At 51.2% G+C, this 70,819-nt stretch overlaps 2 long non-coding RNA genes across 4 annotated transcripts; one reads left to right on the top strand and one right to left on the bottom strand.

Moving 5' to 3' along the window:
- Positions 1 to 15,754: 15,754 nt before the first annotated feature.
- LOC105714723 (uncharacterized) lies at positions 15,755 to 33,724 on the top strand. Its single transcript, XR_001106880.2, has 3 exons — positions 15,755 to 15,922; positions 16,110 to 16,275; positions 33,247 to 33,724. It is a non-coding gene; the product is annotated as an uncharacterized LOC105714723 (long non-coding RNA).
- Positions 33,725 to 37,655: 3,931 nt separating this feature from the next.
- On the bottom strand, positions 37,656 to 65,530 carry LOC105714724 (uncharacterized). Of its 3 annotated transcripts, none has more exons than XR_001106883.2 (2): positions 65,297 to 65,530; positions 37,656 to 37,986 (listed from the first exon to the last, which is right to left on the bottom strand). It is a non-coding gene; the product is annotated as an uncharacterized LOC105714724 (long non-coding RNA). The 3 variants fall into 3 exon arrangements; XR_001106882.2 differs by lacking the exon at positions 65,297 to 65,530 and adding an exon at positions 64,380 to 64,460; XR_001106881.2 differs by lacking the exon at positions 65,297 to 65,530 and adding an exon at positions 63,009 to 63,163.
- Positions 65,531 to 70,819: the final 5,289 nt, after the last annotated feature.

Here is a 70,819-nt window from a genome sequence, read left to right as displayed (position 1 = left end):
GCCTCAAAAAAAAAAAAAAAAAGGGGGGTAAATAATTGCCAGATCAGAGGATTGCTGTGTGAGAGAAGGTATGTAGCATGCCCAGTCCATCATGAGTGTCCAAATATGTTAGACATTACTATAAATGTGCTGCATTTTTACTTGAATATAGTATTCACTCCTTCTCCCACAAAGTAAGGAAATTAGACCCAGAGAGTTGGTTGCAAGTTAAAGGATTATCCAGTCCAACTCCCTCAGGTAGCAGCTAAAGAAAAGTGAAGCCCAAAGAACAGGCCTCATCAGTGGCAGAGGCTGGGTCGAGCACAGATTTTCTTCTCCCAGGCAGGTCCTCTCCCACTGCCCGGAATGCCTCTGATGGAGCCTTAACTGCTGTCATAGAGCTGGCCTGAAGGTGCAGAAGAGCATAGGACAGGTGGGGAGGGCATCACCCTAAAGCCGCAGTCTCTAGATGTGGGTGGGCATTAAGGCCTAGGGGGAGAGCAGCTGCCATCCCCCCCATTGTAAACACCTGCCAAGGAGGCCAGAGAATGGGGCCCTCCTGAGGGGGCACCAGCTGGCCAGGGATTATGGGAGACAGCACAGCTCCTTAAGGCCCAGAACCCATCAACGCTCACAGGCTCATGGGGAAGAGCCCCTTCTTCTCTCTGCTCCCCCATGCATACTCCAGTGATGGCCTGTCCTACAGTCTTCAAAAATGTGAGAGCCACCCATCAGAACACAGAGACAGCTCTTGGGCCCTGGGCTGGCCCCAAGCCTCTCCCCTACCCCTGCTGCCTCTCCAAGGCCTTGGCCCCTCCTCAGCCTCCCTCTGACTGCCACGTAACCAGGAGCCCACAAAACATCCACGTCAACCTGCCTCCTCCCCGGAGGCCCAAGGCCTTAAAATTTAATAGTCTCTCAAATGCTGTAACGCCAGAGGGGGCTTTTATGGACTCAACAGGGATAATATTATGAAGGGCGTTAGCCGCCTAAAGTGGGCTGCTCACGGTGGGGGGCCCGCCCCCAGCCCCTCCTACACACTTCAGGGGCCTCTGAGGGGCCTCTCCACCATAAGGGCCAAGTTCCTCAGCAGCGGCTCCACTGCCTGTGACAAGCTTGTTACAGAACAGTCCGCTGCAAACAGGAGCCTGATGGGAGGCTGGGACCCCACTGGTCTTGGCTGGATTGGAGCAGAGGAGCTGGAGAGGAGGGGGTCCAGGGGAAATATCTTGGTGACTAATGAGCGGGCAATTGAAAGCTGCAGTGTGTCAGTGGGGAGCAGATGGGGAAGGAGGGGAATTCCTGCAGCCTGGCCTCAGAGGTGGGAGGCAGCTGGGAGGGAGAAAGTGGGAGGAGGAGGGGGATGAGGGGAGCAGTGTGGGGTCAGCAGGTGGGGGAAGGGAGGGAGGGATGCCTGGCCTGGCTGTCACCCACAGATGGACACAGCTTCTGGGGCCCAGGTCCAGGGGGCTCTGGCGCAGCAGGAGCAGGAACCAGGTGGTGGCTGAGGGCAAGGCCACTGGTGTTTTCTGGGTCACTCGGCTTGTTTTCTTCTCCTATTCTGAGGTCCGTATTTTTTGGCTGTTCCCCTTCTGCCACTTCCTTTCCCTCTTGCCCATCCTTGCCTGCTTTCTTCCCCCTCTTCCTCCAGGTTCCCCTTCCCAACCCCCTTTCCCATTTTCCCTCCAGCTTGGAGTGTCCTGGGAGACCAGAAATAGGCATTCTGCCCAGTCTTCAGTAGGTGTGGGTGGCCCCCAAAATCAACAAGATACTAAACAACGCTAACTAAAAGACCCTGACTGATCTGCTAACAAACGCACATGTCCACTTATCGTAGATACACGTGTGCGTACATGAACATAGGTGCACACACATGTACCCCAGACACACACGCACACACATTCACACTTGCCCAGACACACTTGTGTGTGCAAATACAGGCACACTCACACACATACACATTTTCTTCATTACCTCCTCTAATACCGTCCTTTTTCCATCTTGAGTTCAATGTTGTTTTTTGTCTCTTTTCAACCCTCCCCCTCCACTTCCCGTCAATTTATTCCAGCTGTGAAAACCTTTTTCCCATCTCCTCTGTCACCCCGGCAGATAGGTGAGTGGCAGGCAGAAGAGTCCACTCTGCAGCCACCATTGGTAATCGATGCCAGATGTTGTGCTGGACCCCAGCCCAGCCCCAGGCAGGGCTTCCACGCCTGCTCCTACATCTGGGTGTGAAAGGCGAGCTGCAGCCAGGCCTGGGTCTCTGTGGGATCAGGAGCCTGGACACGGGTGGAGAAGGTTGGATCCAGGTGCTGTAGGAGGGAGGAGGCTGGGGCGCAGAGGATAAGGATACGGGAGTCCTTGGAGGGAGCCCCAGAGCCATCCGGCAGATTGTCTGGGATGGTAGGCCGGACTGAGAGGGACCAGGGTGGCCCAGAGCTGAGATGCTGAGAGACAGGCCTTCCCTTTGCTCCTTGTCAGCTGTTTTGTAAACTTATTTTTATAGAGATGGGGTCTCCCTATATTGCCCAGGCTGGTCTCAAACTTCTGAGTTCAAGTAATCCTCCCACTTCAGCCTCCCAAAGTGCTGGGATTGCAGGCATAAGCCACCATGACCAGCCAGCCATTTTATTTCTTGGAAAAAAAGGTTTCCTGCTGCTGTTGTTTATAAATATATGCATTTGGTAAAATGCAAAAAGCCAATTATACCACTCTAGAATTCTCTACATCTACCACTAATGGCAATGAAATCAGCTAACAGTTATTGAGTCTTTTAGGTACTTTCTGAGCCATTGTGGGTCAATGTATTCTGTCAAGTGATTTTTTTGTTTGTTTTTTTTTGGAGACAGAGTCTCACTCTGTCACCCAGGCTGGAGTGCAGTGGTGTGATCTCAGCTCACTGCAACCTTCGCCTCCCGATTCAAGCAATTCTTCTGCCTTGATTTCTCGAGTAACTTGGACTACAGGCACACGCCACTGTGCCTGACTAATTTTTTTTTTGTATTTTTAGTAGAGACAGGGTTTCACCATATGGGCCAGGTTGGCCTCAAACTCCTGACCTCATGATCCACTCGCCTTGGCCTCCCAAAGTGTTGGGATTACAGGTGTGAGCCACTGTGCCCAGCCCTGTCAAGTAATTTTTACAACAATATTGTGAGATAGGGACTACGGTTGTCACTGTTTTACAGATGCAACCAAAGAGGTCAAGAGCATCTATTTGGCCCATCTAAAAATGGTGGTACTGGGCCGGGCGCGGTGGCTCACGCCTGTAATCCCAGCACTTTGGGAGGCCGAGGCGGGTGGATCACGAGGTCAAGAGATCGAGACCATCCTGGTCAACGTGGTGAAACCCCGTCTCTACTAAAAATACAAAAAATTAGCCGGGCATGGTGGCGCATGCCTGTAATCCCAGCTACTCAGGAGGCTGAGGTAGGAGAATTGCCTGAACCCAGGAGGCGGAGGTTGCGGTGAGCCCAGATCGCGCCATTGCACTCCAGCCTGGGTAACAAGAGCGAAACTCCGTCTCAAAAAAAAAAAAAAAAAAAAAAAAATGGTGGTACTGGCCTGGTGCAGTGGCTCACGCCTGTAATCCCAGCACTTTGGGAGGCCGAGGCAGGTGGATCACAAGGTCAGGAGTTTGAGACCAGCCTGATCAACATGGTGAAACCCCATCTCTACTACAGAATACTAAATAAATAAAATAAAAATATAAATGGTGGTAGCGATTTGAGCCCGAGCACATTAGGCTTTCAGTTTCAGAAGACTTTAAAAGTCAGAGCTTGAAGGAACCTGGTTCAAACCCTTTCTTTTCTAAAGGAGGAATCAAAGACCAGAGAGAAATGACTTGCCCAAGGACACACAGCAAGCTGGACCCAGAGCAGGGCTGAATCCTAGGGCTCTTGGTTCCTGTTGAGAGCCCTTCACAGCACCACACTTCTGACTATGGTCCCCAAAACCTTGGCCAAGAGCTGCGCTTCCTGGAGGAGGTGTCTTTTGCAGGGCTTGGAACAAGATGAGAATCACAGACGGCACACAGACAGGAGGAATTGCTTTCAATGATGAGCTGTCTATTCAAAGACCGGTGTGTGGGGAAGGCTACCCCACAGTGGGGCTGGCAGACAGCATGGATTGCATCTCTACTGAGTGCCTGGTCCTGAAATCCCAAACAGGACAAACTCTGTCCTCAGAGAACAAACTAACAAGTGAAAAAACAGCACAGGAGAATAGTGGGCGACATGGGGGTGGGGTAGGCATCTGGGGTAAGAGTGTCAGCAGAGGGAGTAGCAAGTGCAAAGGTCCTGAGGCAGGAGTGTGCTTAGCCTGCTGATGTGTCCAGGGAACAGGGGAGAGAAAAATAGGAGGCATGTCAGAGAAGGTAGGCGCAGATCCCGTGGGGCCCCATGGCTTCCCCATGCAATGGGGAAGCAAGGATGAGGGTGCAGTTTAAGCAGAAGACTGGCACACTCTGAATTCTTCAGCATCTTCCTGCCGCTTTGTGGAGAGAGAACACCACAGGGAGAAAGGGAAGCAGAAAGACCAGGAAGAAGGCTGCCATAGTCCTCCCAGGGAGAGTGGGTGAAGGCAGGAACCAGGGGCCCACCATACAGGAGGTAAGAAGAGGTCAGATTCCGGACGTATTTTGAAAGTAGAGCCAACGAGATGGCTTGAGAGTGGGGTGTGGTCCATGCCATTGGATCTCTCCACTAGGATGCTAGGGTTGGAAGTCATCATGAGAGAAAGAGAGCAGTCAAGTATGACTCCAGTTATTTTGGTCTGAGTGATTGGAAGGATGGAATTGCCTTTCCTGAAGTGGGAAGACGGCAGAAGGAACAGGCTTGGGGACAGACCAGGTTCATCTGAACATTGGAACCCGCTGAATTTGAGGAGGCTGTTATCAGTGCCCGATGACTAATATTACAGGAATAATCGGGGAGATTGATCCTATGTCTGTTTAAAGTTATAGGGTTTTGCTCATCATGAATTTTTTGTTACATTGTTTGATTTTTTTAAATATTGCATTAACATATGATTTATCTTGGTTACTGGAGTTTTGTTCCCGCCTCCCTTTAAATTTTGCAACCCAGTTGCGGCCTTGCTTGCTGCAGACAACCATGTGGCATGTGGGGGTTGGGCTGACCTCCCAATTCCTGGCCACTCTCTGTCCACCACGGGCCAGTGGTCTTCCGAGCAGGATCCGTGACAGGGAGGTGAGCTGGAGAGTGGTCACAGCCAGGAGGTCCTGGGCAAGGAGAAGGGTCTGTGTGGATGTGTGGCTGGCTGACCTAGAAGCAGCCAGGAGGGTATGAGCCATCAGCCCGCCTCGCCCCACCCGGCCCCGTGATGGATGGCATCTGTCTTCTGCTTTATTAAACTCACGCCGCGGTTCAGCCCTGGATTTGCAAACGGCTTAATAAGCATTTGGAAGGGATCGGGGGAGGGAGGCCGGGATTTCAGGGGGTTACCAAGACCCAGACAGGAAACGGCTTTCACCCTGAGTGGGCCTCAGGAGGGAGTCAGGTGTCCGGGTGGGCGAATAGGGGGAGTATTTGGTTTCACAGAAGGCACTTGGGGCCCCAAAGAAGAGGGGGTTACAGGTCTTTGGTGCCATGCCTCTCCCAGCACTATTGTTACCACACACTGGGCGTTCACAGCACCTAGAAGGGTGTTCTGGGCATCACGGAAGGCAAGGGAGGGCGAGGACTGACCAAGGCTGGGGAGAACAGATGGGGTCAGAGGAGAAGAGGCCACTTCTGTGTCTCGGAGTTCCCAGCTGTAGTGGACAGAAGGATACACAAAACAGAACCAATCCCACCAGGCAGCCCCCAGCACTCTCTCGCACCTCTGAATTTCTACGGATTCCATAGCATGTGCCGTTGGTCTGGAACCTTCTGTGTAGCCCCTGGCATTGGCACAAAACGCGGATATCAGGTGCCCCTTCTCTCCTGAGTGAGGTTGGAAGCTCCCAGCAGCCAGGAAAGATGGGCACACTGAAGCCATTTCTCCACACGGGCAACCTGGACCCCGCTCACTCAGTGCCGGGCAGGAGCTGATCACATGGGCTCGCCAGGACAGACAGCAGGCATCTTTTCCCAACTCCTGGCCCAGCGAATGCCACATTGGTAGCTTGAAGCTGGCCATGTCGGGAGTATTTACAGCATGGAAATTGGCAAATGCCTTTTTTCCTCCTGAAGAGCCAGCTGTTGAGCGTTTACCAGCACACCACTGCCTCACCTGCTCTTCCACCCGAAGGAACTACAAGCCTCTTCAAATCCACTTTTCCTCCCAAAAAGGCTGGGGAGCTCCTTCTGGATGACGAAGACTGGGACCGTCTGTCTCTTATGAACAAGGGCAGTATCCAGTGTGAGAGGCAGTGGTGATTGAGCTTCAAAGGTCCACATTCAAATCACAGCTCCACCATTTAACAGTTTGTGATTTACATTGTTCTTTAGTCTATGATTGAAGGGACTGTTCTGAAATTTAAAAGAAATGATACCTGAAAGATATTTTGGAACAGGGCCTGCAAACGCAAGTAGCCAATAGATGTTCATCCTTACTCTGGGTCACTGATACTGCTAAATACTTTATTGTCATGTCTTACAGCTCCCCCCATATGGAGGAGACTTATGTTATTCCCATTTTATAGATAGGGAAACTGGGACTAACATGTGTTACGTCCCTTACCTGAAGTCACATAGTGGCAGAGCTGGGATCTGAACCCAAGAGTGTCTGGGTCTAACAGCCCAGCTCCCTCATGCCAATGGTCCATGCCATTGGATCTCTCCACTAGGATGCTAGGGTTGGAAGTCATCATGATAGTGGAAGTGGCCCTTGGTTTTCCTTCTCTCTCCATCTGGCCACCAGCAGAAGTGATGAGTCTTCTTTCTACATGGCCCCCCAAAAAACCCTGTTCCCCAACACATCCCCTCCACACGCTCATGCCCATCAGACAGTCTCTTCAGAGGCCGGGGCTGTCTTATCAAGGAAATCCACATTTCCTGCGGACATTTGCTACTTGCCTATTGTCCATCACGCTACCTTTGTCTCGGGGCCAGCCTCCCAGTGTGCCTTTTCCTTCTCTCGCCCAAGCTCCACATCCACCTCTAGTCCTCCAAAGCTATGCAAATGCCCACTCCAGGGCAGCCTGAAATCCTCAGGGTCCAAGGCCAGGGTCAGCAGGGGTAGACCCAGTAAGGTCAAGGGCTCAGCAGCCTTCTTACAACTTTCCTTCTGGGTCTCCTTTTTTTTTTCCCTACCTCTTGCCAATTTCACTTCCTAGCTTCCTTCTCCTTCTATTTGCTTCTTTTCATCCTTATTTGTCTCTTTGGTGTCTTCTTCTTTATGTCTTCTGTCCCCTCAGCTCTCTTTCTCTCTCTGCCTTTGTCTCTTTCTCTCTGGGTCAGTCTGCTTGGTGGCAAGAGTGCATGTATGTGTGTTTCTCTGTCCCTTTGTTCTTTATGGATGTCTGTGTGTCTGTCTGTCTCTCTGTGTGTGTCTCTCCCTGAGTCTCCCTGCTTATTCCAACATCCTGAAGAGAGAGAGAGAGAGAGAGAGAGTGTGTGTGTGTGTGTGTGTGTGTCCCTGTATCTAAAAATCTAACTCTACCTCGATGCCTTCCTGCTCTGTGTCTGTCTGTCTGTCTGCTGCTGACTCTGTGCGTCTGTCTTCGTGGCTGTCTCTCGGGGTCTCTCTCGGCAGCATTCGTTCATCAGGGCTGCACTCTGGAGGCTCCCGGAGGAGACCTCCACTCACCCCTCCCAAAGTTCACTGCCTTGTCAAACGGAGCTAATCTCCTGCGGGAGGAAAAAGCCTCATTCAAACTGGGCGGGGGGAGGCAGGGGGGAAGGGGAGGTCTCCTTGGCTGCAGCCTGAAAACACCCCGGCCCATAATACCCCTTTTGTTCTAGGCTGGTGGGAGGGGGTGGGCGGTGGAATGAAAGAAGGGGGATATTAAAGGAGCAGGTGAAAGACATGTGTCTTCAGCAGCCATAGATAAGCGCTTACCCCCTTCTCATCTGACTGAGGCCTATTATCTTCCCGCCACAGTCATTACTATTAATATTAAACACCCCCAATCCCGCTTGAAAACAACCTGAAGGGGCTGCCTCTGTCTCCAGCCAGTTCCAAGGGGAAGCCCCTGCCCTGACACCTCCCCCTACAGTATTTGACCACCAACCCAGTCTCCCCAGACCCAAAGTCCTCTTGAATTTCCCCATGACCTTCAGTCCTCCTCTGCCTTCCCCCGTCAAGACCCACCCTGAATCCTCTCTGATCACCAAGGCTTTCTGTCTCTAGTGGACCCCCACTTCAGCTTTTCTCCTAGGGATTTCTCAATACCCAGCTCTCTTCTCTCTACCCCTCCATATAACCTGGAATGGAAGACAGAAGCACATAGGGGTTTAGCTCCCTGGCTTTGACATCCAACAGAAGTGGATTTGCATTCTGATGCTGCCACATTCAGGCCGGGTGACCATGGTCAAGTTCATTAACCCTTTTTGAGCCTCAGGTTCTCAATTCTATAATGGGGGCAGGGTAGGGCCAGGTGCAGTAGCTCACACCTGTAATCCCAGCACTTTGAGGAGGGTGGCTCATCTGAGGTCAGAAGTTCAAAACCAGTCTGGCCAACCTGGCGAAACCTCATCTCTACCAACAATACACAAATTAGCCCGGACTGACTGCGTGTGCCTGTAATCCCAGCTACTCAGGAGGCTGAACTAGGAGAATTACTTGAACCTGGGAGGCAGAGCTTGCAGTGAGCTGAGATCACGCCACTGCACTCCAGCCTGGGCAACAGAGCAGGATTCCATTTCAAATAAATAAATAAAATTGGGGCAAATTACAGTTCCTAGGACATAGGGCTGTTTTAAGGATTATTATTAGTAGTAGTATTTTTTTTTTTTTTTATGAGATGGGGTTTCTCCATATTGGTCAGGCTGGTCTCAAACTCCCAACCTCAGGTGATCCACCCACCTCGGCCTCCCAAAGTGCTAGGATTACAGGCGTGAGCCACCGCGCCCAGCCCAAGGATTATTTTTTAAAAACGAAAGAGTTCTCAGGACACACCTGATACTTTTTTTTTTTTTTTTTGAGACGGAGTTTAGCTCGTTACCCAGGCTGGAGTGCAATGGCGCGATCTCGGCTCACCGCAACCTCCGCCTCCTGGGTTCAGGCAATTCTCCTGCCTCAGCCTCCTGAGTAGCTGGGATTACAGGCACGTGCCACCATGCCCAGCTAATTTTTTTGTATTAGTAGAGACGGGGTTTCACCATGTTGACCAGGATGGTCTCAATCTCTTGACCTCGTGATCCACCCGCCTCGGCCTCCCAAAGTGCTGGGATTACAGGCTTGAGCCACCACGCCTGGCCCACCTGATACATTTTAACGGCTCAATAAACAGTGGTAGTAACTATTGTTACCTGGACAAAAAACACCCCAGGGCAGCAGGTGTTTCTACTCATTCCTTCTTCAGTCCATCACTGGGCCCCTACTCTGTGCCAACTTCTGTGTTGAGCACCAGAGAAACAGAGGTAGAGAAAACAATTCCTGCCTCCAAGAATTCACAAACTAGTGGCAGCAAGAGACTTATAAAACACATCACCGCGGTGCTGGGCAATATATACCACAAAAGAAGTTAGTACAGGAGCTCTGGGGAAATGCGACAATGAACTCCTCCTCGGTGGCTAATGTCACACCAGTAAAGCACTAATTGCCTATTCAGTATCCACAAGGTGGCAAGGACAGCCATCACTATGCCCGTATCTACAGTTATAGCTTGAAAGAGCAGCAAGTCATCAGGCTTCTTCCAAGACTGGTAGAGGTTTAGGTGGGGCCATGTGAGGGACCCCCTTCCCCAGCTCCTAGGGCCCTGGACTGCCAGGGCTGGCCTGCAGAACCTGCAGACACAGGAAGGAGGGAAACGAGAGCTCACATTTACAAAGTGGATTCCTTCAACCCGACACCGGGCTGTATGTTTCAGCATTAGGCCACACACTCCTTAACACTGCTCTGCCGAACAAGCATCATTGTACTCATTTTACAGGGGAGCAAACAGGCTCAGGGGATGTGACTTTCCTAAGATCACACTGCTAGAAAATGGTGGAGCAAGATTCTAAGCCTCATCTCTCTGGCACCAAAATCCATGTTATTTTCATTTCTAGTGCATCTCCAACTTCCCAGCCCCAACTCCATCGCTGCCCAAGTATCCTTAACATCAGGGGAGCTTGAACAAATATAGAGGGAGGAAGAGGCGGAGATTCTATAAGAAAAACAGCCTGCTACAAGTCCAAAACTTTTTTGACATCTTGTGTCTTACCTTAAAAGCCTATAAGCTTTGAATTTTACTCCATAGTATAACCATGTGTGTTATAAATTAAAATAATGTTTTAAAATGTCATTTTAAAATGCTTCCCCCAAAATCTTGATATAAAATGGAAGCTCCAAGAAGGTGCGCTAAGTTTATTTATTCTTTTGCTTCCTCTGTCCTCTGGGGTAGGGGCCACAGAGGGAGAGAGTGTGTGTTCTTGTAGGCAGCCTTGTCTACTTTTGGTGACCGTAACCCTTTCTTCACTGAACCCCTGCTCCTCTATTCCATGCAATTCTGTGGGGCTGCCAACTACAATTCCCCGACTCCTCTGGCCTCAGGGTGGGCCCATAAGCCAGGTCTAGCCAATTGTCAAACATAACTGTCTTAGCCACCTGATTTGTCCAAAAGGTGGCACATGACCCAAGCTAGGCCAATAGGAGCTCTTCCCTAAAATTTTATAGATGGAGGGTGTTGGGAATAGCAAATACTCTCTTTCTTCTGAGATGTGAGCAAGAAATTGCTGCCATGCTCTTCTACCCACCTCTCCTCCCCACCAGCGGATGAGAGAAGTCTTGACCTCCCTTTCGCTCTCCACTCCCCAGCTGCAGTTAGAGAGGAAGCTCAATTGCAGTAGGAAAAACAAAACAAAATAAAACAAAAAGATGAGGCTATCACACACCAAAAAACATAGCGGCCATATGAATGAGATCAAGGAAGAATGCAAGACAGAAAGCTGAAGATATCTTTTGAGTCATGGCAGTCCCTAAATTTTGCTCCCTGCCGCCAGGCATGCGTGCACACGCACACGCGCGCGCACACACACACACACCCCACTCCTATCCTTCCTGGTTATTTGAGCCAATAAATCCCTTCCTTTTGCTTAAACTCGTTGGAGATGAACTTCCATCATTGCCCCCTGAGCAGTATCTCCTGGCACATTCAGTCCTACTTAACAATTCCCAGCTCCCAGCACACTACAGCCCAGAGAAGGAGCAAGGGCCCTATGGGGTTTGGAATTGGGGAAGCTCACATTCTATGTGGAGTAGGTGTCATATTCCCTTACCAGGATCCTCCCAAGATTCTCCCTTTTAGGACTTGGGGCTGGAAAGGACCTCAGGCAGAGGGATGACAGGGAATCTATCCCAACTAGCTCTCTGTTGTCTTCAAAGAAGCCTGACTCAGCCTCCTGCCTTGGAAACCCATTCCAGGACCTCCTGTCTGAGACACTGCAAATCTGTCCAGCTTAGTCAAGCCTGGTTCACCTTCACCTGACCTAGTGGAAGCTGGACAATAGCCAATCCTTCCTCTCCTTTTGCATTCCTTCAATGGCTCAGCCCACTCTTCTCTTTACTATTCTTTTTCCCTTGTTAATGCAGGTTCATGCATGTTGTGTGTACTAGGTACTGGCTAAGAGCTCAGGCTCTAAAACAGACTGCCTGGGGTCAATCCTGGTCTGTTACTGCCTAGCTGTAAGACTTTTGGCAAGTTGCTTATATTCTCTGTGCTTTGGTTTTCTCATCTTCAAAATGAAAATGGTTATATGAATTAATGCAGATAGAGTGCTTAGAACCATTCCTGGCACATAGTAAGCGCTCAATAAATGTTAGTTATTAATATATGTTAATGCTGGCCTTGTATATGTGTGTTCAGCCCCTCTCCCATCTGATTAGGAATTCCCTGAGGACAAAGAACATACCTTATTCATCTTTGAAGGCCTGGGGCATCAAAGTGCTTGACATAAGAGAGGAAGCTAAAAAGAAAATAAAAAAAAGTGTGTTGACTGAATGAATAGTGAATGAATGAAGACTGGTTGGCTGAATACTTAGATAATTTAAATCCTGATTCCTGTCCGTAGGTCTCTCAATAGTCCCACATGGGTAGTCATCAATTCTGCCTACATCTGAACCCAGAGGGGAGATTTGTCAGGCAAAAAGGATTCTACAGCAGAGTAACAATAGAAGCAAGAACAACCAGCTCTGCCCTGAGTACACCCCTTAACAACATGCGAAGCTCCGTCACAATGCCACACATCACTGTGAGGGAGACAGGGCAAGGGTAATCCTTGTCCCATCTTACAGATGAGTAAACTGAGGGTTACAGCAGCGATGTGGTTTTCCTAAAGACAGCTAGCTAGCTAATGGCCCAGCTGAGGTCACAGTCCGGTCATCAGAATTGATTAGATCTCTGTTAACCACATCCCGGCAGCCAAATGCTTCCTCCTTGTGTCCTCCTGTGGGGCCATGCGGCACCCTTCACAACACTTTGGTCCACTGTGGTCTAGGCAAGAGCAGAAGAGTCCAAAAGCAGATGACTCTCATCTTCCATCTTTCTTGGTATCTATGACCACATCTTCCATATGTCTCAATATTTCTACAGCCCAGTGGGAGGGTTTAGAGAGTCCAGAAATGAAGGCAACTCAGTGCACACAATGGCCCATTGTGCCCCGGTATCCCCCTTCCCTTCACCACACCCAGCACACAGCATCCTGTTTACCTGCCTCCAGGGCCTGGCTCCATCTCAGGTGCCACTCCAACCCAGCCCATGCACAGACACTGCCAAACCCTCTGCCCACGAGCCCTAGACTTGGCAGTGATGCCCTTCTTGGGGATTCCCCCCAGCTTTTGTCTCACCCCAGTCCCTTCCACCCCAACACAGACCCCTCCTCTTGGCTCATAGCAGAGTACCTGGCACACAGTAGGTTCTCTGGAAATGGTTGCTGACAATAATAAGTGGTTCCTTAGTGACGACCATAGCCTGAGGCACCTGGGCCTCTGTCAAGGGGGTTCTCCCAGCTTCAGAGTGGCATCGTGAAGGAGGTGGGTTCCACAGCTGAGTGTCAGCTACACTTAGAAAAAACTTCCTGTCCCCTTCCCTGAGCCTGGGACTTTCTGGGGAGGGCAGCGTGGGAATAGAGAGCCTGTCCATCTCTAGGGACAGAAGACCCATATTAGGCACTCTCTTGGCCCAGCTGGGATGCCATTCTCCCATTCTCTCAGAAGTCAGAAGTCAAGGGTCAGGGCACCACTAAGGTCTTCAGACACAGAAGCCCAGGCAAAAGGACAGATGGAGAGGTCTGCTCCTTGGGCCCAGAGTGTGTTTGGGGGTCAAGAAGCCAGGTAGCGGTGGGAGGGGAAAGCTGCCCGGGAGAAAGTTAAGCATCAGTTCATCCACATACTCTTCACACCCTGGGACTGCGGCAGAAGAAGAAGAGAGAGAAAGAGAGGATGATAGTTGAGGGGCGCAAGAAGGGAGAAAGAGAGGGAGGGACACCACAGAGAAAAGTCAAGAGGTGAGGCCAGGTGTGGTGGCTCATGCCTATAATCCCAGCACTTTGGGAGGCCAAGGCAGGTGGATCACTGGAGATCAGGAGTTCGAGATCAGCCTGGCCAACATGGTTAAACCCTGTCTCTACTAAAAATACAAAAAATTAGCTGGGCGTAGTGGCATGTGCCTGTAATCCTAGCTACTCGGGAGGCTGAGGCAGGAGAATCGCTTGAACTTGGGAGGTGGAGGTTGCAGTGAGCTGAGATCACGTAACTGCACTGCAGCCTCGGCGACAGAGCGAGACTCCATCTCAAAAAAAAAAAAAGAAAGAAAGAAAGAAAAGAAAAGCCAAGAGGCGAGCGAGAAATGGGAGAGCAGAAAAGCACACCTCTGGGTAACCAGGGAACGGCAAGGAAGATGAGGTTCCCCCAGGTGAAAGGAGAAGCAGACATCAAGCACAAAGGCTGCAGAGGAGCTTGGAGAGCATCCAGCCCAACCTACTCATTTTACCTATAAGGAGTCCAAGGCCCAGAGAGGGACATGTCTTGCCCAGGGACGCACAGCAACTCAAGACTCGGCCCAAACCGGAGTCACAGAATAATGGCTCCAGGCTAGAAGACTTTCTACTGAGCAGAGAAAAGGGGGTTTCAGAGGGTCATATACTACTTGACTCTTAGAAATGTGAGAGCAAGAAGAACAGCCATCATAGCCCACCCAGACCATGGCCAGGTATCAGAACAAAGAAACAGAACATTCAGGCCCACAGCCCACAGCATTGTCCACCTAGCGGCACTGGAGCGAAGGTTTGATGGGCTTTCTACTGTACCCATTGATTTACTCCGCCACTTACTCTATGTGCCCAGCACTGTGCCAGGCCCTCAGGCTGAGGAGGGGGACAAGAAGAAGGAGGCGAGGAGGCTATGAACTAGTCTATTCGTACGCTTTGAAAGAAAGATAATTCAGTGGATCTTCATTCAGAGATTGCTGTGTGCCAGCTGCTTGCCCCATATGACTGTGTCAGAGGCTCACAAGGCAATTCCCATTCTTATTCGCACTTTTCCAGATGATGACACTGAGGCTCAGAGAGACTAAGAAGCCGTAGATCCCACAACTGATGTAGCAGAGCAGGAAGTTAAATCGCATCTGCACTTAACCATTAGGCTGTACAGTCCCCTGAGATGGGCTTTAAGATACAGTGATGAGGTTACCCCAACATCCTGTGATCCATCACACCCCTCCTTCTTTTTTTTTTTTCTTTTTTCTTTTTTTAGACAGATTCTTACTCTGTTGCCCAGGCTGGAGTGCAGTGACACGATCTCAGCTCACTGCAACCTCCACCTCCCAGGTTCAAGCAATTCTCTGCCTCAGCCTCCCAAGTAGCTGGGATTACAGGTACCCACCACCAAGCCTGGCTAATTTTTGTATTTTAGTAGCAACAGGGTTTCACCACCCTGGTCAAGCTGGTCTGGAACTCTGACCTTGAGATCTATCCACCTTGACCTCCCAAAGTGCTGGGATCACAGGTGTGAGCCACCACACCCAGCCAATACCCCTCCTTCTATCCCAGGCAAGCTGAGTCAGTCCCTCGTCTGAGGCTTTTATAAATGCCTCCTGTGGCCCCTTATTTTTGGCCTTGTCTTGGAATTAATTGTTGGCATGTCTGTTTCCCTGGCAAGTTGGAGGGCAGAAATGGCCTTTGCTCAACTCTGAACCCCCAGTGTCTAGAACAGTGTCTGACATGTGGCAGGTGCTCCATGACTGTTTATGGAAGAAGTATAGCTGGGTAATATGGTGCCCCCAGGAAGAGAAAATAAGGCCCAGTAGAGGCTTAGGCCCAAGGAAGGGGCAGGAAGAGAGTTTCATGAGTCTCCAAATGTCCTGAGTCTAGCACACTGCCTGAAACATACTAAGTGCTCATAAGTACCCTTTGGAGTGAGTATGGAGGGTGCTCCAGATATAAGGTTTCCATGGGCCCTGGGGGATGGGCTGAGGAGGTTTGAGACTGCATCTGGACTGGGGCCAGAACTCAGGGCTCCTCCCCAAGAAGTCTGAGGCCCAGCCAGACCACCATGAGAGGCTGCAGAAGACTGGGATTCAGGGTACCAGGGCCCTCTTTTTGGAGCACAGGCTGTTCCTGGGTACTCTGCCAGGACTCAGTGCTGGGGACTCAGAATGGGCTGGATCAGAGTGAACAGAAGTGGGCAGGCTGGAGTTGGGACACATTCTCCAGCCTCTTCTGTTCGCAGGTGCCTGAGGACACCTTCAAAGCTTCACTGCCCCATTATAGAACTTTTTCCAGCAACGAGGAAGAGGAAGGACAAAAGCTCTGCCTTGGACTCCAAAGTTTAGGAGAGGAGCCATGGAGATGCACAGAGAAAGGTGAGGAGAGAGTGACCCAGGAGGCCTCTGGGAAGGGAAGAGAAGGTTGCTGAGGAAGTCCGCACTTGGGGCCAGCCCTGCCTCTGGCACCAGCCCCACTGGGCCAGGGTTCCAGGGATTTATTGACTAATCCTCAAATGATACACTTTCCCTGGTGTATTCTCTCTCCCTCTTGCAATCTCACAAGATGCCATTGTCTCCGACACTGCTGGCTAAGGACCTCCAATTCGGGGGCTGCTGCCTCTCATCCACTTCCGGGGGGGGTATGGAGGCTCCTACCGCCAAGCACCACGACCCTCCCCCGCCCTCTCCAGGCCTGAAGGTCAAGCTGCCAGGCCACCAGGCAGTGCCAGGTACAAGGACGGCAGCACCTAGCCAACCCGCGGAGAAGGCGGTGAGCCGGGTGACCTCCTGGAGCTACGGGAGTTTTTGCCAGCTGAGGCGTTGCTCCACCGAGTTTGGGGGGAGGCAGCTGGCGGGTGAGGGCGTGGCTGCCAAGGAAGTGGGTGTCGCGTACTGGCGAGGGGACAGAGCTAGGTCACAGTCGAGGTTTTCACTGACCCAAGTGGGCGGGGGAAAAGAGAATTCGTAAAAAGTTTCTTTCTTCATTAATGGCCTTTTTTCCCTATCGGAGAGCCTGGGCGCGGGAGGGAGCGAAGACCAGCGGGGGCCGGGCAGGCCCTCCACAAGTGACACTTAATTCCCGGTCTGGACTGGGCCGGCGCTTGAAAGCAACTAAATTAGCAAAACAGAAGTCAACTGTCGATTGCTTCATTGGAGGATTAAGTGTGATAAATGGGGGGTTTGTTCGCTCTCCGGTCCAGATGTTGTGTCTAAGTAAGGGTTTTTTAAAAAAAAAAGTTTTTTTTACATTCTTGGCCCGAGGCCCATATATATTTTGGATACTGCTGGGAGTATATAATATCATTGGAAAATGATGCGGTCTGCTAACCTTTTAAATAACATTTCCTCCCTCCTCTATTTTCTAATAGTTTGTTTTTCTTTCCATGTTTGCCTTTTATTTGGGGAAATTTTTTTTGGAAATTAATGAGGCTCAAGTTTGGAGACCAAAATAAAAAAGGGGTGGGGGAGTGTGAGAGGTGGATGGGGTGTGGAATGAAGCTGGGTAGGGGGAGGGCCACTCTTTGTATCTTTTAAAGCGCTCCTGTTTTTTTTGTTTTTTGTTTTCTTTCTTTTAATTTTCTCTGCCGAGGCTGCCCGCGGCCCTCCGGCGGGGCTGCGTGGTGGCGCGCGCGGGCAGGGCGCCCGGGACTCTCCGCCGCGCCCGGCGCCCGCTCGCCCTGCCCGGGCCGCGGGGCTGCGCGAGGCTGGCCTCCGAGAAGAACCTGCCATTCCCCCCGCAGCCGGGCGCGACGTGAGAGGGGGTGGGGGTGGGGGCGCCTCCTTCCTGAGTGAAACCTACGGAATCCGGCAGGAATTCGGGCCTCCCAGATTTAAGAAAACAAACAAAGGAAAGATTGTCAGAGAGGGGCCGCCAAGAGCCGCCGGGCCGCCGCACTGCCCTCCGCGCTTACCCCCAGGGCGCCCGGGCCTCCCGGCAGGGGCGGAACTCGAGGCTGGGGGACTCCCCCGGGTGGTCCCCGGTGGGCTTCCCTGCCCTGGGACTTGACTAACCTGTGTTGAGTCATCCTCCTGTCACCCGAGCTGAGGAGGCCCCAGGGCGCCTGGGAAAGGAGGGTGCTACCGAGGTGGCTGCCTGGGGGCGGGCCCTACAGGGGTCATTCGGGGCATCCCCTGCATCTAGGCAAATTCCCACGGAGCCCCATCCCGCACCCTCCCGCAGCGTCCAGGGAGAACCCCTGTCTCCAAGCCTAGGCTTGGGAGTGAAATCTCGACGGCTCAGGTTTCTTTAGGGGCGAGGGTTCCTTCTCTACGCAGTCCCCCAGCCAGACTAGGAGTGGATCACCGCGCGGGTGGGCTCAGTTCCCGGCTTCGCCCGGGTCTAGGAAGAATGATAGTAAGTGAGAATGTAAAGGGAGGAGGTACTGTAAAACAAAAGGGGTTAGACACCGTAAGGCAGCAGCGACCCGGTGGTAAACATGCGGGTCTCCAGTGCTCCCACCGCCTGCGTTCTCCCCGGCCGCGTCCACGTTCGTTTCCTTCTCGATGTCTTGGACTCTCCTGATTCTGTTCTCTGTGTCAGTCTGCCCTGCCTCTGTTTCTCCAACTCTCTTTGGTCTCGATCCCTCTCTTCCGTCTCTGTCTCCTTCTAAATCTGAATATGGCTCAGTGCTTCTGGCTTTCTCTTTGTCTCTGAAGCTATCTCTCTGAGAATGTGTCTGTCCCCTTCCGTCTGCCCCTCTTCGTGTTTCTCTGTCTCAGAGCTGACGCTGTCTCGTGGCCTGTCTCACTGTCTTCTTCTCCCCTCCTCCTCGTCTTCCTCCTCCTCTCTTCTCTCCTCTAGCCTCTCTCTTTCCCCCTTTCGCACCCCCCGCCCCCACCATTCCACTCCGTCTCTCCACCCTCCCCCCGCCCTAGGTAGCCCAGCGGGCGGGCGCCGGGCCAAGGCCGCCCTGGGCAGGGCCTTGCTGGCGCTGACAGAGCCTCGCGCCCGCGGCCCAATTAGCGCGCGGCGCGAGGGACGCGGCATCTGGAATTGCGCTGCGCTCACGGCCAAGGCCGATTGTTTAGTCTGCGCGGCGGGGCGGGCGGCCCGCGCGGTGGCCCCACATCTGGAGCCTCGGCCAGACGGCCCTGCTGGCGGCTGGCCGGGGTGCGTGTGCATTTTTAACTCTGGGATTTGCTGACAAGTTAAGAAGTCAGAAAGTCAGTGGCGGCGGGAACTGGCGAGGCGCTCAAGGAAAGGAGGGGCTGGCGGAGGCTCGGGCGCATCAGCCGCGGGCGGAGACCAGCCCCAGGGCGCACACGGCAGCTCCTCGCTTTGGCCCAGCGCGGCTTTCCCCAAATCTAGCCCCACCCCTAGCTGCCCAGCGCTGCAGCCACGCGTTGACTTTTCTTCCTTCCCGGTCTTTATCCTCTCCCACTTCTCCTTTCTCTTAATTAATTTAGTCCCTGAATTATCCCGATATCCCACACTTCGCAGCTGACCAGAGCTCCTTGGAGGTCAGCCTTTCAGAGGGAAGCCCTGGAATCTCAGGGCTCCCACGCTCTGGAGGAAACACACAAAGGACCAGAGAGGACCAACAAATTGCCCGAAGGTGGCTCGGCAGTTAAGCGACAGAGCTAGGACCAGAGGCCAACTCTCTTGACCCCTAATAGGGCTCTTGGTACAGCTCTGGGTCCCCCTTGGGGCTGATCCAACGTGAGCATTCTCACATTGTCAGAGTTCCTTCCCATCCTTTAAAAACGTGCTTTTGCATTTCCACTCATTCATTTCACAAATATCTGTAGCACACTGTGTGCCAACCTGGGAAACACAGCCATAAACAAGGCATGTCCTTGCGCTGCAGAGCTTAACATTTTACCAACTCATCAAATCTTATGTCCTCATGAGGTAGGCATATGTCCCCATTTTGCAGATGGACAATTTGAGGCCAACAGAGTTACGTGATTTACCCAAAGTTATACACGTGTACAGGTGGTGGAACAGAGGTGCAGATTCAGGTTTGACTTCAAAACCAGGGCTCTCACTCCAACAGCAGGCTACAGGGACTTGAAGGACAATGGTATAGTTGTCCAGAATTGGGTAATTGACATCCAAGTGATATACAATTTATTCCCAGAAGCAAAACAAGTATTTACCAGGCCGCTGCTGTAGTGATCCACTTCCATCTCTGCCTCTGAAACTAAGGCCTGCCAGTGCACCCCAGTTTCAGTTGAGTTTTAAGGGCACTCCCTGCCCCAGCACTCTCTGTCAATAACAGAGAGCTTTGTTTCTTTCCACATTTGGTCTAGTTTTTCCTTGTTCTGTTTTCCATGGAGATAGAGCTCAGTGCTCACCCTCATCCCCAGAAAATAGTGACTCGGTCTTGCGTTTGAGATGTTTCCCCCAGGAGCAAGGAGAGACTTTGTAATGTGCCATGGGCTCTCGGCACAGCGTCCTGGTGAGCCAAACTGCTTTTCTGGTTGTGCAGACAGGCAGACCGAACTAACCCACAAAGCCACACAGGATTAGAGACCCTGGGTTCTCTCCAGCCTCTACTGCGTGACCCAGCAGGTTGCTTACCCTCTCTGGACTTCAGTGTCTTCCCCTTTGAGATGGGAGACTTGAGATAGAGCAAATCTACTTTTCTTGGATCACAAACTCCTTTGAGAATTTGCTGGAAGCTTCAAGTCACCAACTTACAGTGGCTGATGTATACACGTATACTCAAGCACTCCATTTTTACATATATATGTATATATATTATATATATATATATATTTTTTTTTTTTTTGAGACGGAGTCTCGCTCTGTCTCCCAGACCAGAGTATAGCGGTGCCATCTTGGCTCACTGCAACCTCTGCCTCCCAGGTTCAAGAAATTCCTGTGCCTTAGCCTCCCAAGTAGCTGGGATTACAGGTGCCCACCGCCACACCTGGCTAATTTTTGTATTTTTAGTAGGGACAAGGTTTCATCATGTTGACAAGGCTGGTTTTGAACTCCTGACTTCAGGTGATCCACCCACCTCGGCCTCCCAAAGTGCTGGGATTACAGGTGTGAGCCACCATGCCTGGCCATTTTTTATTTATATTTTTAAGGGACTTAGGGGCTCTTAAGGGTTATCCATGGGCTCCCTGGAATTCCAAGACCCCCCCCTACACACACACTGCCAAATTTGGGATTTCTGTACAAAATGGTTTCTACACTCATCAGACATCTGTGAAACCCACTGCTGACCTAGGTAAAAGGAACCACAGGCCATTCCTGGTAGGCAGGGAGATATGGGATCCTTTTCACCAAGGAGTCAGCAGATCTTACTCCCGTGGCCTTTTCTTCTTCCATCTTTTACCTGTAGGGTTGTCTTGGAATAGGAAGAGGCAGGAGTCATACCCGCAGGGCCAGGGGAACACACCTTTGTGTTTTGACGGCAGAGTGAATAACAGCACTAGGTACCTCTCACCTGCATCATGCCTAGATAGCGGAAATGTCCCCTCCCCTACACACATCATCATCATTATCACAGCCACTTCTTGCCTATTCTGAGCACCCCCCAAACAACATTCCAATTTGTTCCAACCTGCCTATGGCATAAGCAGAGAAGGTAGAAAGGTCTCGATTTTATAGAAGATGCAGCCCAGAGTCGTCCTATGTCTTGCTTAGCATCACACAATGAATTAAAAACTGAGGCTGGGCGCAGTGGCTCATGCCTGTAATCCCAACGCTTTGGGAGGCCAAGGTGGGTGGATCACAAGGTCAGGAGTTCAAGACCAGCCTGGCCAAGATGCTGAAATCCTGTCTCTACTAAAAATACAAAAATTAGCTGGGCATGGAGCCGGGTGCCTGTAATTCCAACTACTCGGGAGGCTGAGGCAGAGAATTGCTTGAACCTGGGAGGTGGAGGTTGCAGCGAGCCAAGATCACACCACTGTACTCCAGCCTGGGAGACAGAGTGAAACTGTGTCTCAAAAAAAAAAAAAAACCTTGAGCAATGGGGAGAGTCCAAGTTTTCCCAGCTCCAGCTCTAACGTCAAAGCTCCTTTTGGTCTACAAATACTTATAGTGTGCCTACTGTGTGCAAAATGCCACATGCTGGAGACTGTTGGGGCTTAAAAGGTGACAATCCAGCAGAGGATGCTGTTCATGCCTCACCCCATGTCTCCTAGCCCACTTCTCCACTCATCTGCCACTGTGATGGGAAGCTGTCAGCAAGCCCAGGAATTCTCCACCCTAAGTAGCCTTTCTGCTTCTCACCTATAGGATTTTTCCAGGGCAGGGGCCAAGGGAGTTTCACTCAGTCCACAGGACAGCTGGGATTTAACACTGCAGGGGCAATCTCAAGTTGTTAGTAAGAGATAAGAATAGGTGGATAAGCACCCTGGCTGCCTTGGGACTCCGTGGGACAATTTCGTGGTGTGTTCTCACCATTCCTCAGGGAGCCCCCCGTTGCCCACAATGTAACTCGATCATTAACCGCTCTTCATTGGCTTTTCTACTGTCCCCTCCCTGTCTCACTTCCCCATTCCCTCCCTCCAGCCTCCAGGGAGCATCTCCTCGGTAAACTACCAGCAACCAGGTTCTTGTCTCAGGGTCTGATTTCAGGGGAAACCAAACTAGGACATGCAGAGGCAAGCATGTACATACACACACACACACACACACACCCTCTGTGAAAAGACAAGGCACAGACAGTCATGACTAGGTGACACTAATAATAAAGGCTGATGCCTCCAAAGCTCTAAGACCATGCTCCTCATTTTGCTAAGCACATTCTACACTTGCTTCATTTTTATTAATTTATTTGTTTTTTATTTGGCAGGTGAGGAGTAGGCACCATCATTATACCTATTACATGGAGTAAGAAACCGAGGCTGAGAGATTAACCTATCAAGGTCCCTTAGCTAATTGGTACAGCCTGGCTGTGTGCCCAAACCTGTCCACCTCCCAAGCAGTTGTCTTGTAAAAACTGCCGGGACTCTCCATGGCTGATGTTACTGAAACGGTGCCCAGAGAAAACTAGGGATGGGGAGACTTCCTGGAGGAGGTGGGGTTTGGCTTGGGCTTGAAGGACAAGGCAGGCTTCCACTGCTGCCCATCCAGGGCTGGCTGGATGGAAAACAGGAAAGTTCTAGGCAAAAGATGAAGAACTTAGAAAGCAACAGTGAGGAGTTGGGTCGGGCTGGCCAGGAGTGTGTCTCAGAGCAGGTTGAGGCCAGGCTGGGGAGACCAGAACGTCAGCAAGGTGGCCTCTTTTCCACCCCCGCCCAATGACCTATGTCAGAGAGGGCTCACCAGGAGCAGGAATGGTGGAGGCTGGGGACTAGACAGCTGTCCTGCTCAGGTATGGGGGGCAGAGAGCTCACATCTGGTCTGCACCCCATTTCCTGGCTAGGCACCCCTGTTCTCAATCATCCCCCGTTTCTAAGTAGTAAATAGATGTATAAAGCAACCGTTTCCATTTAAAGCTCTGCAGACCGTAGGGAGGAGGGCCTGCAGGCCATCTGGGCCCTTGTTTGGCAATGTTTGTGCTCACAACAAACCTGATAGACAGAGATTTATCGCCGTTTTCATTAGCTGGGGTTCGTTTGGTGTGCTGCTTTTCCATCCCCTCCCCCCTACACACAGGCTCCCGAGTTATAGATTTATGGTGGGTGGGAGGACTAGGGACTCAGAGTGAGGGGAGGAAGAAGGCTGAGCAAGGTGTGGACTTGAAGCAAAGGGGATGGGGTGGGGATTCGGAGGATGAAGGGGTGGGGGTGGTGAGGAGTGCAGCAGCTCCAGAGAAAAGACGGAGAGAGGGTGTGTGTGTGTGCGCGCGCATGTGCACATACACACTCGCATTTGTGTTAGGGGGTGGCTGAAAGACACTTGCAGCCACATCTCCCCCCCAACACACATACACATACATCTCATAATCACCATAACTACTGACCATAGAAGCTGCTGAAATTCTAAGCTATCACCACCAGCACTGGGCCCAAGGCCAGGAGGGATGCAGGCCTTGGGCAAGCTCAGGGTCCACTCTGGTCTGATCATATTTAACAAATGCCTGTGTCGCATTCCTTCTGTCCTGAGGCTTTAGCTATATTCACCAATTTCACCCTTAAAACAACCCTCTGGACCAGGCGCGGTGGCTCACGCCTATAATCCCAGCACTTTGGGAGGCCAAGACAGGTGGATCACGAGGTCAAGAGATCGAGATCATCCTGGTCAACATGGTGAAACCCCATCTCTACTAAAAATACAAAAATTAACTGGGCACGGTGGTGCACGCCTGTAGTCCCAGCTACTCGGGAGGCTGAGGCAGGAAAATTGCTTAAACCCAGGAGACGGAGGTTGCGGTGAGCCGAGATCGCGCCACTGCACTCCAGCCTGGGTAACGAGAGCGAAACTCCGTCTCAAAAAAAAAAAAAAAAAAACCCTCTGAGGGGGATACTGTATCATTTCCTTGATTCTGGTTCTTCCCTCTCCTCACAGCAGGGTGTACACCCCACCCGTCTCTGTAGGAAGGGGCCTGGACTTGAGTTCCCAATTGTAGATACCATTTTCCCCCTTGGTGCTGCTGTGCGTTCCCATGGGCACCCCCTTCTTGGGTTTGTTGCTCTTCCTCTCTTCCAGGACTTTCCACCCGCAACCAGGCTGGCTCCTCCCTTCTCTGCATCTTTTCTCACACAGTGCCTCCTGCCCTGTGTGCCCTCCCCACACCTCCACTCATCGAAATCCTCCCAGCCTTCAAGCCCACCTTGGCTGCCTCCCTGAGGCCATTCCTGAGCTGTCCCATGAGGTTCATACCTTCAGTGAAAGACACTGAGAGCTGCCCTTGGGGATCATCCTGAAAGAAAAGGAAAAAACCAGAGAAGGTTGGCTCCCGCCTCTCACAAGCAGAGCAGCTCTACTTTTTACAGCAGAGTTCTGTGTTGGATTTCATTAGAGCTAATTTTAAGAGGAAAAACAAGGTTTAACCCAGTGATCTAACCTAACTTTCTCATTTCACAGGTGAGAAATCAAGATCAGAGAGGGTGAGTGACTTGTCCAAATCACACAGAGTTCTCATCAGCGCCAGAGAGGGCCCTGATGAGAGGGCCAGACTCCCTGACACTCTTACCATGGGGTGGTTTCCCCAGCATGTATGCGCATCCTGCTAGGAGACTGGAAGCTCCGGAGAGCAAGGACCGGAACACGGCATTTCTGTCTCCATTCAACAAGTACATGATCCCTGAGTTTTATTTCACAGAATCCCCAAGGTTGGCAGCTTTCAGAGGGTCCACATTATCAACTTACCTCCACTGCCCCCAGGTAGGGACAGGCTGTGGGGCTGAGACAGGGCTGGAGTGGGGAAGGGGGAAGCTCCTTGTCCCTATAGAATCCCCTCCATCTAGAACCCTCACTGCCAAACAGAGCTCTCTGCCTCAACATTTTCAATACACAAAGTACCTGTCTTTCCAGACCCGCCCATAGCCATGTCCCTCCAAAAGAAAGGGTTGATGGATTGCTTGATTGGTGACCTGGAAGGCCCTTAGAAACCAAAAGAACTTCCTCTCTCCGACAAACCAGAACATCAACCCACCGTCAGCCTGCCTCAGTGTCCACCATCCCATCAGTGCCTCCTGTGGGACACGGCCTTGGCTCCAGAAAGTCCCACCTCTTTCCTAAGCAGGACTGTTCCAGTAGTTCTGATACAGGCAGGACTCATCGAAGTCAAGAGTGGACTCCAGAACCACACAGTCTTGGATTCTAGTCCAAGCTCTGTGGCTAAGAAATACCAAAATACTTAACCTCTCTCTGCTCTGGACTCCTCTGGGAAATAGGGAAAAGAATATCTGGAACAGTGCTCAGAGAATTATTAAAAGAAGGGAACAATTTGTCTCAACTTCCCTTATGGAAAACAAAAAGGATAGAATGAAATAACCTGTTAGGGCACTCAACACAGTGCTGGGCTCACTGATAACTTCCTGTGAATGAGGTCTTCCGGGATTAGCAAGTGAATTGCTTGGCAAAGTCCCCAGGGAACTAGAAGATGGAGCTGGTGGAGCTTGAAGAGACAGAGAACAGAGGGAGTTACCCCGAGGACACAGACAGCCCCGGTGGAAGAGGGGGAACAGCCTGGTCTCTGAGTCCCCCACCCACTATGGCGAACCCTGAAAGTGGGAGGAGAAAAATCTGGCACCAAAACCAACTTCTTCTCCTTCCCTGATTTTCCAGGAGCTGCCCCTTACCTGGGCTTAAAAGTTCCTTCCAGCTGGGCGCAGTGGCTCACGCCTGTAATCCCAGCACTTTGGGAAGCCAAGGTAGGTGGATCACTTGAGGTGAGGAGTTCGAGACCAGCCTGGTCAACATGGTGAAACCCTGTCTCTACTAAAAATACAAAAATTAGCCAGGGATGGTGGTATGTGCCTGTAATTCCAGCCACTCGGGAGGCCGAGGCAGGAGAATCTCTTGAACTGGGGAGGTGGAGGTTGCAGTGAGCCAAGATCACCCCACTGCATTCTAGCCTGGGCAACAGAGCAAGACTCCATCTTTAAAAAAAAAAAATTCCTTCCAAGGTGTCATTTCACATGACAACAAACTTTTATAGAACTCACTACATGCCAAACACTACGTCTTCCCCCAGTAAACTAGGCAGTTGGGGTCACTAGGGATTATTATCATTATCCTGTCTTACAAGAAGGCAGCCGATACCCCAGGAGCTAGCGACCTGCTGGGGCCACACAGTCCTAAGGAGCAGAACCAGACTTTGAACCCAGGCAGTCTGCGTGCTCTTAACCCCCTGAGCACTGGGTCAACTTCCTCCCCAGCCCCTGGCCACACCTCCAAAGGCCTCTGCAATCAGTTGCCCAACCAATCTTTTCCCTCCTGGGGTCTCATCCAGTCTGTGTTTCTCACTATCAGGCTGGGATCTGATTCTCTTTCCAGTTCCATGGAAATTACCAAGGTCCAGGGGCCCAAGGTTGGGGGGATGGGGGAGGGTGAACAAGACAAATAAGACATAATCCTGGACCTCGGGAGTTTTCCACTCACCCCTCTTAGACCAGGCGAAAGTACAAATGGAGGCCCACATTCCATATGTCTAAATATTTAAAAGTTATAAATCAAGTTAACAAACTGTTTAATAAAATATGTTCTATTCTCCTAGGCTGACACATATACCTTCTAAAGATCTGGAAGGCCAGATTTGAATTTAGAGTTCTCAGACCTCTTGGAGTTCTGTACAGGGACACGGTACAGGGAGAAACTATCTCTGCTCTCCCCCAGCCCTGCCCCCAACCTGCCTCTTCCCTTCCCATCCCTACCTTCACCTTCAACTAGGGCTTCCAGAGCACATGTGTGGATACTCCAATCCGCACATGCAACTGCTGACCACATGCCCTGCACTCAACTCACAGCCAAGACACAGGCCACCCTCTAGAGGTTGGACCTGGGGAGGTGGCCTGCAGAGGTCCTGGATGCAGGGTACAGGCCCTTGGGGCAGGGATTTCTGGGGCCCTGGGCATCTGGAGCATAATCCAGAAGTGGGTATAGCTCCCTCCTTCTGGACAGACTCCTACCCTGTGAAGGTAGCCAAAGGAGGGCCCTAAGTGTGGGCCCCTTGTCTAAAGGCACTGGAGCCTAAGGTGGGTCACTCTTCCTTCCTTCTGCTTTCTAATCCCTTTGTCTAATCAACCAACATCTGAACATCCTGGCAACATTCCTTTCTAAACAGTTCTCCAAGTCCCATCACAGGCCCTCTAGACAAGGCCACGCTCATCTATCACCAGGTCACTATGACAGCTTCCTAACTGGTCCCCCAGGCCCAGTCCTTTGCCCACCCCTCCACAGCCAGTGATCTTCCTTGAACACAAACTGGATCATGACGCAGGCTTGCTGCACACAGAAGAAGCCCCAAATTCAACTTGGCCATTGACCTTGGTGTCCAGCCCCTCTCCAGCCCTCCAGCCTCAGCCTGCCCCACTCCCTGCCTCTAAATGATGCCCTGGTCTGTTTACACTGCCCCCAGGTCCCTGCAAGACATGAAGTACACACTGTGGTGTGTGCTGCCTCCTCTGCCCCACTTTCGCATCTCCTGTTGCTATGAATTCCTTCTTCTTGAAGATTTGGCTTCATGGTCAAACCTGCAGCAATCCTTTCTTGTCAACAGCCCACTCCCACCTCCAGGTCTGGCAGGGAGTCCCCGGCTTTCGCTCTCAAGCTAGTGTCTACACTCTATTGTAACTATCACGAATTTAATCACTTTCCAATACCCCGACCATTGCCATCTCTTGCCTGGACTATTGCAGTGGCTCCCTAACTATTCTCCTTGCTTCCACTCTTGCCCCTTCCTCCAGGCTGTCCTCCACCAGCAGCCAAAGTGAGCCTTTTAAGACATGTGTTGCCGGGCGCGGCGGCTCACACCTGTAATCCCAGCACTTTGGGAGGCCGAGACGGGTGGATCACGAGGTCAAGAGATTGAGACCATCCTGGTCAACATGGTGAAACCCCGTCTCTACTAAAAATACAAAAAAATTAGCTGGGCATGGTGGCGCGTGCCTGTAATCCCAGCTACTCAGGAGGCTGAGGCAGGAGAATTGCCTGAACCCAGGAGGTGGAGGTTGCAGTGAGCCGAGATCGTGCCATTGCACTCCAGCCTGGGTAACAAGAGCGAAACTCCATCTCCAAAAAAAAAAAAAAAAAAAAGGCATGTGTTTACTCATATCATCCCCTACATCCCCTACTCAATATCCCCAGTGGCTCTCATCTCACCCTAGGATCCGAAGGCCTTGCCAGGACTGTAGCATCCTTCATGATTTGCCCCCTGCTCCCTCTATTCTTCTCCCCTCCTCCTCCCCTCACTCACTCTTCTCTAATCACACTAGTCTCTTTCCTTGCCCCTCCTTAAACCCAAAGGCACTCCTGCCTCAGGACCATTGCCCAAGCAGTTCCTTCCCTTTACTCAGGTTTCTGCTCACATGTCCTCACCTCCCAGGTCCTTCTGTTCCCCCCTACTTTGTTTTCCTTCACGCATTCATCTCCCCATGGTAAATTGTATATCTCCTTTGCTTTCGTGTTTCTGTCTGTTTCTCCTTCCACCAGCTAAGCTCCACAAGAGTGGGGACTTAGTCTGTTTTGTCCACTTCAGTGTCCTTAGGTCTGGCACATAGAGGTGCTCAAGAAGAATTTGGCAAAGGAATCATCTGTTTACGTTTTCATGTCCCAGCTAGAATGTGTCCCCCCGAGAGCAGGGCCCATGGCTCATTCATCTCAGTGGCCCGTCTGCTTGGCCTGTTGCTGGGCACATACACAGATGTCTTCATTCACATGGTGAAGGAGTGGAGGCCAAGAGCAGGACCCGTGAAAAGGCGTCACGAAGAGCTGGAGCTGAGGGCACACAGGGCAGATGGAGCTGGAAAGGTGAGGTGGGGCCAAATTACAGAGGGGCTCGAAGGCTGGGGGAGCTTCTCTGTAGCTTTAGACTTGCAATGGCTCCTATCTGACGTGGAGCCATCGCAAGGTCTTAAGCCAGAGAGAACAATGTTACAATTCTTCTCATTTACAATACATTTAAGGCTGGGTACATTGGCTCATTCCTGTAACCCTAGAACTTTGGGAAGCCAAGACAGGAGAATCACTTGAGGCTAGAAGTTTGAGAACAGCCTGAGCAACATAGTGAGACCCCAACTCTATGAAAATTTTAAAAATTAGCTGGATGTGATGGCACATGCCTGTAGTCCCAGCTTCAGGCAGGAGGATCAATTGAACCTGGGAGATCAAGGCTGCAGTGAGTCATAATTATGTCACTGCTCTCCAGCCTTGATGACAGAGCAAGACCCTGTGTGCCTGTGTATATACATGTATATGTGTACATACATTTTTTTGAGATGGAGTTTCGCTCTGTCACCCAGGCTGGAGTGCAATGGCACGCAATCTTGGCTCACCGCAACCTCTGCCTCCCGGGTTCAAGTGATTCTCCTGCCTCAGCCTCCTGAGTAGCTGGGATTACAGGCATGTGCCACCATTCCCAGCCACTTTCTGTATTTCTAGTAGAGACAGGATTTCTCCATGTTGGTCAGGTTGGTCTCAAACTCTCAACCTCAGGGATCTGCCCACCTCGGCCTCCCAAAGTGCTGGGATTACAGGCGTGAGCCACTGCACCCGTCATATATATATATATATATATATACTTTTTAAAAGAGTTTAGGAGAAGAGTAATCAGGAAAGAATGAAGAGATGGAACTGACTTAGAGATTGCAAAAGCCCCGATCTTGAAATCTCTCAGAAGCAAAGCATCATCCTTGAGTTGGACACACCACGGCTTGTTTCCTGATACTTCTGGGCCTCTTTACATTGGCTTAGTCTACTTTCTGACACTGAAAATTGGTTCTAGACATACATGCTCCAGTCACCCCTAGGAATGCTGGAATTTGCATGAGAAGGTATCCTAGAGAAAGGTTAGATGTGAGAGGTTCTCTGGGGGCAAGGGCTGGGAAAGGGGCAGGAAGATTTTGGTGGCTCTGTCCCCAGGGACAATTGAAGGCCCCTATTTGGCATTATCACTCACCTAGGCCTTGGTTATCCAGAAAGGCCTGAGAAACAGGGCGACAGAGTGTCTCGGGTCTCCCCTCCCCCCTGCCCACCCCCAGGCTTTACTCTGGGTCAGTTGGAGCCTGAAGTGGCTTTTAAGCAATTAGACCGAGCACTGGGCACTTTCAAATCTAATTGTTTCAAAAGCCCTTGAAGGGTTTGAGTCTGAGCTCTTAAAATGCCACAGAAGAGGGAAATCAGTGATGGTGGGAAGTGCATGGGGCCCAGCTCTCTTCCTCTACCCCTATTTTTGCTCTCCATCTTCTTGAGGATGGGGGGGAATTTGGAGCAGAAGGGTCCCCCCTCCCCAGGCTCTGAAGGTTCTGCATCCCCTTCCCTGCCCTACTTCAGGTCTCCAAGTAATTGTTTAATCAAACTCAATGCCCTCCCCACCAAATTAATGAGAACTAGGGCTGTCCAGTAGGCAGACCCTGACCGCCGTGAGCAAAGCATCTCACCATCACCCAAGAAAACATGTCAGCAGCCTCACTGTGATTGCACACCTACTCAGGGGCTGGAGACTTGGGATTTTTTTTTAAAACTCCTGACCTCTGGGAGACCAACAGCCTGACAAGGGAGGAAAGAGCTTCTTCAAATGAGCAGAAATGAGAGGTTGAACTGAAGAGAAGTGCAAAAGCAGTGAGCTCCAGGAACACAGAACTGGGTGGGAGTAGGGCCAGAACTGGAAGAGAGAATTGAGGAACACCTCATGGTGGAGGTGACATTTGAGCTGAGCCTGAAGAGCGTATAGAATTGCACAGATCTCGTTAGAAAGGAGGATACGTTATGAGTCCAGGGAATGAACATGAACCAGAAGCGACCGTGGGAGGCTGGAAGGCCCTAAGGACCCGCATCTATCCCATCACACTCTGACTCAGTTTGTCTATAAAATGGATCACTAGACTAGCTCAATGGATTCTTTTCATGTTCTTCTGAGCTTTGGAGTCCGCAAGGAAGCTTTGGACCACTTATGGGCCAAGTGGGATAGCAGAGGAGGCAGGGTCGAGACCTTTGCCTTCACCTGGAGCTACAACTCTTAGCTGTTTGATATTTTGGATTTCTATATACTTTTGAGTCATTCTGTCCTCTGCCAACTACTGGGTAGATGATTCCCTGGATCTCTTCCAGCTCTGAGCTCAGGGTCTTCCTCATCGTCAGCCACTTCTCTGCCAAGAAGGACAGGGAGAGAAATCTATGCAGAGCCCTGAGGGCAAGTAGGGTGGAAATTCTACCCCAAGGTCTGATGTCCTGGATGGGCTCCTGTCCAGCTGCCCTGGGGAGCTCAGCCCGTGTCTAGACTCAGATGGACTGATGGGTTTGATGCCTGGAGATCTATCATTAAAGCACCTCCCTTTTCATTTAGGCAAAATCTCCCAAACTTTTTTCATGAGGAGAAATTACCTTTCCTTCCATTGAAGGCACAAAAAAGACAGTTTGGGTTGCTGCCAATATACCTACATGCTGTCAGAGGGTGTGGGTGTCGTTACCCACAAAGCCCAGAGTTTGGACAGCAGCCCACCAAACAGCTTAGAGGTGTCCCAGCTAAGACTTCAAGATAGGATGGAGGGTCTCCAGGAATGCCAAAGGAAACTGTTGAGTAAATCAAAGAATGAATGAACAAATAAAAAGGCCACTGCCAAAATGCCCTTGAAAGGATCACTTTGGAAGCTGTTATCAGTCATGTTTACCTTGGTGTGAATTAAGTATCTTAGGGCAAGAGTTACTAGGAGGAAGGAAAAGTTTTGGAAACTGGATGTCACTATATAAGGAAAGAATAATACACAAAGAAAGATGATGGGTAAAGATAATCACCCACATAACTTTGTTCTAGCCTCAACTACCCCCAGCTCCCCACCTCCCCTCAACCCACCCCCAGCCTCCTCCTCACACCCTCTCTGTTCTTTCCTCCCTGGAAATGCTCCCCAGCTCAGGGCCCAGGTGCTGAAAAGTGCTTTAACATGAGTGAAAAAGTATTTGGCCTGGAGCAAGGGGACTGGAAGCGGGTGTCAGTCTGTGCCATCTCGAGGGGTGTGGCCCGCTGCATGTAAACGTGGAGAAAGGGAGTGGCTTCTGGCCTGAACTATGGGCCCAGGGAAGGACTGGAAATTCCTACCCGGCCTTCTGCTCCCTCCCCACCTGCCACTGCAGCAACTTTGCTTCACAAACAAAGCAGAGACGGAAGTCAGTGGAGTCTTTGCGATGACATCTGCCCCTGCCCAGGTCCTCTGCCCTTGGGAGATCCCACAACAGGCCTTGGCTCCATCCTTCAGCACCCAAGACCCAGGATGGCCCATACTCTCAGAGGCCCCTGCCCTGGCCCACTTTCCTGGTCCTGTTCTCTTAGAAGCAGCTTCCAGCTATAAAAGCCCAGGTAGGCTTAAAACAAGCAAATAACAATGACAAAAAAAAAAAAAAAAAAAACCCACTTCCCATGGTTCTCCCACAGTTACAGGTTGAGAAGTCAGATGTGTAACTTAGAACAGGTCACTTAACCTTGCTGGATTTCAGTGTCTTCCTCAATAGACAAAACAGGTGGGAAGACAGTTTGAAATGGATAAGGCAGTCTGAAAGGGCCAAGGATAAATATTAGGCCATTTAATTATGAGTTCAAATCCTGGCCTCCCCCTCCCACCAGCTGGGTGATCTTGGGCAGGTTATTGAGTTCTTGGTGCCTAAGTTTTCTCATCAGAGCTGCTCCTGTGATCTATCTTGAAGCTTTGGGAGGTGGACTAAATGAGATATGGCTGCAAATCACCCAGTCCAAGCCCCACAGTTGGTAGACATTAGTTCTCTATTACAATATTTTGTTGAACCTAAGATTGCAAGATGCACCATTATTTTATGATCCACCAAGAAAGAAATACCACTGTCAGTGAATTGTGAGACACCTTGAAACGGATGAGATACTGTATTATTGGGAGGATAAGTGGGGAGCGGGTAGGAAATGGGAATGTCAATCTCTACGGCAATAGTTTCCCACTTGAGACACATTCTGGAATCCAGTGCCCAGCTTGCATCCCTATAAACCAAAACCTCTGGAATACGGCCAGTAATCTCTCTGTGACTTGGTTTCCCCATATACAAAACTGAGATAATTACAGAATCTACTTCTTAAATGAGAGTTGATTCACCTAAGTGATTTAAACGGTACCAGGCCCATAGAAATGCTGAACTAAATGCTAACAACTATTCCTCTCTCCACCCCCAGGTCCTGGCACAGGCTAGGTGCCTTCTGAGTGTTGGTTGATGCAGGAATAGGCATGATCATGTGACTGCTGCCCTCCCTCCACCCCTCACCCAGCAGAGAGAGGCCCACTCTGGGCCTCTGGAAGCCCGAGAAGAGGCTCACCTGCCCAAGGGCCTTCCGTCCAAAGTTCAAGGGAGCCCCACCCCTCCCGGATGCTTAGCTCACCCCACCCCCCCCAGGCAGGGCTACAGTGTGGTGGGCACTGCCACACCCGGACCTGCCACAGCCTCTTGGAGTCAGTGACAAGAACCAAACCTCCCCCAGCCTCTACCCCTCCCCTTTCCTGCTTTTATTATTTTCTTTTCCATAAAGATTAGTCTGTGTTGCTCCTCTATCAAGGCCTGGAGGATAAACATGTGGTCCGGAGTCAGAGAAACCCCAGGCCTGAAGGCCCCACTGCCCCCACCCCAGCAGCATAAACCCAGGGCTTTTAAGCAAGGAATGGTTTTCAGTAAATCTCTCCTATCAGCAGAAACCTTTGAAAGAGTTTGTTTAAAGGCCAGGGAGATAAACAGCAAGGAGAAGTGTTTGTTTAAGATGTATGTTCTGTGTGGCCACTCTGGGGCCCGGATTTACATCTCTGGGGAGAGGAGCCACTCAGAGGCCAGGGTGGGGGCTTTCCACGGGCACCTCGGGCTCCTGGTGTGGACTTCAGCCCAGGCCAGGGACCCATGTGCTCAGGGGAGGGAGGTGAGCTGAACTGCACTTGCAGGACTCTCCAGGCTCGGGGCAAGAATGCAGGGGCTGAAAGGAGCTGCAGGAAGGGAAGAAGCCCTATAAAGGAGGGGAGAGGTGCCCAGAAGGACCTGCTGGTTGGAATGCAGGCAGAAATCCCCTAGGAAGCCAACACACACACACACACACACACACACACACACACACACACATTCAGAAGAGGCTCAGGCTCAAGGCCCACCCCAAACGGCCTCATACTCAGCAGCCCAACACACAGCTGGGTATGGGCAGCTCTGTGACCTTGGACAAGCCACCTAACCCAGAACGAGAGTCCTAGTTCCTCTCTGCTGTGAAAACAACACAACTGCCTCAAAGCGTTTTGAGTTTTCCTCCTGTCATTTCACAAAGGTGGCTTGTGCACCTACTGTACGGCAGGCAGTGTTCTAGGTGCTTGGGATGTGACAGTTAACAAAGCACAGCCTCTGCCTTTTGGAACTTAAAGAGGAGGAAGATAGGCCACGAGCACAATAATCAGTAAATTCAATACTCTTTGAAAGGTGACATGAGCTTTTAAAAGAAATACAGCAGGCCCGGCGCGGTGGCTCATGCCTGTAAATCCCAGTTTGGGAGGCCAAGGCGGGTGTATCATAAAATTAGGACCAGCCTGACTAACATAGTGAAACCCCGTCTCAACTGAAAAAACACAAAAATTAGTTGGGGGTGGTGGCATTCCCTATAGTCCCAGCTACTTGGGAAACTGAGGCAGGAGAATCATTTGAACCCAGGAGGCTGAGGTTGTAGTGAGCCAAGACCGCGCCATTGCACTCCAACCTGGGTGACAGAGCGAGACTCCATCTCAAAAAAAAAAAAAAGGAAGAAAGAAATAGAGCAGGTACAAAGACCTGGAAAGGAGCATTAGGTTGGACCTCCCAGAGAAGGTGGTCCTTAAAAGAGATGCATGTGTCTGAGGGGAAAGAAGCTCAGGCAGACCTCTCAGCCAGGGCAAATGCCTGGAGGATTGAATCCAATACCTTAGGGAGGTGCTGGAGCATGGGCCTGTGCTCAGTAAATAACGACCAATGTTGTCATTATCGCTGAAGCAGTTACTGAGGGCTGGAATGGGCAGGGAAGCATTCAGGGAGGACTCAGGATGGAAACTAGGTTTCCCCTGGAATTCCTTCTCCCTGCCAAATGGAGAGGAAGGCTCTGCAGAAAATCATCATGGAGGTGGAGAGATAGGAGAATGATGGCAGATCATTCCCCAAACCCAATGATGCCCCAGAGGTGTAGAAGCCAACACAGCTGGATTCTCAAGGAAAGTTCTTGGCCTGGGTCAGGAGTCTGGGCTCCCATTCTGGCTCAGCCCTTTCTGGGGGCAAGTGATTTGAAGCTTCCTGGGCTCTTCTTTTCTCTATGGCAAAATGGGAATAATATAATTTCCTCCCTACACTGAATTGGTTGGGAGAATGAAAAGAGATAGGGTGGTTTTTTCTGCTTGGAACAGAGCAAATGCTCAATAAACATTGGGTTTGCATTTCAGGCCCTCCTGTGCCCTTTCAGACTCCTTTTGGGCTTTTTTCCTGGGAGAATGAGCCAGATGGTGATGAACCCACTGGATTTCAGACTTGGAGGAGAAGATGTTGGACAGCTGAGCATGGTCCCCACGTAACTGAAGGGATGTCCTTCTGGAGAAAGCCTAGATTTGTTACAAAGGGGCTCCAAAAGGAAGGAAGAAATTTCATGGACACAGATTTTCATTTGCACTCAGGAGGAATTTGGCAGCGGTCCATGCCATTTAACAGCAGGATAGGCCTCTATAGAGACAGTGAGACCCTGCTGTTAGGAATTGTGCAGGCAGAGGTGGCTGGTTTGTGGGAGTTTTTTTGTTCTGTTTTGTTTTTTGAGACAGAATTTCCCTCTTGTCACCCAGGCTGGAGTGCAGTGGCACTATTTCCACTCACAGCAACCTCCTCCTCCCAGGCTAATTTTTGTATTTTTAGTAGAGACAAGGTTTCTCCATGTTGGCCAGACTGGTCTCGAGCTCCTGACCTCAGGTGATCTGCCCACCTTAGCTCCCAAAGTGCTGGGATTACAGGCGTAAGCCACCACGCCCAGCCCTGAGTTTTGGATAGAGGTAGAACAGAGAGGCAAGGACTCCTTCTCTGCGAAGTTTGGACCAGTTGGCTTCTGGGGTCCCTTCTAGCTCCGAGATTTGGGGATTTACCTCCATTCCTTGCCAGGCTTCACAGTCCATCAAGATCTACCCATACACCAGATTTTTTCCAATGCTTCACAGAAACTCTAGATTCAGTCATGTGATGGGCCAGCACATCTGAGAGATGAGTCCATGCTACAGTTGGAGTGGTCACGGATTAGCACGTTAGTCCTTCCAGGTAAACCAGGTATAGGTTTACAGGGTCTTGGGTCTGTCAGCTTCAAGGTAAAAGGAACGGAGGATCTTCCAGCATCATGGGAGGGACGAAGAGACAGATACATTTGGGAAAACATCCCTGAGTAGTTTATCAAACAGTGCCTAGTACCCTCCAAATCCTTCTTACAATAAGATTCACTTTAGTTAAGATCACAGACCAGAGCTCAAAGGTCTGAAGGGCTGGAGTGCCTACCTTGGCCCCTCTTCAGGAGCCATGTGAAGTTGCCAGGGATCTCTGGACATCTTCTCCTTGCCCTGTAGATGCCTTGCCAAGGAGAATCCGCTCGCCTGGCAGCTGTAAGCCAGCACTTTTCTTTTCAAAGCCTCTGAGTCTCTTTTCCCTCCTCCTTCTTCCTTCCCGCCTCCCCCCTCAACCCCCAAAAAAGGAGGATGCCCCTTCTGTTGAGTACACAGCCTGCAATTTTGCTGTCAAATCTCAGCCAGGAGGTCAGTGTTGTGACTGACTGTGTAAGGATCGCTCCCTTAAGGGTAATTACACTAAATTCCCCTCTGAAGGACAGCTCTCTCTGGATAGAATACAAGAAAACTCCGCATCCCCCATTCACGGAAATTCATGATTTCTGTGGCTGTCACTGGCACTCTGGCAGCGAGACACTTCGAGGTGCTCCGACCACTCGGAGGTGAGTCTGAAGGCGGTGGCCCTGCAGGACCCAGGTCGTGGGGGTGGGTGGCCAAGCAGCAAGATGGGGGGGTGGGGTTCAGATGGACCCCTCTGGGGAGCTGGGGTCCTGGATGGCCAAGCAGGAACTGGGCCACAGACAGGAACATCTCCACCTGAGCTGGCCACGCCCTGAACGAGGAATGCAAGGTCTCTCCACTGACATTCCCCCCCATCCCCCGCAGAGGATACCCTACACATGCACTCATTCCTTTGTTTAACAGGTTGCCTTAGAGCACCCACCACCTGCCCTGTACTGTACTAGGCACTAAAGGGGGGCCCGTGATGGGGCAGCCGCCCCTTCTGCAGAGTTGGAGTGCTCATAGGCAAAACAAACACCGACACGTGAAAGGTGAATAAATATCCAAGTCTCCTCCATCCTTGCATCATCCCCAGACCCTATCAGAGGAGCAACACACTGACCCTTGTCCCCATCTGCCCTGAGGGAGGATAGCAGCTAGATCTTTCAGGTCCGCAGCCCCATACTTCCACCCTCCCCACCCCGGGGAAACCCTGGCAAGAGTTGGGGAGTCACTCACCCACAACAAACAGTTAAAAGGAAGAAAGCAGGTCTGGCGATATCAATGCACTTTGATAACAATAAACTCTGCTTTTAATTTATGCTAATGTGTAGGGCTGTGGTGACAGTAAGAACTAAATTACAGAGTGGCTTTCGAGCTGGTAATTATCCCTCCATTTTTCGCTGCTCTGGAAGATGGACACACAATTATGCTCTCTTGCTGTATATTAATACAGATTCTTGACATCTTCAGCAGACCTGGAGCTGTCATCGAGCTTTTTGTCTCCTTTAATTGAAAATTAATGGTTACTGGGTTGCCACGGAAACAGAGGCCACGGACGCCAATGGCGCTCACGTCTCACCGCGGGACTGGCGGCATCAGGAGTCCGGAATGACCTTGAAAGTTAAAAGGAAAAAAAAAACTTAAAAAAGAAGGGGAGAGGAGGGGAGAGGAGGACAGGAGGGTGGGGGGGATGTTCGTGTCAGAGCTGAGAGACAGAGAAGGAAAGGAGTGAAAAGGGGGAAGAGGGAGAGAAAACAGAGGAAAAGAAGAGATTAAAAATTGAAAAGAAGAGAGGAAATTCCAGGAGGTTGGGAGTGCAGATGATAGGGGGGAAATTAAATTAGTAAGTTTTACCTCTCAGCTTTTGCCTCTTACCTCTCGTGCTCTTGTTTGCTTTCTTTCTCTCTCTCTCTCTGTCTCTTTCTCTCTCTCTCTCTCTTTTTTTTTTCTTGAGATGGAGTTTCACACTCCTGTTGCCCAGGTCGGAGTGCAGTGGTGTGATCTTGGCTCACTGCAACCTCTGCCTCCCAGGTTCAAGCAATTCCCCTGCCTGGGACTACAGGCATGTGCCACCATGCCTGGCTAATTTTTTGTAATTTTAGTAGAGATGGGCTTTCACTGTGTAAGCCAGGGTGGTCTCGATCTCCTGACCTCGTGATCTGCCTGTCTCGGCCTCCCAAAGTGCTGGGATTACAGGCCTGGCACTCTTTCTCTTTTTTTTAAAGACCCACTGAAACAGGGAACTGGATCTCCACCTCAAACTCCTTGATTCTACGAATCTGTTTCAGTCAGAACGTCAGCATCTGCTGAGGGTCCCATGAGAAAAAGACAAAGACTCCTTTGGTGTCATGAGAGGTGGCAGGCAGAGCGGAGCAGGGGTGAGGTATGCCACATGGGCACTTCCCAGGAGCCAAGTGGGCTGTGCTGTCAGCAGTAGGGGCCAGGGAGGGGGCCACTGCATGGGGAGCTGGGAGCTGCCACAAGATTGCTCCAGCAATCATGGGCAGGTGAGAGGGCTCTGTCTGCTGGTCCTTCAGCTTGAAGACACAACAAAAGAACTCAAAAGAGTCAGAGATGGCGGGGCATGAAGCGGGAGGGTCCGGGCAAGGTTCAGCTTGCCTGGGAAGATAAGAGATACAGGAGGGTCGTTCAGTGAGCCTCTGGGTTGCCCGGTGGCTCTGGGCTTGGGAAGGTGTTTTCCTAGGAGAAGTTAGCAGGCTGAGCACAAAGGCACCGGGGACCCCTGAGTGTTCTAGCAGGGAAGGTGATCTCTTTCCTCATCAGCCCACCTTCCCAATTCCTCAGCCCAGGGAACCTGCTCTAGAAAAGCAACTCAATTCAACCATTACTGGATGCCTACAGTGAACCAGCAGCCAAGGTAGACTGTGGGGTCACAAAGACGAATCAGACACACATCCTGCCTAGACAGGCTAAAATTGCAGCTGGGAGTAGACAGACATGAACAGACACTTGGAAAGTGAGCGATCCCCTCAAAGATTTTTTTTTTTTTTTTTTTTTTTTTTGAGACGGAGTCTCGCTCTTGTTACCCAGTCTGGAGTGCAATGGCGCGATCTCGGCTCACCGCAACCTCCGCCTCCTGGGTTCAGGCAATTCTCCTGCCTCAGCCTCCTGAGTAGCTGGGATTACAGGCACGCGCCACCATGCCCAGCTAATTTTTTTGTATTTTTAGTAGAGACGGGGTTTCACCATGTTGACCAGGATGGTCTCGATCTGTTGACCTCGTGATCCACCCGCCTCGGCCTCCCAAAGTGCTGGGATTACAGGCGTGAGCTACCGCGCCTGGCCCCTCAAAGATTTATCTGCAAGGTTGTTCATCTCAGTGTTATTTAGAATAGCAAAAATCTAGAAATGGATGGATGGCCAGAGGTGATGACTGATAAAATGATATGCCTTATACCCAAAGACGGAGCACTAGACACTCATTTTAAACTATGTTGGAAAGAATATTTAGTGACCTGGGGGAAAGGTTCTTGATAGTTTATTTAATAAAAAAATTAGTTTACACAGTGGTAATGTATTCATGATTCCATGATCTTGTTCTAAACTTTTAACAACATGTGTACATTAAGCATGCCATGCTGTAATAAAAAGTTACATGTATGTGTATGTAAATGTGTGTGTGTATTTGTGAATATGTGTGTGTGTGAATGTGTGTAACCATGTGAGTGTGTGTAAATGTGTGTATGAGAGCCAGCTTAAAAAAAACTAAGAGAGGCCAGGCACAGTGGCTCATGCCTGTAATCCCAGCACTTTGGGAGGCCGAGGCAGGAGGACCACCTGAGGTCAGGAGTTCAAGACCAGCCTGGCCAACATGGTGAAACCCTGTCTCTACTAAAAATGCAAAAATTAGCCGGGCGTGGTGTTGGGTGCCTGAAATCCCAGCTACTCAGGAGGCTGAGGCAGGAGAATTCCTTGCAGTGAGCCGAGACTATTCCACTGCACTCCAGCCTGGGCAACGGAGAGAGACTCTGTATCAAAAAAAGAAAAAAAAAGAAAAACTAGGAGATACACTAAAATCATACCATGGTTATCTCTGCGTGGGAAGATTATGGCTGATCTTTATTTCCTTTTGCATGCTTTTCTGTATTTTCCATTTTTTGAGACAATAATTATACATAACTTTTATTAACAGGAAAAAAAAGAAAAGGTGTTTTTAAAATTTGCTTTTCTGGAACCAGGCCCCTAAAGTCCTCAACAAGGTGTTCCTCACACACGTCTGCAGGGACTGGGCCCCCTTGCCCAAGGCTTTCCCCTAGAAATCAGACCCAGCAGATCTTTTCCCCAATTACCAGAACCCCATCCCAGGCTCTCATACCTGCCCCCCCGACATTCTTCCCATCCCCAGCCTGCTGGCCAGGGTGTCCAGAGATAGGGTGATAGGTTGAGGACACACAAGCAGGGTTGCAGGGTGGGCCAGGGAAGCAGCCCCTGCAGCCTAGGACGTGGATGCCAGGAGCTCCTTCTCTTTGGTTCCTGGGTAAACCTTTATTTAAGGTAGCACTACAACCTTCAGCATCATATTTGGACTCACATGCAGGCCACCAGCTACTTGAGGGCTAAGAAAGTGTCTCATTCATTAGGGCCCCAGTAGCTGACTGGAGCTCAGCAACTCTTTGTTAAGTTGAATATCAACAGTGGATATTTATTGAGCAACTACTCATCATTACAACTCTAGGGTAGATAGTACTATTTCATTTCACAGACCTGGCAGATAAGGCCCAGAGAGGCTGATTTACTTGCTCCAAGGCACACAGATGATTAATCGCAGAGCTGGAACCCAAGCCCAGGGGCGATCTGCCTTCAGGCTTGTACTCTCCATGCCTGTTTCTTCCCTTGTCAGGTCCAGAGAACCCAGGTACAAGTGGAGTCTTCCTGAATGGTTAGAGTTTCTGGAAGAAATCCCATTCTGGGAAGATCACCATGAAAAACAGCATCTTTTCATGGTCTTGGTGCCCCTGGCCTGCCCTTGGCAGGTCTGGAAGAGCTACCCTCAGTTAAAGTAGGAACTTTAGAGAAAGGCTGGCTGGGAAGGGGTTTCTAGGATGCATCCTAGAAAATGCATCCTTTCTGCTTCTTACCAGACACATCCTTAACTCACTCTCCTGGCAAACGGGAGCTCTGTTCCATACCCCCGATTCACTTCTCTACCCCTGCCCAGTCTTGGCCTCCAAAATCAGATTTCCCTTCCCCCAGGAAGCCTTCAGGCAAGCCACTTCAAATTGCCACACTTATTCCTATACTCTGCCCCAATAATAAATAACACTACCCTATGGCATATATCCTCTGTCCTCCATGGCAGGCCCTACGCCAAGCACTGTGCACGTGTCCACTCTCTCCACCTTCCTGACAAGTTTGTAAGGAAGGGCTATGGTTTCATCCCATTGAGGAATAGAGAGTTAGCCAGCTTGCCCAATGTGACATAGCAAATCAGTGACAGAGCCAAAAGTTGACCCCATGCAGTCTGAAACCAGAAGCCACGTTCTTCACTACCACAGCAGTGGCAATGCAAGGGCTTGAGGTTTCCCTGGACCTGGTCATCCAGTGCCCACTTGGCTGGGCTCTAGTGACACGTCAATGATGAGGCAGGTTGGGTGATGGTCTTTCCCCAGAATGGGGGATCTTACATTTGTAAACAGATGGAAATGGCCTCAGCTCCTCTCTGGACGTAGACTGCATCTGCTTCATTGATCTGGGAGCCTCGCAGGGTAAGGCCAGTTCTGTTCTCACTGGTCCTGCCACCCGCATTCAGGACATGAGGGAGGGTTCTGGGGTCGGGGGCGGTGGGGGGCAACTGGCTGCTCCACTGGCTAGGGGACTGACTGTAGGGACAGGTATAGGGGAAGGGTCTCCCAAGACCCAGAGGAGCCCTGACTTTCTCTTCCCTCTACCTCCCTCCAACCCCCTACCTGCCCTTCACCTCTGCCCTGTCCTTCTCTCCACCTCCACATCCCACCCCTGCCCACTTCCCTCCCCGCCCACTTTCCCAGAGCCAGAACAAACAAGAAGACAAACCCAGCCTCGGCAGCAGCGGCAGTGGCAGCACAGGGAGCAGGGAACTTGCCTTCATTTCCCTGGCTTCCCTGATCCCGACCTTAATCCCCGCTCAGCATCCTGTCAGCCGGGTTGTTCTCAAGCTGACATTGCTGCAGGCGCCTTCTCGGCAGCCTTTCCTCAGATCTGCCTCCTCCGGGGACTTCTAAAGAGAAGCCTGAGGTTTCTCTGTTACAGCCGGCTTCACTCGCTGCCCTCAAGCAAAGCCTGGGCTCCCAGGGGGCCGCAGGGAGAGGGGGCTGAAGGGGGGCAGTGCCAGGCCTGACGTTTCGGAGGAAGAGAGGAGAATGGAGGTGACTGGACCCCAGAGGCTTCCACAGTGGGGGTCAGGCCTGGGGCAGGAGCCCAGCCAGTGCTATGAGTCTGCTCAAAGCAGGGAGGGACTTGCTCAGGTGTGTGGGCCTGAGAAACATAGGGGAAACTGAGGCTGGAGCACAGGGAATTCAGGTTGGAGCTAGCTCTGGCTGTGGAGGAAGCCAAGGGGTCTGCGAGTTTCTGAGCCTGCAGGGAGAGCACAGCTCAAAGTGGGTTTGGAGAGAGGGGCAGCTGGAGCCTGCACTGAGTGTGTGTGAAAGAAAACACAGACATACACATTCATCAGTGGACGTGCTGAACACCTGCTGGGTCCTGGGAGCCAGACGGGAAAGCAGCTTGGTGAGGGGGACGGGGTGAGCTCCACAACAGACGGATCCCCGCACCCGCTCTGCTGTGGAGTTGCTGCATGGCCTCAGACCGGTCACTTGGCTTTTCTGAGGCCCAGTTTTCTCATCTGTAAGTTGTGTAGTGGGAAGGGGGAGGTAATCACATCCCTGCAGGATCAATGTGAAGTTTAGGAGTTTTTTTGTTGTTGTTTTTTTTTTGAGACAGAGTCTTGCTTTGTCATCAGGCTGGAGTGCAGTGGTGTGATCTTGGAAGCTCCACCTCCCGGGTTCAAGCAATTATCCTGCCTTGGCCTCCTGAGTAGCTGGGACTACAGGTATCCACCACCACGCCCAGCTAATTTGTGTATTTTTAGTAGAGACAGGGTTTCACCATGTTGGCCAGGATGGTCTCGATCACTCGACCTCGTGATCGGCCTGCCTCGGCCTCCCAAAGTGCTGGGATTACAGGCGTGAGCCACCGCGCCCAGCCGCAATGTGAAGTTTAAAGTCAGCGTGTGCAGAGCACCTAGGTTGCTGATGATTTTTACCATTCATGTCACTGTCCACAGGGACATTAGAGTCTGAAACTTTGTCTGGGTTTTCATAAATGGAACTCCGTGTGGATGGGAGTCGCATGAGGGCACATGTGTGTGCAAGTGAGCAAGTGAGTATCCATGTAGGGGTCCGGGCAGGACCCGCATGAAGCTGCTGTGAATCCCTATTTCTGAAATCAGACTCAGACTGCAGCCTGACAAACACCTGGGACCGTAGATCTGGCCAGTTCTGCTGTCCCACACACCCCCACCCTCCAGTTGCGACACACCCATTCTGCCAAGGGGACAGGGAGGGAAGAGGCTCCTGGAAGTCCAGGAAAGGTGCTCCTTAAGCTCCCCCCACCTTTCAGCTCCCTCTTTGGGGACTCCCTCAGAGCCGTAAGTGCTTCAGGAAGTGAACTAGAAGGGAGTGCCTGAGACCCCAGGTGCTCAGCTTCCTGGGAGAGAGCTCAGGCTGCAAGCTGGGTGGGCTTGGTGAGAGTCCATAGGGTCCCAAAGGCAGAGGGATTGAGTGAGTGGCAGAGAGGGTGCCTTTCCATCCACCTCTCCATTCTGGAGTGGGAGGGAGGGAGTACTGAGAGGGGGCGACAAAGCAGGGTCTAGATTCAGTCCCTCTACCTCCCCAGTAGGGCCTCTCCCTGGATCAGTTAAAAAAAAAAAGCACTTCTTCCTGTTGCCAGGGTTGGCATAGCTGGGTAGCCCTAGGCAAGTCACTAAACCTCTCTGACCCTTGCTGTCCTTATCAGTAAAATGGGAATCGTATTACCTGTTGGTGTTGCGGTGCAGTAAAAAAAAACAAAGCAGAACGTGCAAAGCGCTGAAAACAATGCCTGGCACATGGTAAGCGCTCCAAGGTGTGCACAACATCCCAGCTGACACAGAGTTTTGACTCCGGCTGTGGCGGGTATGTCTGTATGAGCATTACTTGGTAATAAGAAATAGAATGTTGACAGTGTTTTAGGTTCCAAAAATGGATATGAATGTCAAAAAGTCAAAGCAGCCAGGTAAAAATGTCATGTAACAGCCAGGCACAGTGGCATGCACCTGTAGTTCCAGCCACTCGGAGGGCTGAGGCAGGAGAATCGCTTGAGACCAAGAATTGGAGGCTGCAGTGCGCTATGACTTGATTGTGCCACTGCACTCCAGCCTGGGCCTCGTAGCAAGACCCCATCTCTCAAAAACAAAAACACAAAGCAAAACGAAAAGTGTCATGTAACAGCTTGGCACATATAGGTATTAGTAAATTCTAATTTCCTTCCTCTCTTCCTCACTCCCTTCCTTCGGACCAATGCATGTTATCATTCTCTAACCAAATCATTCCCACTCTTTGGGGGAAGTCAAATTCCCTCCTGACCTAACCATGAGGCCTGCATCTCACCTCTGTGTGTTGGGGCAGGAGGGTTGCCTCCAGGGCCCACACAGGACACTGTTGTCTCCCAGTCTTTGGGAAACTACCCGTCTGAGAACTCTCAGGAACTTGTGAACCATGCTGATTCCTGCCCTACCCTGACCTGCTGAATCAACACCAGGTAAAGGAGCCCTGGGATCCGCATTTAATAAACTCCCTTGTGAATCTGACACCCACTAAATTTGAAAACCACCTCCTTAGCACTTTTTCTCTTTGCCCTAGGCTCATATGTGCTCTTGCTTGTCAGACCGTGTTTAAAGTCCTTGTCTTGGGAAGGTGGTTGCTTCACCCCCCCAGCCAGGAGATTTCTGTGGGACACTCCCTGCAAGAACCCCAAGGCCACTGGGCAGGATTCTGCCCTGCACCTTAATCCCATGGCACCTGCATATATTCATCCCTCACAGTCTGCAGGAGTTGGGGGCTTCTGGGCCCATCTTCCATAGGGATGCTACATTCCTTAAAGGTTGGAACCTCTGGGTTCCCCGAGCAGGTGGCCTGATATACAACATGGACTCTATGTCAAAGACAGACATTGTCTCCTGCCCTGGCATTCAAAGAGACAGGCTCAGGTGGGGGCAGGTGCCCTTCCAGCTTCCAAGAGCCTCCCTGCACTGGGGGTGGGGGCAGGGCAGCCTTCCCCTGCTTCTTCCTTCCCTGGTCTGTCACCCAAAGGAGGCTCATCTTAGTGTTTAGGAAAGGGTGGAGGAGGAGACACTTCTCAGACCTCTGATGGCTCACCTCTCCCCAAATTCCAACCCCCAGACTCTCATAACTACTCCCATCCACCTTAGCATGAGTGAGGTTGACCAGAGCCCTACCAAGAGAGGTACCCTTGGGAGCAGAAGGCAGTGGGGTATGTGAGGCTTTTCTGGACTCAGAGGCCTGAGTGTGAAGTCCTGGCTCTCATCAGCCAGTTGCACAAACCATGGCAAGCCCTCCTCCAGTTCTCTCACTTGTGAAGCAGCCATTAAAAGTTGTAAGGCCTCAGCCAGGCGCGGTGGCTCAGGCCTGTAATCCCAGCATTTTGGGAGGCTGAGGTGGGCGGTTCACAAGGTCAAGAGATTGAGACCATCCTGGCCAATATGGTGAAACCCTATCTCTACTAAAAATACAAAAAAATTAGCTGGGCATGGTGGCGTGAGCCTGTAGTCCCAGCTACTCGGGAGGCTGAGGCAGGAGAATTGCTTGAACCTGGGAGGCAGAGGTTGCAGTAAGCCGAGGTCACACCACTGCACTCCAGCCTGGTGGCTGGTGATGGAGTGAGACTCTGTCTCAAAAAAAAAAAAAAAAAAAAGTAGTAAGGCCTCAGAGAGACCACGGGATGAACGTGTAAAGTGAACATGAGGTATGGATTTTTTTTTTTTTATTTTATAGAATTAATCTTTTTGCATCCTCCCCCAACAACAGGTGCAGGCTACCTAGGAAGCCCCCTGTCCAACTGCCTCCTCTCTGGGAGTCCCAGCCTCAAGCTGTCTGGCTTTAAAAACAAGCCCATCTGTTTGGGAGGTTTCAGAGGCAGCTGGGAGGGGCCCCCAACCACCCCAGCTCATTCCAAATAGGTGGCGTGGGAGAACCCCTTTCTAAGGCAGCCTCGAGCCATGATGTCTGCCCCAGAGGTGTCAGGGGAGGCGAGGAGAGGAGGTACCAGGGGAGAGGACTCTGGGAGCCAGATCCCGAAACTCCTATGGGCGTGAGACCAGAAACCCAAACCCTGCCACCCCCACCCCCACCCCTCAAGCCACCGTCCGGAAAAAATAAACTATTTCCTGCAACCAGCTCCGAAACAAAGTCTGTGAATGCGCAGTGACACATGTTACATAAATAGAAGCCACAGAGGGGAAAAGCCTGTTTTCTCTTTCATTATTTATCACTCTCTAACCATCTCCAGCTGGGTGAGTAAACAGGCGCATTGGCCCATAATGAGGAACAGACTGCTGCCGTGGGGCTGCCGGAGGGGCGCGTGTGTGAGCGTGAGAGTGTGTGGATGTGTCTGTCTGTCTGTCGATCTGTCTGCCCCTGAGAGGGAAGCGTGGGAGCCTGAAAAAGCAGAAGGCTTGTGAGGGCACCAGATTCCAGAAGACAAGGGGGGAGCCACCTGGTGCCCCCCCGCCCCCCGCTGGGGTGGGACAGAGCCAGTCTGCCGCCTCCTCGCCATGAAGGTTGGTGGGGAGACCAGCGAGCTGGGCGGAGGAGTCAGAGGGGAGAGACTGTGTGGGTGGGGGAGGATGTGAGATGCATGAGCCAAGTGCGAGGCTGCAAATGTGCCGGGTCTCTAAGCGTGACCTCCACAGGGTGGCCTCTGGGAGTGAGGCGGGGGCAGGAGGGCGTGCGAAGGGGTGTGACTGTAGGGGGTGTGTAGGGCTGTATGTAAGACTGGGAAACTAAATGAGTGTGCGTGTGATGACCTTGCCATGTGTGAGTATATACATGTGTGTGGCGGGACCGTGGGAGTGTCTGATCCTGAAAGTATATACAGGAGGGGGTGTGAGTTTTGTGACTCTGGGGATGTGTGTTTATATCTGCGTCACTGTGGCAGTATGGTCTGTACATGTGAGATTTTATGGCTGTAGGTGGTGTTTTGGGTTGAATTGTGCCCCTCCCCCAAAAAGATATATTGAAGTCCTAACCCCTAGCACCTCAGAATATGATTTTATTTGGAACCAGTATCATGGCAGATGTAATCAGTTAGGATGAGTCCCACTGGAAAAGAGTGGCCCTCATGCAATATGACTGGTGTCCTTATAAGATGCTCATGTGAAGACACAGAGAGAGATGAAGGCAGAGGCTGGAGTGATGCTCCTCCAGACCAAAGAAGACCTGGGGCTACCAGAAGCAAAGGCAAGGAAAGGCCCTTCCCCTCAAGTCTTAGAAGGAACCTTCCTTTTGGACTTGTGGCCTCCAAAACTGTGATACAATAAATTCCTGTTGTTTTAAGCTATCCAGGGTGTGATACTTTGTTATGGCAGTCCCAAGAAACTAATACAGGTATGTATGAACACGTTGTGTATATGAACGTGTTATGTGAACTTGAGAATACGTGAAAAAATGTGTGAAACTGGGTGGGTGCGGTGGCTCACACCTGTAATCCCAGCACTTTGGGAGGCCAAGACGGATGGATCTCCTGAGGTCAGGAGTTTGAGGCCAGGCTGATCAACATGGTGAAACCCCATCTCTACTAAATACAAAAACTGGCTGGGCGAGTTGGCTCACCCTTGTAATCCCAGCACTATGGGAGGTCGAGGTGGGTGGATCACAAGGTCAGGAGATCGAGACCATCTGGCCAACATGGTGAAACCCTGTGGGGCTGCTGGAGGGGCGCGTGCTCGAGCCCTAAAAATACAAAAATCAGCCAGGCATGGTGGTGCACGCCTGTAATCCCAGCCTTGGAGTGGGTGTTCAGTTTGGAAATCTCCATAAGGCTATCTTCATCACCCTTACGGTACTTGAGGACTAAGGAATAAGTCAGAAAAGCACTTCTGTCAGCATGGACATACTACAAAATGAGCCACAAATGGGAGCTAATGCTTGTCTTCAATGAACTTATAACAAAATAGTAATCCAAATGATGAGTTATGGACAGACATGATATCTGAAGCACCGTAGAGAGACAGGACGAAAGTAGCAGAGGTATAAGGGAAAGAACTCAGGAAATCTGAGTTCAATGCCTGGGTCTGTCACTTAATCAAGGTATGGCCTTAAATCGGTCATTTTACCTTGAGTCTCATTTCCTCTTCAATAAAATGTGAAGAGAGAAAAAAAAAGTCTAAGTCTGCTGTTACAACTTGTCAATGGTATATGACTGTTAAGAGATGAGAGATGGTTCTGAGAAAGGAAAGGCCTTGTTGGCAACACTCCTGTTAAGCCATAAGTCTCTAAATTCCAGCTTCACTGTGAAGTTCTATAGAGTGTTAAATACAAATCTTCCTGTCTTGCTTCACACAGTTCCTTAAAGTCAGTTTTGAACTTTGGTCATAGAGTCTTCACATTTCAGTATTTGGTGGTCCCTGTGGCTTATACATAACTTTGTAAAAAGAAAAAACAAATTTTTCTGATGCTTTGAATATAGTTTTGAAAGGAGTTTTGACTTTTTTCCCCTCATTCATCTGAGTATAGAGTGCACTATTTCACAATATAATTTTTGTGAAGGCCAAGGCAGGAGAATTGCTTGAACCCGGGAGGCGGAGGTTGCAGTGAGCTGAGATCATGCCACTGCACTCCAGCCTGGTGACAGAGTGAGACTCGGTCTCAAAAAAAAAAAAATTAGCCAGGCATGGTGGTGCACCAGCTACTCCAGAGGCTGAGGTAGGAGAATTACTGGAATCCAGTAGTCAGAGGCTGCAGTGACTGAGATTGTGCCATTGCACTCCATCCTGAACAACAAAGCAAGATTCCATCCCCCCCCAAAAAAAAGTGAGAAACCACGAGAATGTGCATGTATGTGAGTGTGAGATGGTGGTAGTGAAAATGAAGGTGACTATGGGAGTGTGAAAAAGTGTGTGAGACAGGGAACGTGTGAAATGTGTATATGTGTGTACCAGCACACAGATGCTCAGTACCTACAAATCATCATCCTGGAAAGGAACTCAGCATATGTCCTTCACATCTGATTGCCTCTATCCACCCTCCCTGACCTTGCACAGCCCCTACCTGAGGCCAGGCAAGCCTGAAGGCGGGCTGCCCACAACCTGCCCACAGGATATAGGAGGCAGGCTTGCTCCTCAGGGACCCAGATGAGGCCAGGCCATAAAATTGCACATGCACAGGCCATCCTGCCATAGTGACACAGATATAAACACACCTTCCCAGAGTCACAAGTCACTTGAAGGCTGCAAGCGGTGACGTATGGGACCAAAAGCATTGTTTGTGGGCCTGGACATTATTACCAGAAGTCTGATTTCTATTTTTGTTTGTTTGTTTGTTTTTTGAGACAGAGTCTCGCTCTGTCGTCCAGGCTGAAGTGCAGTGGTGAGATCTTGGTTCACGACAACCTCCGCCCCCTGGGTTTAAGTGATTTTTCCACCTCAGCCTCCTGAGTATCTGGGGCTACAGGCACATACCACCACGCCTGGCTAATTTTTGTATTTTTTGTTGAGAAGGGGTCTCACGGCCAGACACAGTGGCTCACACCTGTAATCCCAGTACTTTGGGAGGCCGAGGCAGGGGGATCACCTGAGGTCAGGAGTTCAAGACCAGCCTGGCCAACATGGAAACCCTGCTTCTATAAAAATAAAAAATTAGCCGGGCATGATGCCTGTAATCCCAGGTACTTGAGAGGCTGAGGCAGGAGAATTGCTTGAGCCTTGGAGGTGGAGGTTGCAGTCAGCCAAGATCACGCCATTGCACTCCAGCCTGGGCAACAGAGCGAGACTCTGTCTCAAAAAAAAAAAAAGAAAAGAAAAGAAAGAAAGAAAGAGAAGGGGTCTCACTATGTTGCCCAGGCAGGTCTCAAGCAATCCTCCTGCCTTGGCTTCCCAAAGTGCTGGGATTATAGGTGTAAGCCACCTGCCCAGCCCTGATTTATTTCTAGTTGCTATGCTGGTATCCCCAGTCCTGTATAGGGAGTTACAGAGAGACAGGCCTATGCTCAGAGACTCTTGAAGCCACACTGGGTTCCTACACACCATGCTGACCAGCCCCATTCCTGGAGACCACTGGATGTCACAGAGCCAGCTGGAAACTTAGCCTCCCAGGTCATGTTCGGACCAGCCTGTCCCCGTTGCTGGCTCAGCCTCTGTCTTCCAACCAGGAGACACCATAATTATTCAATTACTCAACAAAGCACATGTTCCACGGCCCACGCCTTAGCATCCTCAAAGGTGTCCCAGACAGGCCTTGCTATGAAACCTCAAGCAAGCCACTTTTCTCTGAGCCTCAGTTTCCTCTCTGAAAAGTACACAACCACCCTTGTCCTGCCCATCTTCATAGAATTGTCAGGATTAAGGGGCTCAATGGACATTAACTTGCCTAATAAACAAATGCCTTATAATATGCCTCCCACAGACCTAGGGTGTCAGTATCGTCTCCGGCATCAGCTTCCCACTGTTTCTTCCCTTAGCTATGTAATGCTTTGATTTAATTCAGGAGTGTGCAAACTATGGCTCACAGACCAAATCCTGCCCGGTTTTGTATGCTCTGTTAGCTAAGAGTGCTTTTCACAGATGAACACTGGTGGTCAATTTGATAATAGGGAGCATTAACTCTGAACCCCAACCAAGCAAAATGTTACCCCCTTTCCCCAAATCTCATTCTTCTCATTAGTAGACCTGTATTATCAAAAAAAATACTCAATTATTATTGACACTGTAATTTCATCAGTAAAACTTTGTGGAAATTTGTTTTCTCTCTTGCTATGTAAATCCCTGCATGATAGTCTCAATTTTGTCTCTTAGCCTGCAAGGCTTAAAATACAGCAAAATTTGCTGGTCTTTGCCTCCACTGCCCAACTCTGCTATTGTCACACAAAAACAGCCACAGATGATACATAAGCAAATGAGTGTGGCTGTGCTCCAATACAACTTTATTCACAGAAACAAGTGGTAGGCAGGATTTGGCCATCATCCACTAACCCCGGAAGTAGAACACCATAAGTCCTGGGCCATCTGATGGGTTTGGAGAAGGGCAAGTAAATCCTTAGTCAGGTCCAAATAAGCCAAGTGCTGGCTTGAACAATTCACTGGACTGAATTGGGCAGGATGTGAGTCTGAAGCTGATGGGACTCTCTCCAAGCACTCTAAGAATAAAGCCCACCCAGGAAAAGGCAGAGTTAAGCAAGGGGAGAACCCAATGGCATCGTTGTAAGCCTCTGGATCACACATCATCTGCATCGAGTCCTGCTCCCTTGACTTTCAGGTACAAGAGCCAGTCAATTTTCATTGTTATTTAAACTCATTTGAAGTGGATTTTCTGATGTTTGCACTGATACAAGCGCACAAAAGAAGAGTGTCTAATCCAGCCTGGGGCATTCAGGGAAGACTTCCAAGAAGAGGTGCCATCTGAGCTGGATCTTAGTCAGCAGTGAAAGCACATGGGAGAAAAGATATTCCAAGCACAGGGCATAGTATGAGAGGAAGCCCAGCTACATGGACATGCCACAAGTCCCAGGTGGCAGAGCTGGGAGGAGCCAGGGACAGAATCAGAGGTTCAAGAAAGGGTAACTTGTGCCCTGTGTACCCAGCCAAGGTGCTTGAATTTTGAATGTATCTTAAACAGGGCATGACAAGTTCAGGCTGGAATTTTATTTATTTATTTTTTTGTAAAGATGGGGTTTTGCCATGTCATCCAGGCTGCTCTCAAACTCCTGACCTCAAGCGATCCATTTGCCTCAGCCTCCCAAAGTGCTGGGATTACAGGCATGAGCCACCACGTCTGACCTGGGCTGGCATGTTAGATAGAACTTTTTCACCACTGTGGAGGATGCACTGAAGGGAGGCTCCAGAAGGGGATAAGGCTGGAAGTGGGGAGTGCCAGCTGGGAGGCTACTGGAATACTCCAGATGGGAGATGATGAGGGTCCTGCCCTGACCAATGGTGGGGGCAGAGTGGAGGTAAAGAGGAGGGAATGACTCTGAGAAATGCCTTGGAAGCCACAGGACTTGGAGAGTAGATGTGAAGAGGAAGGGATAAGGAGAACCAAGGGATGATTCTAGTTTCTGGAGTGACTGGGTACATATGGTGCCACCAATGGGGAGAAGATGCAGAGTTGGAGCATGTTATGGATACAGAAGATGGCTTGGGCTGGGAAACAGAAGACATGTTTCGTGTGCCATCCCTGGAGGCCCACAGATATGGGCATGGGATCCAGGTCCCACTGGGATAGTGCTGGGAGCCACCAACTCACGGGTGGTGGATAAAACCATGAAAGTAGATGGACTTGTCGAAGAGCACAGATAACGAGGAGAGCAGTGGGGCAATACCCAGTGCTTCAGATAGGACAGCAGGAGAGGAGATGAGCACACAAAGACTCAGGAAAAGGAAAACTTAAGCAGGAGAACAGAAGGGCAGAGTGTGGCAGGCTCTGGCGCCCTGCCCATCTCTCTCTCTGTTCGCCTCTAAAGGTAGAAGGCTGCTTACTGCCAACACCTGCTCTTTGCCTGGGGTTTTTTCCTGGCCGTGGAAACACCCTTGGCTCCAGCCCAGAGCAAGCCGGAAGTGCTGGAGAGTGAATGTGCCTGGAAGGAGGCCGCAGCCCATGATGAAGGGGAAGTTGGTGGGTGAGCACCCTAGGACCAGCGCCCGTGGGCTGGCTTGTGTGCGGTGTGTGTCACACAGGCTCAAGTCCCCAGTGGGACTGCACTCCTCTTGCTGACAGTGGGATAACACTCCCTTTATTGGCTGCTTTCCCTTCCTTCTCCCTGCCCTGCTCCCCCACTGGTATTTCTGGGACCACCTCCCAAATAAACCACTTATGCTTGAATCACTGGCTGAGAGTCTGCTTCAGGGAGAACCTAAACTAAGACAAAGGTGTCATGAAAACCAAAAAGTAGAAAACAGGAAGGTGTTCTCACCAGGTAACTTTTGTTTCTGAAGAGATCAGTTCTTTCCTGCCCTGAGGGGCCCACCTCCACTCTCATGAAAGAGGCAGGCCAATTTCTTGTCTGGTCCGAAGGTTCTCAGCAGGGGACTTTCCACATTCCCAGGCTGAGCAGACTCCAACATCAAGAAATGGTTTCCTAGTCCCAGCTACTCAGGGGCTAAGGCAGGAGGATCTCTTGAGCCCAGGAATTCGAGGCTGCAGCGAGCTGTGCTCATGTCATTGCACTCTAGCCTGGGTGTCAAAGTGAGATATTGACTCTAAAACAAAACAAAACAAAACAAAACAAAACAAAACAAAACAAACCACACACACACACAAACACACACACACACACACAGAGAGAGAGAAAAAAATAAATCCTTTCCTGTCTCTCATCTCATTCCCTCTGTTGTTGCAGGAGCTGCTGTGTACTGCAAATGCTCAGAAGGATTCCTCAGCCCAGAGCCTGCCCTCACGTTGTACCCCTGCCCCCGTCCTCTTCTTTTCCGGCATTCCAGGTGGCTTTCACTTCTTTCTAGTCACCATATCTCCAGCCCTGTAGGTGTTCTCCGCTTCTCTTTCTGTCTGCAATCCAGGAATTGGCTATGAATCCCCACAGGGAGACAGGGGCTGGGTGGGCTGGAAATACTCCCAGTGTACCCCTGACCCACCCTGCTCGCCACCTCCTACCTCTCAGGGCAGCAAGCCAAGGGGAATTGCCTTGAACCATACTTATAGAGAGGAAAAGAGCCCTCAAGAAGTCATATAGTAGAGCAATGAGGTGATCACTCTAGTGTGTAACAAGCCAGGGTATGAAGGCAGGCGCTGTACTTACATAATTGTGGAACCATGTACGAATTTCAACCTCTCTGAGCTTTAGTCTTGTCATTTATAGAATGAAGATAATAATAGTATCAACCTGACTTAGGCTGGGTTCCCACAGAAGCAGCCCTGAGACACTATTCCATTGCAAATGGTTGATTTAGGAGGTGAAGGAAATACCAGCAGACAAGTGGGGAAGTAAGAGAAGGAAAAGAGGCAACAAAGTCTATGTCACCAAAGCAGCTACAGGATGGGCTCAGTCCCACAGAGGAAACCCTGAGAGTATGCATAGAACACATGACTTGGAGATATCCCACAAAAGGAGTGAGGGAGTAGGGGTATTTATACACCAATTCCCATCGTTTATGGGTGGAGGGCTCCCCAAGGAAGTGTTAGTTCCCTGGCACTTCTAGTCTCCCACACAGTGGAAAAGTGGGCTCTAATGCCCAAAGGAAACCCTCAAGCTAGGAAACGCCAGGCACTAGTGATTGGAAGCCTTAGGGGTGAAAAGTCACAGTGCACCAGACAGGGCACCAACAAGTATCTGTTGCATCATCTCAGAGGACTGTCGGGAGGTGAAATGAGGTCATGTGTGGAGAGTGCTTACCACAGTGCCTGATGCATGGGTGCTTCTTCTTTTAGCAAGACCCAGCTTCATCTTTGTCTTTAGCTACCTGGCTCCAGGAACTTCCTTCTGCCTAACAACCTTGAGAGAGGTCCTGGGGACTGGAGAGCCATAGATCAAGAGCAGAGGGGACTGGAGGAGAGAAGGCCGTAGGGGACATGGTGAAGACCAGAAAGAAGAAGGGGTGCAGGAGAACCAAAAAGGAGGTGGGGCTTGGGCCCAGGCCTGGCAAAGAATTACGAGGATCAGGAAATATGTGAGCCCCACTCCATGGACCCAGCCAGATGCCACATACAATAAGGGATGTATAAACACTCCCTTATCTTCCCTTATTTCCACCCTATATTCATTGCCTCTGACATTTGAAGCATTGCTTTCTCTTTAAAAAAAAAATATATAGATAGATAGATAGATAGATAGATAGATAGATAGATAGATAGATATGACTGTTGTAGGAATCAGAGATACATATTAAAAGTGTCTGGTGAGCTGGGCACGTGGCTCACACATGTAATCACAGCACTTTGGGAGGTTGAGGAGGGCAGATCACCTGAGGTCAGGAGTTCAAGACCAGCCTGGCCAACATGGCAAAACTCCATCTCTACTAAAAACACAAAAATTAGCCGTGTATGGTGGCGGGTGCCTGTAATCCCAGCTACTGAGGAGGCTGAGGCAGAGGTTGCAGTAAGCTGAGATCGAGCCATTGCACTCCAGCCCAGGTGACAAGAGCAATACTTCATCTCAAAAAAAAAAAAAAAAAAAAAAGTGCCTGGTAAACAGTTGATGCTCAACAGGTGGCAGCTGTTTTCCGTGTGAGTCTACCTGGGCTTTAACTTTCCTCCTTCACACCCCACCTCACCTTCCAGTGCCAGCAGCTGAGACCCTAAACCCCAGGTCCAGGTTCCATGGCGAAGGAATGCATCCTCTGCTAAGAACAGAGCTCTGAAGCAAACTAAGTCAACAAGCAAAAAGGGAGCCAGAGGAGAGATGAGAAGAATAGAAAGCACAGCCTTCTGGGAGAAGGGGATGGCTCTGAGGGAGTGAGTCTTCCTTGTCCCATTTTCTACCCAAGTACTCCCTTGACCCCAGTCAGCTCTTTTCTTGCAATCAATGAAGACACAGTTATTACCTGTGTTCTACAACACGCAGCGGATACCTACCAGGCACCAACTCGCCCTAAAGTGTTAAGCTGTTTTTGTTTTTTAAACTTTGCTCTAAAGTATCAAATCGTAATCAAATCAATATGCATTTACTGTGCAGCTACCTTGCAAAAGATATTAAGCTGGGTGCAATGAGAAATCTGCAAATGACTAAAACTGTGGGTCCCTAAACTAAAGAGTTTATTATCTAGTTGGAGAAATGAGGCGTAAAATGGCTAAATAGTTAACAAACAATACAGTGTGTTACAAGTTACTGGGAGCTTATTAAACAAGTTAGCTAACAACACATTGTAACATCGACAACACAGGAGTGCTAAAGAGCATCTGGAAAGAGGCAGACAGTGCCAATTGGAAGTGAGGGAGGGATAGGAGAGGGACAGCTTTTTCCTTTTCCACAAAGGCTCCTGTTCCTCAAGATCAATGATGATTTAAACAAAGAAATATTTCATTAGGGGTTGATATCTTAATGAACTGTGTCAGGAACCTTCAAGGCACCCTTTTGGCTTCCTCGGTTTTAAGGGGAGCTGGGGTAATCAAGAAAGAATTACAGTAGCTAGAGTCTCTCCAATGCCTAAACTGAGAAGAATCCTACATGAGCCATACTCATCCTCACCACGTCTCTACCAGACTCTCATCTTTTTTCCCATCTTAGAGTTGAATAAACTGAGGTTAAACCTTTTGCTTCAGGACTGTGGGCTAGAAAGTGACAGAATTGAGACTTAAACCCAAAAGTCTTCGAGTGGATGGAAGACATGGATAGCTCAAAAAAGTTGAGGAAGGGTTGGATGAGGTGGCTTGCACCTGCAATCCTAGCACTTTGGGAGGCCGAAGTGGGAGGATTATTTGAGTCCAGGAGTTTGAGACCAGCTTGGACAACACAGAGACCCCTTCTCTACAAAAAAAAAAAGAAGAAAAAAAAAAAGCCGGGCATGGTAGCTCAAACCTGTGGTCACAGTTAATCAGGAGGCTAAGGTGGCAGGATCACTGGATCCCAGGAGCTTGATCACAGTGTGCTGTGATTGCACCACTGCACTCCAGCCTGGGCAAGAGAGCAGAGGCCCATCTCCAAAAGAAAAAAAAAATGATGAGGAAGAACTAAATGAAGGGAGAAGGAGTTCTTTTCTCTGTGCCCACTCCTGGGGCTTCTGCTACCCTCATGCATCCTCCACCCCATCCCCATCCCCATGTATCAATGACTGGGAGCAGTACATGGGGGAGGGATAAGGCACTGGATCTGCTGTCTTGGCCCCTTCCCGTGTGTCCTACTCTTTTCCTGCACAGAAATCCCTCCATTTAGGGACCTCATTTAACCTAAAGATGCTGTCTTCCAATTAGTGGAAAATTGCTCACTATTTGTCAAGCTATCGTTAATTTTCTGATCTTTAATGACTGATTTTCCATCAATCAGCCCAAAGTCCCATGCCCAACACTCTTTGGGCAAGGCCTGAGTCTCTGACTCCCCTAAAAGTCCCTAAAAGGAACTGCAAACATCTGCCAGGGCCCAGGCACCCAGTCAGCCTGGCACTGAGAAAGACAAACCAGCCTCACTCCAGTCCTGGAGGCACTCTCCTCCACAGCCCCTGGCACAGCTACCCACACTACCATGGTCATCTACTCAGGGCAATAGGGTAAACTGATAAGCCTCCCCAAGAGGTAGGAGCTCCCCTTAAAACCAAGGAAGCCAAAGGGTGCCTTGAAGGTTCCTGACACAGTTCATTAAGATATCAACCCCTAATGAAATATTTCTTTGTTTAAATCATCATTGATCTTGAGGAAGAGGAGCCTTTGTGGAAAAGGAAAAAGCTGTCCCTCTCCTATCCCTCCCTCACTTCCAATTGGCACAGATCCGAGGTCTTTCCCAGTCAGAAAGATTGGGAAGCAGGGAATGAATAGGGGAGATGGCAAGGGGATAAGATTCCAGAGTAGAGGAACCAGAGTGGGGAAGGAGAGGCACAGTGGGAAGGGAGGTCACAAAAGGAATCCTGCTGCAGCAAGGAGACCATAATGCCCAAACATCCACCACAATCTAACTGTCCATCAGTGGGAAGCTGGGTAATAAAGCAACACAGGGCACACTGATATGGTAGAATCCTCTCCAGCGACCTCTTGTAAGTGACCTAGAGACACACACAAAACATGCAACAAACATGTAGACATCTCAGCAGCATGTAGTTCAGCAAAACACAAGTAAAAACAAGGAGCAGGCTACCTTTCATTTAATATTTTATTTTATTTTTTCCGAGACAGAGTCTTGTTTTGTCACCCATACTGGAGTGCAGTAGGGAGATCTGGACTCACTGCAACCTTCGCATCCCGGGCTCTTCAATCAATTCTCCTGCCTCAGCCTCCCAAGTAGCTGGGATTACAGGTGCACACCCCCACAGCCAGCTAATTTTTGTATTTTTAGTAGAGACAGGGTTACCTTGTTGGTCAGGCTGGTCTTGAATTCTTGACCTCCGTGAGCTGTCTTCCTTGACCTCCCAGAGTACTGGAATTACAGGTGTGAGCCACAGTGCCCGGCCTCATTTAAAATTTTAATTGCTTGATACTTTATTATGCTACAAAAATGAATAAAAATAAATAACTAAAACAAAAGAAAATTTTGAGATACCCAAGCAATACCAAAGGAGTAAGAGTAGAAACCTTACTTGGGAAGGCCAACCTCAGGAATCTACAAGGGAAGGATAGAGAATGAGAAAGAAGGACAGTCCTGGAAAGGCCTATATTAGCAATGATTTTTACATGTCACATTTTAAAGCATAAAATGTATAGCTCAATTAATGTTTACAAAGTGAACACATGCATGTAACCAACTCCCAAATTCAAAAAGACCCCCAGAAAACTCATGCCCCTGTCACACCCCCACTTAAAATGGCATGCTCCTGAATTTTAATGCCATCAATTCATTAGATTGGGTTTTGAATTTCAGATCAATGGAATCAGAATGTGTATTCTTTTGTGTCTGGCTTTTATGCTCAACGTTATATTTGTGAGATTCCTCCATGTTGTTGCACATGGCAATGGTTTGTTCATTCTCATTGCCAAGTACTAGCCCATGGATCAGAAGACCAGGATTTAGTCACCTACTCCACTGTTGACAACTATTGTGAATAGTCAGCACATGCGAATAGATGGCATAGCATTCTCTGCCTTTTGGTGAACATATGTACACATGCATTTTTATGTACATATGTACATATGCATATATACCTATACTTAGGAGTGGAGTTACTGTATTAATGCTGATAAAGATTTTTTTCCTTTTTGAGACCCAGGCTGGAGTACAATGGTGCGATCTCAGCGTGCTGCCACCTCCACCTCTCAGGTTCAAGCAATTCTCTTGCGTCAGCCTCCCGAGTAGCTGGGATTACGGGCATGCACCACCATGCCTGGCTAATTTTTGTATATGTAGTAGAGACGGGGTTTCACCATATTGATTAGGCTGATCTTGAACTCCTGACCTCGTGATCCACCTACCTCGGCCTCCCAAAGTGCTGGGATTACAGGCATGAGCCATTGCACCCAGCCTATGCTGATCAAATTTTATTCCTCGATAACTAAAAAATAGTTTTTGGTCGGGTGCAGTGGCTCACACATGTAATCCCAGTACTTTGGGAGGCCGAGGTGGGCAGATCACTTGACGTCAGGAGTTTGAGACCAGCCTGGCCAACATGGTGAAACCCATGTCTACTAAAAATACAAAAATTAGCAGGGCATGATAGTGCGCCTGTAGTCTCAGCTACTTGGAAGGCTGAGGCATGAGAATCAGTTGAACTCAGGAGGCAGAGGTTGCAGTGAACCGAAATCATGCCACTATACTCCAACCTGGGTAACAGAGCGAGACTCTGTCAAAAAAAAAAATGCTAAAAAATTATTTTTGAGAAAAGAGATTCAAGCACTCGGATGAACAGAAACATGAAATATCTGGGCTTAGCTGTGTTGGGACCATGGGAATGAGACTAACGTTTCTATATGCACACACCACTACCACCCCAACCCACCCCTGAGTGTCAAGCCTGATGCTAGGAACAAGCTCATCCATCAACCCACTTCATCTCCACAATAGGGTGGCAGCTGACCTTGGGAAAGGGCATCTGCTTCAGAGAAGGAGACCTGGGAGCAAGTCCTTGCCGCACCACTTCCTAGCTATGTGACCTGGGCAAGTCACCTGACCTCTCAGCTTCACCTGGAGAACAGTCACCATTGCTGGGGTAATACGCTGAACAGCACGTTATCAGACTGCCTGGCACACAGCAAGCATTTAATAAGTGGCAACTCATGATTTGCAGCTTTGTGAGGTCAGCATTCCTCATTTTAAGTGAGGACCCTGGAGCTCATCAAAGGGAAAATAAGTAATTATGGGCAGTATATGAAGAACAGGTTACCAGGCTAGAAGTTTTGCCCATCCTCCCTCCCAACCACCCAAGGAGACCTCCCAACCTCCCAATTGATAAGTGAGGAAACTGAGACTCAAACATCATGTAACTTGCCCAGGTCACACACTGGTTAAGTGACAGAGGCTGAAGTTCAACCCAAGGCTGCCTGACTCTAGCCCTTGTGCTCTTAATTATGGTCCCCCTAGAGGAGCCAAGTCATGAGCCTTGGTTCCTGCCACTGCCAGAGCACCTGCACCTGCCCTGAGTCCTGTGAAGGAACAAGGACAGAAAGGGGACCCTCTTGCCTGCTCCCAGTCACTCCCACTTTGGAGTCAAGGGCTACTCTTTTCAACCTTCTTAATGAAGCTCTTGCACCAGGAAGAAGGACTTTGGACTGGCTTCTTTGATTTGGGGACATTTGTTCTGTATCATTCTTTGGGGAGGTTTTGTTTTCCTCACTAAAATGTCCTTTAGGTGAAGACAAGACAGGGTCTTTTGATGCCTTGAGCCCTCCACTGTAGATCACAGGGTGCTGGGAACTGAACTGGCCTGGAGATGAGGGGTAAACGGAAAGGAAAGCGAAGCATTTCCCAGGGCAATCTCTCTGGGCAAGTGAGCCCATGTGTGAGGTACAAAGGCTGCTGCAGGAAGGGGATGGGAAAAGCATTCAGTGAACCAGCCAGAAAAGGGCTGGAGAAGCCCATCAGAGGTCACCTCTTTCCATGCCCCCTTACAGAAATTCTCTCTTTCGCCTCCACAGTCCCTAGTTCTCCCCTTACCCTCAGCCTTTGCTGCAAGAAGGATGGGAAGGAGAATTGAGGACGTAGTCACTGGCCCAGCTGGTCTGACACAAGGACCTGCCATGGGGCTGTCCACACACCATGACTTCCACCAGAGCTGGCCCTCGACAGAAGGTAAAACGGATGGTACTACCAAGGGCTTTCTTTCTCCCGGAATATCCTTCCCCTCAGCTAACCCACAAGCAGGCAGTGCTGTTTTAGAAACCGCCATGAGCTTTTTTCCTGTCCTCACTGAAGTGGATCTAGTTGGAATCTGGCTCATCATCGACCAGCTGTGTAAGCCCTGGCAAGTGACTTGATCACTTTGTGCCTCAGTTTCCTCTTCTGTAAAATGGAGATAATAGAACTATCTCCCTCCTAGGGTTACTGTGAAGATTAAATGGCTGGTGGGTGGTACGACTCAGATGTTAGCTGTTTTTGATTCTTATGGCTGTTGTTATCTCAGTTGCCATGCTGGAAAGGACACCACTTAGAGTCTTCCCTGCACAATTTCACACCTAGAAATCTGAAACACTCCAGCAGGACCTAAGCATGCCTGTCACACTTGCCCAACAGGGCAAATACATAAAATGTGGACCCGTGTAGGTGTCACTAACATTACAGAAAAGGGTCAGAAGTGACGAAAAATAACCCAAGAGGGTGCCTCCTCTCTCAAGTCCCTCTTCTTTCAAGGGCCATTTGTAGGGCCAAGAAATCACCTCCCCCCAGGCAACTAAGCATCCATCCTTGCAGCTCAGCCCCACCCCTCAGGCTTCCAGCTCCCACTCCACAGGAGCTCACATACTTTGCTTGCCCCTTGTCCACCTGCCTGAGGATTCAGGGGCCAGGGGAGGCTTTAAGAGCCATTGTCTTCCTGCCCTGATCCCACAACAGGGTCCTCCCTTGGTCATGAGGACCTGGCATCACTGAGCTAGCTTGGGGCACTTCATGAGGACCCCTGAGGCCTCCTTCACTTCTCCCCACCCCCAACACACGCAGACAGATGGGAGACATTTCCAGCGTGTGTTGGGGGCGTTGAGGGAGGACGGGTATTGAGATTTCCAAGGGGCTCTGAGTGGGGCGTCTGCTACCAACATAGCCCTCCCCCTTGGGCCGTGGGCATTCCCTCGTCCGGACCTCCCTCTCCCAACCCACCATCGCCACCATCCCCCATCACCACCACCACAATCTCTCCAGTCCTCCTGGGCAAAGTGATATTCAGAGATGCTGAGTTTTGTTTACAATCTAATTTGTCCGGATAATTGCCTCAACTTTGCACGTCACTTTGCCGGTATGACTCCAGCCTTGGGCTCCTTCTTCACTGGTTCGCAGAACACTTTACGGGAAATTCCCTTTCCGCAGAGGGAGGCAGCGCGCACCCGGGGGTGACTGTTCACAAAGCCCTGAAGGGGCCTCGGGCCCCCCCACCCCTGGCTCAGAAAGCCCATCCTTAGCCCCCACGCAGTGGGGAGCAGGAGGGAGGCCAGGGAGGGCCCAGGCCGGTCGCTGGCTCCGTCTCTGGGCCCCCGGCCACTCCCCGCACCGGGCGCAGCCCGCCGGGAACCAGTGAACCGTGTGGGAGCAGGACTTGGCCGTACCTCCAGACTCCAGGGGATGGCCAGGGTTTGCAAGCGCGCCATAGAATTAGCCCGAAGCCAGCGTGAATCCCTGGGGTCCCTCCATCTACCACCTTTTTCAAATCTGCCGCCCCACGTCTTCTCCCCACGTTCCCATTTTTCCTCCCCTAAAGTTTGGTGCACGTGGTTTTCTCTCGCTCTCAGCCGGCTGCCTGGCAGGGTGAAAGTTGCGGCACCTGCTTTAGGCGAATTATGGTAGCACTAGAAGTTGGTCTCCCCTCCCTCCGCCGCTCGCTCTCTTGCTCCCTCCTCCCTCGCGCTCCGCGCGCTCCCTCCTTCCCTCTCCACCCTCCTCCTCCCCCGCCCCCTTCCGCCCCGCCCGCGCGCCGCCCGCTCGCAGCCACTCGCAGCCCAGGCTCAGTCGCAGCCCCTCGGAGTCCGGAGCCCGCCGCCCCTGCGGACCGGACAGTGCGGCCAGCGGCCGGGACGGAGCCCCCAGCCCGCGAGGAGGGCGCGGCGCAGGCGGCGGCGGCGCGGCGGGGAGGAGCCCGGGCCGGAACCAGGGCTGGGCCGGGGGCGGGGACGCCGGGGTCCCGGAGCCCGGGAGCCGGAGCGAGCTGACGAGCGTCGCGGAAGGACCGGGAAGGAGGAGCGGAGCCGGAGCGAGCTGAGCAGCCCACAAAGTGCGATGCCCCGGCGGGGTTGAGGCGCGCGGCAGTCGGCGCGGCGCGCTGGGAGGACGCCCGGGAGCTGCACGGCGCGGGGCGGCGCGGAGGGGCAGCCCCGGCGGGCGGCGGCGGGCCCGGGCTGCGACCGGAGCGAGCCCCATGCCCCGCGCGGGCTGACGGGCCGGAGCCCGCACGGAGCGGCCGGGCGGGACAGGTAGGTGGCGGGCCGGGCCCAGGAACGCGGGTGGGGGCTGGGCGGGCGACCAGACCAACTCCCTCGCTCGCTCACTCTCTCGCTCGCTCGCTGGCTCACTTTGTGTTTGCAAACTGCCCGCCCGAGACGCGCCGGGCGCCGGGAGGAGCCGGGCCCGGGCCGGCGCACTTTGTTCCAGCCAGGGCCGGCCTCGGCGCACTGACCCCGCGCAGCCGCGACACTCCGCCCCTGGCCCGGGCCCCCGCGGGCCAGAGCTGCCTCGGGAACAGGTGGGGGCTGTGGCGCGGCGAGAGTGGGGGCAGCCGAAGGCCGGCGCGGGGAGGGGGGCTGCCGGAGAAGCCACCGAGGCCCGCCCTTCCCCAAGAATCTGGGCCCCGCCCCCTCCCGGCTGGGCCGCTGGGAATGGGGTGTACCGGGGCGCGACCCCCTCCCCGCCCCGAGTCAGACAAAGAATACTTCCCGGCCCGGACTTTCCTGAGCTGGGAAGGGAAGTGGTGAACTGGGCTCCCCCCAACTCCAGTCGGTACGGGACTCCCCAGGACACGCAGGAGGCCGATGAACGTGGGGGCGAGAGGGGGTGCGGGGTATCGCGGTCCTACTCGCCGTGTCGTCTCGGGTGAAGAGGGGACTTGTCTTGCTGAGGTCGCACCTCGTAAGTGCCAGGGCGGGTCAGCCCCTTTCCTATCGCTCATTCAGCTCCGGGATAGAGCGGAAAACTTCTTGGGGACTTGAGAGCGTCTGGAAATGGCCCCTGTGATTTGTGCGCCGGAGGTGGAGGGTGGGGGAAAGATCTGGCCGACACCTCTACTCACCCGGTGTGGAGAGAGCTGCCGCCCCACCACGTATGGGGCGAAGAGAGGGCGGCCGCGGAGGCCCGGAGGCCACCTGGGAAGGAGTCCGGAGTGTCCGAGCAGGACCCCGCCCCCACCCCCAAACTGAGGAGTCTGGTATCTCCCCTGGACAACCCCAGCACCTCTCTGACCCGCGGCGCTTCAGCTTCGGGCTTCCCATCCACACCAAATTTCCTTGCGCTGCGACAGAGCAGAGCCAGTGGCGCTAGAATGCGACCTGGGGTCCTGGCCGCCCCCATAAAGAACCGGGTAATTTCGTGGGATGCGGATTTTGAGGCAGAGGCCCAGACGGTAGCGGATTCCCTCTGTACCCCAACTGGGGCGACCTCGTGAACGTACCGCGTTCCACCCTGATCCTAGATTAGGGGGAAAGGGTATGGGAACCCCGAGCCTAGAGAGTGCCCAGCTCTCTCCTTTGCTCCCCGGCCTCCCTGGCCAGCCCGCTCCCGGCTGGTTTCCTTGCTGACTTGGCGCCTGGCGTTTCGGGCGTCTGGAGATCACCGCGTGCCTAGCACCCCAGCACCTAGTCTCCCCGCAGGTTGACCGCGGCGCCTGGAGCCGGGGATAGGGGTGGGGAGTCCGGAGGAGCAAACCCGAGTCTAAAGCTGCCATTCGGGTGGCTCCTGAGAAAGCCCGGGAGCATTTTGGCCAATGCGGGTTTTTACCTGAACTTCAGCATCTTCACCCCGGTTTTGGAGACCCGCCTGGCTGGATTCGTCCCAGCACGCACTTCGTCGGGTCTGGGATTGAGGTTGGGACAGCTTGAGGGGCGATTGTTAGGATTCCCCCGAGTGCCCGCAGAAAGAAAGAGCAGCGGGGTCGTCATATGGCCTGTAGCTGCGGTAAGGTCTGTGCCGGTCCCACCGCAGAACCCAGAATCTCACTTTACAGAGAATCAGAGCTGAACGGCCTCCTGACCGCCATGCCCTGAGGGCACCGGGCATTTTGAGCTCCCCCCTCCACCTCCCGGTGAACCAGCCGGTAGGAGCAGGGACCGAAGGCCGGGCCCAATGGACTCAGCTGCCTGAAGGAGAGCCACGGCCTCAGAAAACCTCTGCCCGCCCCCGCGGAAAACCACTGTGGGGAAGTCTGCAGGGCTTTTTTTTTTTTTTTTTTTCAACTTGAGAAACTTTTGCCTCAGGGTTTTGGGGCTGTTACCTGGTGGCTGGAGGGAGGATGCTGGGGCTCTGCTCTTGATACTTGAACAGTTTGTTAGCTCCCATGATGCCCTTTGATCTGAGACACTCAGAAGACTGAGTTGGGAGAGTCACTCACACTCTAGTCAGAGGGGCAAGGTGGCAAGGGGAGGAGGTGGTTCTGTGGTTGTCCCCTCTCAGCAACCACAGGCACAGGATGAGCACTGAACTCTCCTACGGGACTCTTAGGACCCACTTTACCCTGGCTTCAGGCTTGCTGCTAAGTTTGGAAGACCACGGGAACCTTCTCTCCTGGCACTAAGGGCTGGGCGCTTGGGTGGGGTTTTCTATCCTCCTCCCTGTCCTGGGCAGGTTTCCCAGGAGTTATGGAGTTGGGGAACCCCTGAGCCCTGGGGGAGAAAGACCTGATCCCAGTGCTGGAGAACGGCAGGGTCAGAGCACTTGCAAAGGGTCCCACTTGCAAAGGGACCTGCTCCTGTCCCTTTCTGTGTAGGGATCCTCCTCACACCTAGACGCCACCAGCTTCCTTTCCTTGACTTTTGCCAAAAAATTCCTTTCAGGCGGCGGGCAGGTAGGTCCCTTCTTGCCAGGAATGTGTGCATCCTGCCTGGCCTCTACCCCAACATACCTCTTCCTTGTGGGGAGGGAAGCAGAGGGACTGAGAGAGAAGGGCTTGCTTTTGATCCAGTAATTCCCCTAAATGTTTGCTGAGCCCCTACTCTGCCTGGGGTACCCAAGCAATGAAGGCTGGGGTCTGCTCTCTGGACCTCAGATTGTTGGGGTAGGAGAGACAGATAATATGTCACATGGGGAGAGAAGGATGGGAACAGAGTGTCTGTATCATAGGCAAGGTGTGAGGTGCAAGGGGAGGGAAGGGTCATCTCCCTTAGAAGCCTTCTCTGCGTCTTAACCCTTCCTACCCCACTGCCTTGGCAGTTTCCTGTCTCTCCAGCCTCAGTGCAAGCCCCCCAGTCCCATCCTAAGCAGGCACAATGTCTTTACTTTTCTAATAGTCTAAACTGTGAAATAATCATTTCTTCCATCCAAGAAACTCCTCACAGTTTCCCTTCTCACAGATCTTAACCACACTCCAGCTTCCCCAGACCAATGCAGGGCAGGTACTATTTTTGACAGCCTCTGAGGCTCTGTTGGCTGGAATGGCCTCCTCAGACTTGGTTCCAGAACTCTGGAACCCAGCGCAAGGAACTGAGGCCTCCCCAGGGCAGAACATGTGTCAGAGTGGAAAAGGCTTTGGAACTTGGCAGTAGAGATGGGACTCTGGGGAACTTAATTAAGCTCGTTGAACCTCAATTTTCTTATGTTGTAAAGTAGGTCAATAATACCCACCTTAGAGATTCCATTTGGGAGCTGAATGAGAGAGCAGATGTCAAGTACCTAGCACCGTGCCGGGCGCATGGTAGTACTGATCAAGGGATGGCTTTTATTATTAATTTGCCTGCACTGCCAGGCCACATGTTGGCTGAATACTGGAAATACTGAAGGATTAATCTTCATTTTATGGATTGGGAAAATGAAGCCCAGAGAGAAGAGGTAACTTGTCCAAGGTTACACGGCTACATGGTAGCAGAGCTGGGACTAAAACGTGGGGCCCTCGACTCCTGTAAAACTAGTAGGGCTTGAGCCTGTGCCTTTGGTGAAGGGAGAAAGGGAGGGATGGGAGGAGCTGCCATTCCTCCCTCCTCCACAAGCTTGGCCTAAGCCGCCTGCCTTCTAGTGTGAAGGCCATCTTTCTCTTTTCCCTTTAAGCGGGGAGGGGGACTGTAGGTGCAGAATCTGGTGTTTGAACCTGTGGGCAACCCTGGAGCATTCCCCAGGCACTCCTAAGGAGCCCATGGGACACACATAAATGGGAGAGAGAATTCCCCAGAACACAGAGGAATAAAAATGACTGATAAACCCTCTCTCCAGAAAGGGAGATTCTGGGGTTTGGAAACCCTAGCCTACACATCCTTCTAGAAGATTTTGGCAGCAAGTCTCAGACCAATTTGGGACCTAGCACTGAATGGATCATCTCAAAGAAGCAAAAGGAAACTCCCCTTGAGCCTGGAGTTATTGGCACCCTTCAGCATTGCCTCCCAGGATTCTCTGTGGAAATACACACCTTCAGCCTGCTGCCAGTTCCACCAAGCCAGGATCACAGTGGAAACCTCTTTCCTCTGAATTCTGCCACTTCGGATGCTGTGGTCTTGTGGGATGTTGCCCCTGGGCCCTTGCAGAGCCTGGACTCAGTGCATACCTGCCTGAGCTAGAAAACAAAGAGCTCCTGAAACAAAAGGTATACATGTGGACAGGGCCGCAAGGTGTTAGGCCGTGGAGTCAGTGCTGCTGTGATGTATCGCCCAGGCTGGGTAGGCTTGGGCCTGGCAAATGCCCTCCTTGCTTGATCCTGGTCCCAGGATGCCTCCTGAGACCAGGTTTTTTTCCCTGGCTCTCCCTCTGGCACAGCCCTGCACCTTCCTCCTTTCCCATCTGGACAGTAGCCATACAGTGGCCTGTACCCTGAATCCCATCTGCACTGCCCACCTCCCTGGGCCCAATCCTCTGGCCAACTGGAGCCTCCACAGCCAGGCCTAATGGTGGGTGGGGCCAATTGTTGGTGCAAGATAGAGGTAAATGGTGTTTATGGCCTGTGACCCAAGCTACCATGTAAATGGAAAGTGGGGTGACATGGTCAGTTTTCCTCAGACTAACAAAGTAGAGTGGGTAGAATAGAGACTGGCATTTATTCAAGGTAGGCAAGACTGGTGGGAGCAGAAGTTTCTTAACTAGCAGGAAAGGGGTAGTAAAATGATATTGACTTGAAGGTAGGGTGGCTTAGGAAATGGAGCCAGGGACTCAGTAGTTGAATGCTGTGGTGCGCCTACTGTGTGCTGGAGGCCAGGCTGGTGAAGGGCGGCGGGAGGGACCCAGAAAAGAGGTGGCTCACGTGCAACTTGGAAAATCAGAAATGGAGCAAGGGCCTCGGAGCACACATCTGTGGTCACTGGCCACTTAAGCCGGAGTGGGTCCTGAAACCCCCAGCTGAGATAGGACATGGAGGGGGAGGGGGTTGCGGGAGCTTCCGTTCTCATCTCCTCAATGGGGCTTCCTTGGATTCCATTCCCAGCTGGCTCTACGTCTTTAGGAGACCCAGGCCTAAAGAAGTTGCTCCAAAAGAGGGTGGTGGTGTACTTCTTCCTTTCCTTTAAGGTTCCCCCTGCAGATGCACATCCGCATTCTGGAAGGAAGGGGTGTACTGGGGAGAGTTTTGGGGGGATATGGAATGTTAGGATTTGTGGGAGACCCAGCGAGGGGTTGCTGCAGACACAGTAAGCAGTCAGGGAGCAAAGCACCAGGGCTTTTGAGGCCGCATCTCTGGATGGGAGCTGGAGGAGCTGAATGGTCAGGCCATGTTGAGGGTGTAGAGTTAGCCCACTGAGAGAATCCTCCTTCAGGAAGCCTCTGAGATTCCTTTCCCCAAGAGCCAGAGCTACCTGTCCCCCTCCCCAGCTGAGCACTCGCTTTGGATCGTTCCCCGGTGAGCTTTACCTTTTTAATTGAGCGCATCAGTTGGAGTTGCTGGAATCTCCTGCGTCTGAGATCTGAGCACAGGGCTGTAACGCAAGGTGTTTTTGGCACTCAGCAGACTCCAAGGAAATAACTGCAGCTGGGTCAGCTCAGGCTGGCAGCTGGGGATCCAGGAACACTGGAAGAGGGGACGGCTCAGGCAGCATGGCAGTTTGTAGCCACAGAGAGGGTCGCCCACCCATGCTGCTCTGAGATGACTTCGTGGGTCTGGGTCTAAACAGGGTCTGAACCCACACGGATACATCATGAGGAGCCCCAGCAAGCACACTGCCGTCAACTTCCTAACTCGCTCTTTGGCCTTAGGCATGACCTGTCTCCTCTCTGGGCCTTGGTTTTCCTAACTGTAGAGTGGGTGAAGAGTGCGCCTGCTGTCCAATGTCCTCGGGCTCACCATCCTGAAGCTGTGGGTTGGGAGCCAGGGAAGAAGAGACCTGAAGGTCTCAATGCACACCCTCTTTGTTCCAAGGGCGTTGGGAACCTACTGCTTCTGTGGGTCCTTCCTGAAAGGGGTGCTGTGGAGCTCAAGGCAGGGGACACTATGACCCATGCGAGTCTCCTCCTTCCCAATTAGGCCGTGGAGCCTGATTAAAAGGGGTGCTGCCTGCCCCCTCCCACCAGATCCCCATCGCCGAGATTTCCCTTCATCAGAATCTCACATCCTCCAGAAATTAATTTGATGCCTCATGTTATCAATTAATTGAATCTCGTTGGGAGAGAGCGCTCCGTGAGGCGAGGCGGGCTGCAGCTTGGCCCTTATGTGCCGCCGTCCCCCCTCCCCCTCACACCAGGGCAGCTTTCCCCTCCCCCATTCCTTTTTTTTTTCTGCCTTTCTTTTAATTTCACTTATTTTCTAAAATAAAACCACTGCTCTGGGCCCCTTTACCCAGTTTGGCTTGGATGGATACCCATGGGCTGGGTACTGGCTGGATTTGCCCTTTCTGAGGTGGGGGCAGGAGGATTCCCCTCCCCTGGACCCTGTCTGATCTCTCCTTAAATAAACAGAATCTCACCCTTTGGGAATTTGACTGTGACCTTGTGTGCTCCAGGGGCTACAGGTGAGAAACTTAGAGAGGAGGACTAGGGGTGGGAGGAAGAGCTGGGAACTGACTCCACCCTAGTTGGGGATGGGGGAGGTATAGAAGGACTAAGCTAGGGACCTCTCAACCCTCAGGATCTTGTCACTCAGAAACTGTTGCCCCTGCGAGGCCTGATCCATTAAATGCAGGGCGGAGGGCACAAGTATGTGGTACCTCCAAGTCTCCCAACAGCCAGGCCAGGTATCTGCAGGAAAAAGCCCTCAGCATTTTCAAGGACACTTGGGAGCCCTTGCTCTGCCCCCTGCATGGAAGATGGGGGAAGAAAGTTTTAACGGGACACCCCCATTAGGAAACCTTGGAGGGCTTTGTGGCAGGTAGAGCTAGGTAGTCACCAGGCCCTGACTGA

This window comes from Aotus nancymaae, unplaced genomic scaffold, assembly GCF_030222135.1.
Source record: "Aotus nancymaae isolate 86718 unplaced genomic scaffold, 86718_ANA_hifiasm-v0.15.2.pri h1tg000040l, whole genome shotgun sequence".
Taxonomy (NCBI): domain Eukaryota; kingdom Metazoa; phylum Chordata; class Mammalia; order Primates; family Aotidae; genus Aotus; species Aotus nancymaae.
This window is presented reverse-complemented; position numbering and strand designations above follow the sequence as displayed.